The following is a 72,089-nucleotide window of genomic DNA, read 5'->3' on the forward strand; positions in this document are numbered from 1 at the left end:
AGGTTTGCCTTTTCTTAATCTTTCTTCTAAGATAAGTCGTAAGGTCAGTATTGCCTCACGTGTTCCCACATTTCTACGGAATCCAAACTGATCTTCCCCAAGGTAGGCTTCTACCAGTTTTTCCATTCGTCTGTAAAGAATTCGCGTTAGTATTTTGCAGCTGTGACTTATTAAACTGATAGTTCGGTAATTTTCACATCTGTCAACACCTGCTTTCTTTGGGATTGGAATTATTAAATTCTTCTTGAAGTCTGAGGGTATTTCGCATGTCCCATACATCTTGCTCACCAGATGTTAGAGTTCTGTCATGACTGGCTCTCCCGAGGCCATCAGTAGTTCTAATGGAATGTTGTCTACTACCGGGGCCTTGTTTCGACTCAGGTCTTTCAGTGCTCTGTCAAACTCTTCACGCAGTATCTTATCTACCATTTCGTCTTCATCTACATCCTCTTCCATTTCCATAATATTGTCCTCAAGTACATCGCCCTTGTATAAACCCTCTATATACTCCTTCCACCTTTCTGCCTTCCCTTCTTTGCTTAGAACTGGGTTGCCATCTGAGCTCTTGATATTCATACAAGTGTTTCTCTTCTCTCCAAAGGTCTCTTTAATTTTCCTGTAGGCAGTATCTATCTTACCCCTAGTGAGACAAGCCTCTACATCCTTACATTTGTCCTCTAGCCATCCCTGCTTAGCCATTTTGCACTTCCTGTCGATATCATTTTTGAGACGTCTGTATTCCTTTTTGCCTGCTTCATTTACTGCATTTTTATATTTTCTCCTTTCATCAATTTAATTCAATATTTCTTCTGTTACCCAAGGATTTCTATTAGCCCTCGTCTTTTTACCTACTTGATCCTCTGCTGCCTTCACTACTTCATCCCTCAGAGCTACCCATTCTTCTTCTACTGTATTTCCTTCTCCCATTCCTGTCAATTGTTCCCTTAATCTCTCCCTGAAACTCTCTACAACCTCTGGTTCTTTCAGTTTATCCAGGTCTCATCTCCTTAAATTCCCACCTTTTTGCAGTTTCTTCAGTTTCAATCTGCAGTTCATAACCAATAGATTGTGGTCAGAATCCACATCTGCCCCACGAAATGTCTTACAATTTAAAACCTGGTTCCTAAATCTCTGTCTTACCATTATATAATCTATCTGATACCTTTTAGTATCTCCAGGATTCTTCCAGGTATACAACCTTCTTTTATGATTCTTGAACCAAGTGTTAGCTATGATTAAGTTATGCTCTGTGCAAAATTCTACAAGGCGGCTTCCTCTTTCATTCCTTCCCCCCAATCCATATTCACCTAATATGTTTCCTTCTCTCCCTTTTCCTACTGACGAATTCCAGTCACCCATGACTATTAAATTTTCGTCTCCCTTCACTACCTGAATAATTTCTTTTATCTCGTCATACATTTCATCTATTTCTTCATCATCTGCAGAGCTAGTTGGCATATAAACTTGTACTACTGTAGTAGGCATGGGCTTTGTGTCTATCTTGGCCACAATAATGCGTTCACTATGCTGTTTGTAGTAGCTAACCCGCACTCCTATTTTTTTATTCATTATTAAACCTACTCCTGCATTACCCCTATTTGATTTTGTATTTATAACCCTGCAATCACCTGACCAAAAGTCTTGTTCCTCCTGCCACCGAACTTCACTAATTCCCACTATATCTAACTTTAACCTATCCATTTCCCTTTTTAAATTTTCTAACATACCTGCCCGATTAAGGGATCTGACATTCCACGCTCCGATCCGTAGAACGCCAGTTTTCTTTCTCCTGATAACGACGTCCTCCTGAGTAGTCCCCGCCCGGAGATCCGAATGGGGGACTATTGTACCTCCGGAATATTTTACCCAAGAGGACGTCATCATCATTTAATCATGCAGTAGAGCTGCATGTCCTCGGGAAAAATTACGGCTGTAGTTTCCCCTTGCTTTCAGCCGTTCGCAGTACCAGCACAGCAAGGCTGTTTTGGTTAATGTTACAAGGCCAGATCAGTCAATCATCCAGACTGTTGCCCCTGCAACTACTGAAAAGGCTGCTGCCCCTCTTCAGGAACCACATGTTTGTCTGGCCTCTCAACAGATACCCCTCCGTTGTGGTTGCACCTACGGTACGGCCATCTGTATCGCTGAGGCACGCAAGCCTCCCCACCAACGGCAAGGTCCATGGTTTATGGGGGGGGGGGGGGCACCATATCTTAGATACCATAAAAGAGGAAGCGGGATGGAATCATGGTTATTAGTCACAATTTATAATTAAGACAGTTTATTGACATTACACCTTTTAAGGAATTTGATAATTACAAATTGTGGACGAGCCACTAGATAAAGCTTTGCAAATACAGTTAGAAACCCAACGTACTCCGTACTCAAACAGTCCCTTAAGAAAAAGTTATAACAAACTTAATGTGCCAGGCATTTATAGAAACCTTAAAAAAGCAATTATCAGTTACTTCACATAGCCACTTCATCAAACTTCTTAAAACCAGTTATTACATTAAGATGGCCACACCTAAAACATTCTTCACTAAAATACCCTTATAAGCTTACTATTTCAATCCGTTAAAGAAGCACTTGTTAAAAGGTCAATTTCAAATTTAAAGTTGCTGGGCACTAACACCCCTCGCTTTATTTTCCCCTTATTAAGAAAACAGAATTACTGACGAACTTCAGAAATTCAAACTTACATATAGGATTTCCATCAAAACACATATAATGAAAACAGTTACCAATAAAGAGTGACTTAATGACACTTCAACGCTAGTGTAATCTAAGATTCAATTACATAACATGATAGAACCACTTATATAAAAAACTACAGCACAAACACTGATCTATAAAATGAGTGTTCACGTGCTCATATGTGTTAGTAAAAAGACTACTGGAAAGAGCTGTGCAAGGAACTCAGCAGATGCAATGCAATTTAAAGTTTAGCCAGTTGCCAGTCGCTAATATTCAAGCGAACAGGTTCGTATAAGAACAGGTTACATACAATATATATTTATATATCTACCAGCTTAACCGCCCGCATCTCGTGGTCGTGCGGTAGCGTTCTCGCTTCCCACGCCCGGGTTCCCGGGTTCGATTCCCGGCGGGGTCAGGGATTTTCTCTGCCTCGTGATGGCTGGGTGTTGTGTGATGTCCTTAGGTTAGTTAGGTTTAAGTAGTTCTAAGTTCTAGGGGACTGATGACCATAGATGTTAAGTCCCATAGTGCTCAGAGCCATTTGAACCATTTTGAACCAGCTTAACCTGCCTCGGCGGAAGAAGATAAATACTAAGCTTTGGAAGGCGGCATGTAAACAACTCCCGGTAGTGGTTAAACACTGCCAGGCCTAGACCTCGGATGTCATTTTACTCCCCGCCAAGGCGCTGGCACAATCAAAGGTTTTTTGCGCGAATCACAAAGGCATTCCAACAACTTCATATCACGTACACAATACGAAGGAGCGGGTTTCACAGCTTCACAGCTTCACTTGAAATTTTGTTCCCAGCGAAGTCACAGAACTTGTATCTCCAAGCTGCCCATGTCGCCAAAACGCCCGACCAACTTCACACCACAACATATAACGGTCAACACGCTCGCTCGTCCGGCAGCCGTTGACACTCCTCTCCCAGCGAATGTCACAGGATGTCGAGGGTTACCCGTCGAAGGCTAACAACCAACTCGCTTCGCCCGCCATCCCGGAAGGACACGCGAAAAGCAAAGATATCTTAGTTCAACCACAATCGATCTCAACGATACATAAACAAAATAACACTGGCGCCAGCTCGCCACAGCTCAAACATGTGTATGTTTACAGAGCGTAGTGTTGCCAACTGTCGCTGTATGTTTATCTTTCGTCTTTTGTTTGTGTTATGAAATTTTTCAATATGTCACCTTATTACATTTGATACAAAACAATTTGTGTACCACTGGAGATATTTTCACTTAAATATCTATTCAGCTACGCAAAAAATTCCCCACAAAGCTTTAAGACCCGTTCCAAAATAACATTTTGGTTTGCTATATTACGTCCCTCGCACATTAAAACAGCCAAGATAAATGTAAAAGAAAACTCAGAATTTGTGGAACCTGCAAGCGATTCTTAATTTGTTGCAACTAATGAGTTTAAGTTACCTTCAGTCCGCCATAGCCGTTTTCGGACAAATTCCAAGTGCGCAGAGAACACTTCTGTAGGAAATACTGGCTTCGCTCGTTTGTCAGATGTTTTCCCACTACGTCAAGGGAACTTTCTGAACATTAGCGAGCTACATAATAGTGTGAAATGATCCGCCAAGAAAAAACTCTCTACAGAGGCCTTTCATTAGTTTAATAATGGGCAGAACGAAAGGAACAGTGATGATCTCCAGATCAAGTGTTCAAGACATTCTCCAGAATGACGTGGATGACTGTCGCGGCTGATTGAAATTCAAGACGCGGACAGCTCTTTTCTGGGAAAAACTATTACACTTGGAGTTATGAATACAAACGTACCGTAAAACGACAAAGTGCATAAATTCACAGCAAGGGTTAACGCTTTGACGACATAATCAAAATTCAAGTCAGTGTGACGCGCGATTTGGACAATATCCCGAAGGAGGCTCTTTGTGACAGTTTCACATGGTGGCCTAAACCATTTGTGTGTCGTGCTCAAGTGGGGAGAGACAATGTAGAACAGTAGAATCATTAAAACGACGGTCTTAGCTCTTCTCCGTTTGTTATTAAGCTAGTCTCGAAACTTTTTGGTCTGACGGTGCACAAGGAATAACGTTGTACCTTGAGATTTGTGTACATGGGAATACATGTTACCCAGTCATTGTTTCAATCTATTGACCGATTTTAAAATCGCATGGTGGGATGCGCACTAGAGATCGTCATGAAGAGTTTCCAACATTTTCTATCTTTTTTGTTGTTGTGAGACATGAGACTGTGTTTTGTTCAGTATTTGTAAGTACTTGCAGTTCTACACATTTAAATGCTGTACAACATATTAAAGATACTTGGAAGGTATTTTTAATTCTTTAGTTACAGGATTTTATGGTGAATAAAATTCCGTATATTTGTGAGACTTGTATAATGTGTGGACAGTTAAGTCATACTTCATCAGTCGTTCGCCACCTTGTAACTTGAAACAGAAGGTCTTCTATATGTAACGTTACAAATGAACCGAATTTCTTCAATGTCTTAACAATTTTTACTTACCTTGAAAATGAAAATTTACGTGAGTCTCCAATAGTTTCTATTTTAAATTGTATTTGACTTGTAGCTAGCATTTGACAATACTTCTACTTAACTTGATTTGACTTACTGATTATTGCCGTGAAATAAGGCAGTAATGTAACGTACAGACTGTTAAATGCAGTACTGACAAGATTTTCTTGACTGCAACGCATTTTAATTTCAACTGATATTTGTGCCTACGCACATGACCGTGTTGTACGTTGTAACATTTTTTCCCATTTGGAAGAACCTTACATATTCGGAGTAATTCTTGTAAATTAAAAAATGCAGTGAATGTCATCATTTAAAGACGGAATAATAATACCTATCAAATTTTACATTATAGATGTGGCTAGAAACGAAAATCCGAAAAATGTTCCAGTATTCAACACTCCCTGCTATTGTAATAAGATCCGGTATCTTAACCGTTACCCAGGATTTTAATTCGTTTTCTGTTCTGCAGTTGCTTATCTCCATAACTGTTACTTTTATGTATGTGTTACGACCGAAACCACTGACAACGCAACGACTATGTCCGTGAAACATTTTCAGTAGAAAGAATTCAAAATTTCAGCATCAGTTACACCATCTTCTGTTTCTGGAACTGTGTCGTCCAGTCCTTTCAAGTTATTTCAAAATTTCTTAAGTGTGTTATTAAACACATGTTTTCAGATGCATGAACGCTTCTTCGATGGCTGTCTTTACGCCTGCTTTGGTTTTCGTTCAAGTTTTGGTCGGCAGTTATGTGAAATGATATTGCTAACCTAGGTCGAACTTTCAGTCCCTATATGCGTTGCCTGTCATGTGCCTCTCTGGCATAGAACCTATTATTCGAGCTATGCGTCAATTTTTCCAGTGAGTTAAACATATAATTACGAGGGTCACTCCAAAAGAAATGAACATAATTTTTGTGAAAATACAGTTTTCGTTCTGGATGCGTGAAAGTTTTACAGTGTGTAGATACATCATTCCCGCTTGTTTTCAAATTTAGTTCAACCTGCTGTTCCCGTGAGTGGAGCCGTCACAGCATGTCTTCAATATGGCTGCTACACTTGACGTTCGTCAAAAGCAACCTGCTGTCATAGGATTCCTGTGCTGTGAAAACGAGACAGTGGGAAACATCCACAAGAGGTTGAAAAAGGTGTATGGAGATGCTGCTGTCGATCGCAGTACAGTTAGTCGGTGGGCAAGCGGGTTACTTGATGAAAGCGGGCACGGCAATATTGAGGATTGTCCTCGCAGCGGCAGGCCTCGAACTGCACACACTCCAGACAATGTGCAGAGTGTTAACGAATTGGTGATTGCTCACAGACGCATCACAGTGAACGAATTGTCACGCTACGCTGGGATAGGGGAAGGAAGTGTTTGCAGAATACTGAAAGTGTTGGCGTAAAGAAAGGCTTGTGCCAGGTGGGTTCCCAGGATGTTGACAGTGGCTCACAAAGAAACAAGAAAAACGGTGTGCAGCGAACTTTTGGAACAGTACGAGAATGGTGGAGATGAATTTCTTGGAAGAATTGTGTCAGGTGATGAAACATGGCTCCATCATTTTTCACCAGAGACGAAGAGGCAATCAATGGAGTGGCATCATGCAAATTCACCCAAGAAAAAAAAATTCAAAACCACACCTTCTGCTGGAAAACTTATGGCTACGGTGTTTTTCGATTCCGAAGGACTCTTGCTTGTGGACATCATGCCAAGTGGAATCACCATAAATTCTGATGCATATGTGATGACACTGAAGAAACTTCAAGCTCGACTGAGTCGTGTTCGACCACATTGGCAAAAGCAGGATGTTTTGCTGTTGCACGACAATACACCGCCACATGTCAGTCAAAAAACCATGGAAGCGATTACAAAACTCGGATGGACAACACTGAAACACCCGCCTTACAGTCCTGACCTGGCTCCATGTGACTATCACCTCTTTGGGAAACTGAAAGACTCTCTTCGTGGAAGATGGTTTGAAGATGATGACTTCCTTGTGCACTCTGCCGAACAGTGGCTCCAACAGGTTGGTCCAGAATTTTACCGCGCAGGTATACAGGCGCTGGTTCCAAAATGGCGTAAGGCAGTTGAGAGGGATGGAAATTATGTGGAGAAAATATTGTTCGTAAAGGATGTATCTGCACACTGTAAAACTTTCAAACATATAGAATAAAAGATGGTTCAAATGGTTCAAATGGTTCTGAGCACTATGGGACTTAACTGCTGTGGTCATCAGTCCCCTAGAACTTAGAACTACTTAAGCCTAATTAACCTAAGGACATTACACACATCCATGCCCGAGGCAGGATTCGAACCTGCGACCGTAGCGGTCACGCGGTTCCAGACTGTAGCGCCTAGAACCGCACGGCCACTCCGGCCGGCAAAAGATGGATTTTAAAAAAAAAAATAGTGTGCATTTCTTTCGGAGTGACTCTCGTACTAATCAGGTACGTGATGGATTTGCTGAAGAAAAGTATTTTTCCGCCTTGCTAAACGTTTATTTCAGCCCAGTATGCAGTGACGTAACTACAGCCTTGTGGTCGTATATCCTTTCCTAGAAGTTAAATTTGTTGTGGCTGTGCCCTCTTGTAATGTTTAGTGGTTCCTGGTTGGATGAGGGAAGGGTGGTATGATAGGTGGCCGGTTTCCTCTCACTACAACACAAAATGCACACGTGTTTAAAATACAATTTGTTGCAGGAACCAACAGAGTACTGAACTTCAATGATGTCCAATCTGAAGTTCTGTGGTTAACCGCATTCAAATAACATGTAATAATTCTTGAATCTTGTCCATGTCCATATCACAACTATATACAATGACTAACACTCCCTCATAGCTGCCGGCCGGAGTGGCCGTGCGGTTCTAGGTGCTACAGTTTGGAACCGCGTGACCGCTACGGTCGCAGGTTCGAATCCTGCCTCGGGCATGGATGTGTGTGATGTCTTTAGGTTAGTTAGGTGTAAGTAGTTCTAAATTCTAGGGGACTTCTGACCACAGCAGTTGAGTTCCATAGTGCTCAGAGCCATTTTTGAACCCTCATAGCTAGCTAACGTGCGAGGCGACGACTATCACAGCGCAAGACTGGAGCACAGTGCGACGTACTGAGGTTCAATGCCAACTGAGGACTGAGTCCCGGTGTGACATACTGGGGTACTGAGCTTGAGAGATTGAGACAGCTCGGTTGTCGTCCTCAGTGGCCTATATGCACGCTACCTAGGGAGCGTTATCTGCGCGTAGCCTGTGTGTGTGTGTGTGTGTGGGGGGGGGGGGGGGGGGGTATTGGTCTTCTCTTGTTATAGGAACGCCTAGTTCAGCGCCTGCTAGCCACGCAGTCTAAGGCATCTTGTCACGGTCCGCGCGGCTCTCCTCGTCGGAGCTTCGAGTCCTCCTTCGGGCATGGGTGTGTGTGTGTGTGTCGTCCTTAGCGTAAGTTAGATTAAATAGTGTGTAAGCTTAGGGACCGATGACCTCAGCAGTTTGGTCTCATAAGACCTTACCACAAATTTCCAAATTTCAGCGCCTGCTACGCAATGTTTCCTAGTGCCGACCGGTGTGCTGGCGAAAGTGTACATGAGCACAAAATTATTCCAAGTTACCCGTTCTGTTCGCTATTAGGAGATCTAACACAATGCAGTCGCAAGTGCAATCTGTAAGTAACTGCCAGAGATAAATTTTCGGGCAGGATGTCAGCGCATTTGTTCGCAGTCAGGTCGTGCGGGCCCCCTCTAATTCCTTTGATGTTCTTCTCTGGCAAAGTTTTCCTTTCCTCTTATGATCTCATGCAATACTGAGTTTAAGAGTGTTTGTTCGACACTGAAGCCCTCTCAGACTCCTATTTTAACACTTAAGGGTCCTGATTTTCGTTTAAAAGTTTAAGTAATCTGCGGGTGAGTGTTCAGTTCAACCGTCTTCCTTGTGTTCTTGTCTACTATTAGTTCTTTCAGTTTAAAGAATTGTGTTTGTATGTAGAATCACAAGTCTTTTTGAAGTAAGAGGAGTTGTCAACCTTTTTGTGGTTATGTATTGTTATCATTCTGAAAATAGTTATTAGATTTAGAATTTGTCCTTTACTTGATATAGTTTTCCTGAATCCAGCTTGGTATTTACAATGAAATGAACACCCTTAGCTGCTTACAGGCGTTGACATACGTCAACGGGGACATGAAAATGTGTGCCCCGACCGGGACTCGAATCCGGGATCTCCTATTTACATGGCAGACGCTCTATTCATCTTTTTTTCTTTTTTCTTTTTTTTAATCTCGTATTGTTCACTTTTTGTTCGTTACATCTGCTCGGGGCGGTCGTCGTAAGACATCCGTTTAAGTTTGTTGTTGACCGATTAACACAGTCTTTTTATTGCAGAGGGTAGCTAACCCTCTGACCGAACACGCTGAGCCACCGTGCCGGCTATTATCTGACCCACCAAGGACACAGGGCATACCGCGACTGCATGCATTTATCTCTGGCACGCCTCCCGCGAAACCCACATTCTCAACGTATTGTCCCGCACTATATTCGTAGTGCCCCCGCCCATTATACTCATCACTTGCGGCGCGTTGCCGATTCCCGTAAGAGTTCGGGCACTATTTGTGCATCCGCACAGAAGGAGAAGATGGTCAAGTGGCACTACGAATGTAGTGCGGGACAATACTTTGAGAATGTGGGTTACGCATTAGGCGTGCCAGAGATAAATCCCTGCAGTCGCGCTATCCTCTGTGTCCTTGGTGGCTCAGATGGATAGAGCATCTGCCATGTAAACAGGAGATGCCGGGTTCGAGTACCGGTCGGGGCACACATTTTAAGTCGGCTTTCAGCCGTGTTACCGTGCGGACGGGCTCGGCGCGCCGGGCAGTGCTCCGCAGGTGTTGTTTACCCGCTAGCGCGCGGTCGCGTCGTTGTCTTGCCGTATAGTACCTGTACCGACCCGACATGGCGTTCTCATATCGAAAAGCTACAATCAAACTAACGTTCAACGCATCGTACACGAGACCGAAGGCCCATGAAATTGAACGGTTTCTACGAGACATCGTGCACATCGAACCACAAGAACTGATAGGAATTCATCTGTCTATTGTAACCAGCACTGTGTACCTCAAACTGATTGACGAAGCGGCCTGCGACAGACTACTCCAACGATCTGCAAACGGCTTTCGCTTCTGTCACGCAGACGGTAACGTGAGCGTGGTAGGAGTTGACCATGCTGGTCTGGGGGTGCGTACCGTGCGCATCTTTGAACTACCGTTCGAAGTTCCTGCTAACCTAGTCGTTGATGCGCTGCGGCCATACGGCACAGTTCTGAGCCACACAGAGGAGAAATGGAACACATTCGAAACGTACCCTGTCCTTAACGGGGTACGACAAGTGCGCATAGAACTTAAGAAGCACGTTCCAACATATGTTTTCGTTGGTGGCTGCCGCGCAATTGTTATATATGATGGACAACCGAGGACCTGCTCGGGCTGCGGCCAGGAGGGCCATGTTAGAACTGAGTGTCTGCAGCGCCGCCTCGTTCAGGTGCCCCACAATGAACTTCCGCAACGATCCACTATGACCTCTCTCCCGCTAACATATGTGGAGGCGGCACGACATGATGTGATGGATGATCAAAACCTGCTACCTCCTCAAGCCGCTGCCAGCTCCGTTGGAGAGTCTGCGCCGTCGACGACGCCGCAGCCCAACGGTGCAGAGGTTCCTACAGCCTCTGCCCACCGCAGCGTCGTGGGCACCCAGCCACCGTCACTGTCGGGATCAGACACAGGGGTTCCTAGCGACCGAGACTGTGTCGAGCCCCGCCCTCCAGTGGATGTCGAATCTCGGACCCGAAAGCAAAAATCACCCAAGCGACACAAGAAGAGGCGATTGTCAGCTGAAGAACAGGACAGGGATATGAAGCCGGCGGAAGACATCGACTTCGTTGACTCGCCCACAATTGCAACGGACTCCAGTGGCATCATTCACCAGAAGGTGCCTGAAGACAAGGAACACTCTCCTAAATCTGGTGGCCCAGAAAACGAGGCGCACTGGGGCGACTCCCAAAATGTGGGCTCCTGTGAAAGCGACCAGCCCCCAATGACATCACAATCGTCTCTTGGTGATTGGGCAGACGATATGGAGGCAGATGATGCACAGCAAACATCGATATCTCCACCAGAGCTCATGGCTGACATTGAGCCCGGACGGCTCTGCCAGTCAGGGACTCCTACGGCACAGTAATGCACAGCATGCAGATGGATGGCTGTGTGGTGTGTGGTGTGTGAGATCACCGTGGGATTGCACCGGCACACTGCCTCCGCCACTTGATATGTCTCAGTCATATCGTGTGGGAACAGTCAATGTAAATGGTGTCCACTCCACTGTCAAGACCCGCATGTTACACGACATGATCAGAGCGGCAGACTTGGACATTACCCTTCTCCAGGAGGTCCGTCCCGAGCTGTGTTTAGACCTATATGGCTACACCACGTACAGCCTACCCGTAGGTGATGGCGCAGGAGGATAGGCCATCCTTCTCCGAGATGGCATAGACGCGACGGACGCGACGTACTTGCCGAACGGGCGAGGCGTCGCACTCACACTTGGCGCAGTCCGCCTCATTAACGTCTACGTTCCCTCCGGTAATTCGCACCGTGGTGACAGGCATGTCTTCTATTCGGAGGAGGTAGCCCCACTTTTGCTAGGAAATATGGACCATTACATAGCGGGCGGCGATTTTAACAGTGTTCTTCGGCCCGAGGACCAGATACCGCATTACGTCCCATGCCCGGCTCTTCAAGCATTGATACGTGACCTCGCGCTCCACGACACATGGCTCTTACATCATGGGACCCAGAGTGGATATACGCACTTTACCAGCCATTCTGCCAGTCGTCTGGACCGGATATACGTCTCGCGTGCCCTCCGCACAGTAACCCGTGATGCAGAACTCTGGCCGACGGCCTTCACGGACCATCTCGCGTACATCTGCACTGTCACCTTGCCTGCCTATGTATGCTTCCACGTTGCTGTGGTGGCTGGGATGTGTCAAACCTGCACTCCGAAAAACCTTGATGGCCTACGGGCGTGACAGATCGAACTGGCAAAGGGCAACATCGGAATTTTACTATACAGCGTTACGTGAGCTGGCGACGCAACCGCCGTCTCCCGAACGTCAGATGTCCGTACAACGCATCAAAGCTCGTCTACTTCGCATCGGGACAGAGCAGCTAGACGGTGTCCGCATCCGTGCGCGAGTGCAAGACTGTATCCCCAACGAAACAGCGTCAGTGTATCACATAGCGCGCGAGAGGCGCCACCGCAAACGTCAGCTCATTACGGCGGTAAACACGGAGGACGGCGGGCGCGCAGTGACACAAACGGACATCGCGCACACGTTCGCCAGACACTATGGGACCTTGTACATGGAAGATCCGCGAAATGTACGTGATTATGACGAGCTATTGCACGATTTTCCCGCCCCTCGGGACGTGGCACCCGATGATAGTCTGCTGTTGCCCATTACACCCGACGAGCTGACATCGGCCTTGGCACGTGGAGCACCGAACAAGTCGCCTGGACCGGACGGTTTACCCCTGGAATTCTACCGCACTTTTTACCACCTTATGGGTGACAAGTGGCTCCAAATGTTTCAAGACCTGATCCGCCATGATTTCACTGTCCCCACAGAATTCACAGAAGGCATCTTGATCCCAGTTCCGAAACCGAATGGTGGTTGTAGGTGGCAGGATTTTCGCCCACTTACACTCCTCAACAACGACTACAAGATCTTCGCCCGTATCCTCCGCGCGCGTCTCCACACCGCTATCGGGAAAGCCATCCACACCGATCAGACATGTTTAGGTTGGTTGGTTGGTTGGTTTGGGGAAAGGAGACCAGACAGCGTGGTCATCGGTCTCATCGGATTAGGGAAGGATGGGGAAGGAAGTCGGCCGTGCCCTTTCAGAGGAACCATCCCGGCATTTGCCTGGAGCGATTTAGGGAAATCACGGAAAACCTAAATCAGGATGGCCGGACGCGGGATTGAACCGTCGTCCTCCCGAATGCGAGTCCAGTGTCTAACCACTGCGCCACCTCGCCCGGTACATGTTTAGGTGGTGTCAGCAACATTCATACGGCGTTAGGAGCATACCGCGACGTAATTGCTTTGACGGCGGCCTGTAAAATACGAGGCGCCCTTGTCGCCGTAGATTTTGACCACGCATTCGACCGCGTCGACCACGGCTTCTTACGCGCAGTTTTGTAACACATGGGCCTCTCTCCGGAGTCTGCACAGGTGGTCCTTCGACTGGTCCACGGAGCGCGCTCCCGCATGATGGTCAACGGTTATCAGTCTGGTCACATTGTTGTTGGACGGTCAGTGCGACAAGGGTGCCCCCTGTCGGGCATATTATTTGCTGCAGCGCTTGAACCAGCTTTACATGGTCTACGGCAGCGATTAACTGGTATCTCCTTGCGGGACGTGACCTTTTGTTGTGGTGCATTCGCCGATGACGTGGTGTTCCTGGCCAGATCAGAGGATGAAATGCATATGGCGCTACAGTGGCTACGCCAGTACGGGGCGGTCACTGGGAGCGTCATCAACGTGAAGAAGACAAAATACATGGATGTCGGAGGGGGGATTTCCCACACAACGGCGGTGCCCTTTGACAAGGTGCCCGTACTCAAGTGTTTAGGAGTGCGATTCTATAGCAATGTCCGCCGCACGGCGGCGGCTACGTACCGCCGGCTCCTACACCAGACACGTGCTCTGCTGCAGGACAACAAACTGCGTAGCTTGGATATGCTCCTCAGAACACGTTATGTCAACACCTATCTTGTCTCAAAACTGAACTATTTTGCGCATATCCTTCCCTTGACAGCTACGATGGCCGACAGATTTCAAGCAGCATATGGACATTTCGTAAGCACCGGTCTGGTTTTTAAAGTCCGATACGCCACCCTGACACTGCCGCAGCGGGCGGGCGGTATCGGTTTAATTCACGTATATAACCGTGCGCGATCGCTTTATCTCAACACTATGCGTCGCACGTGGACCTCTGCCCACGCCACTCTGACGGGCACCCTGATAGCGGAAGTGGCACCACACTCTCTGCATCCCCCGGTTTCTGTAGGACACATTTCACCGGCACTCACCCACATCAGAGAGTTCTTTATTGACTTCAGCTACTTACGGTCAGAACTTCCGACGACACGGAAGCCCAGCACAAAAGACTATTATCGCCTCTATCAACAGCGGCAACCTGTAAATACGGTCACCCACAGACATCCTGAAGTTGCTTGGAACACGGTGTGGCGAGCGGTACACACGCCTTTTCTACCTACGACTGTGCGTTCATTGTGGTACGTGGTTGTGAATGGGAAGTTTGCTACTCGTCAGAGGTTACATTCCATACATCTGACGGACGACCCCTTGTGTCCGACATGCTCAGTCGCTGACTCGGATGCACACCGTCTGACGTGTGCCACGACCAGCGAGTGCTGGCTACTGACGCAGCGCATGCTGGCATTACTCTTGCGGCGATTGCCGGAGTCTATTTTCCCTGATGACGTATTGCGCCCCGACGGCGTATACCTTCCATCAACCAGAACGAACGCCGTTAACTGGCTAAAAGGCATGGCCGTTTGCTACATATTTTGCGATGCTCCCAAAGGCACACTCTACTTTTGGTCCCTATTGATGACGACACATGCAGCTTTCAGCCGCCACCCGAAGTACAGAACTCATTTCGCAAATTATTTAGGTTCATTATTTGCGGATCCTCCTGCTCACTGGGGCGTTCCGGGTATGAGACGCTGAAAATTAAGAAGAATCCTGGAGCATATTGATCCTCTACGGACGGAATAGGGGGGAACCCCTCCCAACAGACGAGAAGACGACTCGGACGCTCGGCTACGGCAGTTGTAGGATCTTTCTTTGTAATGAAACAATAATAAATCTATAATACAAAAAAAAATGTTATAAAAATTAAAGAAATAAACAAATAAAACAACATCGACAAACCCACTACATCCTCTTCCTGATCCTTCGATCCCCCAACTCGAACACGTTGCTTGGGCGTGGCGGCGGGATGGCCAGGCTTCGGGTGTCGACCCCTGCGCTACCCGTCGTCCTGCTCCTGCAGCGGTTCATTAGATCAAAAAAAAAAAAAAAAAAAAGATGAATAGAGCGTCTGCCATGTAAACAGGAGATCCCGGGTTCGAGTACCGGTCGGGGCACACATTTTCATCTGACCCCGTTGACGTATGTCAACGCCTGTAAGCAGCTAAGGGTGTTCATTTCATTGTAATTTCGTTCTAACGAGCTGCATGGTCACCGATGGTGTCTGTTCTTTCGGACATGTCCGAAAGAACAGATACCATCTTAGTGTATATCCAGCTTGGTATTTGCCAGATGTTTTTTTCTATATTGTACTGAAGTACTTTTTAAATAATTTTGCGAGCAACAGATTGTACGGAGATGCCTCTGCAATTGTTGGTGTCTCTCTTGTCCTCTTTCTGGTGTAACTAATGGATGAGGTCTGTTCCACTCGTTGGGTATTTTCCATTTTCCCAGTATTCTCTGTCGCTGTTAATTTCTATACCACAGCTAGTATGCTATCTTCTACTGGTTGCATGCCGTTTGTCAATTCACCGTTATGTTGTTCTGACTGTTGCAGTGTTAGATTGTTTTGGAGGTGGATTCCTCTCTTGTAGCTGTGTAAAGAGTAATCGCCCCTTTGCTCCCAAAGAGCTTTGGAGTCCTTTAAAATAATGGACTAGTAACTTGTAGTTTGTTCACTTTTTGGTAACCAGTCTCCCTGTCGAACCCTTCAAGTGAAGGTTCATCGGTTTGAAATCTACCATCTCGTCTCTAAGTCATCTCTAAATATACTAAAAACGTCGTTTTTAAATTCATTATCTATTTCCTTTACTCTTTCCTCGTTGTAGGTCCGTTACTCTACCCTGATGATTTAACAAATTCTTGCTTGCTTTGGGATAAAAATTTTGTGTCACTTATAAAGTGGTTTTGGGTTATGGCTTTAGCCTCTTCAATTGAAACCTTATTTCTTGCTCCGTTAAACAGTCGTCTGAGTATCCTTTGGTTTACTTCCTCTTACATTCATTATTTCTCAACGATACTGATTAGTTGTTGTCATATGATCTAACTGATATGAGCATTATTATTTTAGGAACACTTAATCCGAGTTGTTTGCAGAAGGTGATAAGCTTTTCGCTCTTCTTACCAGTGTGTTGTTTAACTAGAAAATAACATATGGTTGCTTCGTATTTTATTTCTCTGCCTGTCTGTGCATTAAAGTTTTTCACGTTTTCACGAGTAGTTTCACATCACATTTTTCATTTCTCTTGTTCTAGTATCTCACAAAAGTCTTCCGCTTTTTTCTGGGTTTTCCTTTTTGTAATGGGTTATTGGCATGTATCTACTGAAAATATTGAGTCCTTTGTTTCCCTATACTGAGAAGTGACCGAAGTAAGATCTGTTTTGATAGATACGCTATAATTTCCGTGCGGTATGGCCTGCAGCTGCGATGAATTTGTATGAAATATTTCATGATGCCTTCAGGTGCTATTCTCTTTATTTTATGTACGATTGTACAATTTCGGCCTTTAGCCATTTTCAAGTATCTAAAAAGGAAGCATTATGCATTCGATACATTAGTGACACTATTGATTTTGCTGTAAGCACAAGTCATATCTGTAGATATACTAGGCGCATTATTACTTACTTTATCGATGATTTTTAGTAGTTATGTAGTTATAATGCGCCATATCTACAGATATGACTTGTTCTTACAGCAAAATCAATAGTGTCACTAATGTATCGAATGCATAATGCTTCCTTTTTAGATACTTGAAAATGGCTAAAGGCCGCTAACCCTCCGACCGAACACGCTGAGCCACCGTGCCGGCTACTATCTGACCCACCAAGGACAGATATACTAGGCGCATTATAACTTACTTTATCGATGATTTTTAGTAGTTACGTAGTTATAATGCGCCATATCTACAGATATGACTTGTTCTTACTGCAAAATCAATAGTGTCACTGGCATATCCAGTTTAGGTATAATGTTTCCGTCTTAGATACTTGAAAATGGCCTAGGGCGGAAATTGTACAATCGTAAATAAAATAAAGAGAATGGCACCCGAAGAAATCATGAAATCTTTCAAAAAAGATATGCTATACTCGAAATAACTTTGTCAGATTTTGTTTAACAACGAAGGTGGATTTGAACATTATAGACATTTATTTGATTTGATGCCCCGTTTCCCTTAATGTATCCCCTAAAGTTCGGATTCGAATGTGTTCTCGTCAGTATATCTGATGAAGATTTTCAACAACTGCAATAGATCTGGTAACCATTTTACTTTTCTTTTTTTCATACGAATGTTGATGTTGACAGTTCAAGTCGAAGATTCATTCAGTTCCCGTTCAATGACGACTGCTGTGGAGTGTGTGCTGCAACATTATCCGGAAAGCAAGAGCGAATGAAACAGTGAAACTTGCAGCAATATTTTTTATGGGAGAGATGTAAGAGGGGAAAACGGATGCAAGTATGGCTTGGCCAAAGAGATATGGTACGATAAGTTCTAGCTAGTCCCGACTCTTCTTTTTATGTTGGTTTGGGCTCTCTACAGTTTGTTGATCCCTTTCCGCCACAGATTCCAGTGGCGGGGGAATGTCTACCTTTTGGAGAACATTTCCGTTTGGCGCGTCCCATCATATCTGTTGATGGGCGGTATTAGGAAATGGACTTCAACACTCTTCGTCGGATATTACATCTGTGATCAAATCAGCACACAGATCTGATTAGAACGCCCAATATGAGAACAGTAGCCTTTCGTAGCCGGCCGCTACTGAGTCAGATGCTACAGGTCTAACTAGAACGTCAGATATGAGAACAGTCGCCTTTCGTAGCCGAACGCTATTGGACCAGATGTACTGATTTTGTTGAGGCTCATCCCTTTTAGAAATCATAGGGCTGAACTGTTACTTCTATTCTGTCACTGTTGCTCTTGTGCGGCTACTGCACGAGAAAATATCAAGTCGAACACACGATTTAGTTTGTGGTCTAGTGTCCAACGCTGAGGAGTGTGTGCTTCAACATGAACCGGAAAGCGAGAGCAAATCGAACAGTAAGCATTGCGACAATACTTATCTTGGAAGACAGAGAAGAGGGGAAAATAGATACAACTATTGAAACTTCCTGGCAGATTAAAACTGTGTGCCCGACCGAGACTCGAACTCGGGACCTTTGCCTTTCGCGGGCAAGTGCTCTACCATCTGAGCTACCGAAGCACGACTCACGCCCGGTACCCACAGCCTTACTTCTGCCAGTATCTCGTCTCCTACCTTCCAAACTTTACAGAAGCTCTCCTGCGCAACTTGCAGAACTAGCACTCCTGAAAGGAAGGATATAGCGGAGACATGGCTTAGCCACAGCCTGGAGGATGTTTCCAGAATGAGATTTTCACTCTGCAGCGGAGTGTGCGCTGATATGAAACTTCCTGGCAGATTAAAACTGTGTGCCCGATCGAGACTCGAACTCGGGACCTTTGCCTTTCGCGGGCAAGTGCTCTACCATCTGAGCTACCGAAGCACGACTCACGCCCGGTACCCACAGCCTTACTTCTGCCAGTATCTCGTCTCGTCTGTAAAGTTTGGAAGGTAGGAGACGAGATACTGGCAGAAGTAAGGCTGTGGGTACCGGGCGTGAGTCGTGCTTCGGTAGCTCAGATGGTAGAGCACTTGCCCGCGAAAGGCAAAGGTCCCGAGTTCGAGTCTCGGTCGGGCACACAGTTTTAATCTGCCAGGAAGTTTCATATCAGCGCACACTCCGCTGCAGAGTGAAAATCTCATTCCAGATACAACTATTGCTTGGCCAAAGACGTTTGTATTGGTCCTAAAATGTGTTCATCATAAAACGCGCTATTTCTCTGGGGAACAGAGGTAGGAAATTCCAGTTTCCAGTCTGAGTCTTGATACACAATCTTGTAATAGGAAATCCTACTCCATTACCTCCTCTTTCACTAAATCCAGTTGTAGAATTTTGTTGTGTTGTAAGAAGATGAACCAGCTACAAATGCAACACCTTTGTGATTTAATTAACGCGGCGACGGGAGTGGATTGGCAGTGTGACAACCAAAAAGTAAATACACCGCATGACAAATAACAAAAACAGCACCCAGAAGAAATGTTCGGATGCCAATCTAACTTCCTACGCCATCAGCGTGTATGTAAATGATTAGAAATGCAATTATCTGTGATATGTAGAACAGCCACCAGCGTTGTGCATGTTTAGTGTTGTTACCAGGCCAGGTGGTGTATGCAAGGTGCATGAGAAGGGTCAGATGTTGAGTCGTCAGTGTGAAGGACACTGAGATGCCGCGTACTCGTGTGAGACAGGGTTGTCATCGCCTGACAGAGTCCAAAAGAAGCCTCATTGTGGGTCTCTATTTGGCCCGCTCGTCGAATCGTGCACTATTCAGATTTGTGGGGCATTCGGATATGACAGTTGCGGGATGGTGAACTGTATGGGAACGTGAGACAGGCATACTCATCGACAAGGTTCCCGTCGACAGCTCTGCCAATAACTGAGGAGGATCGCTGTATTGCGCACCAAGCGCATCCTAAACCTTCACATCCGCTCTTGGCCAACAACAACTAATGGCCTATCTATAACATACTATGTCATCCCACACGATTGGTCAGTGACTACTAGCTAGGGAATTAGCCGGGCGTTTAACACCACAACACAAACGGCTGCGTTTGAGGTGATGCCGAGACCGCAATCTGTGGACTACTGATAAATCACAGTTCAGCAAATACCACAGATGACCATCTTCAGTGAGTATGGCGCCGACCTGAAGGCAGATCCCAATCTCCCAATGTTGTAAAGAGACGCAGCAGTGTTACTCCTGGTGTCATTGTGTGGGGAGTCATTGGGTATACTTCAGATCATGCCTAGTCGTGACTGAGGGAACTCTGACCGCAGAACGAAACTGCACGGATAACCTCAGTCCTCACATTTTACCTTTCGTGTGACAGTACAGTGGTGGGATTTGTCAACAGGACACAAGGCAACAGTCTCTAAGAACTGTCTGCGTGGCCAGCAAGATCTCCAGACCTGTCTTCGATATAACACGTGTGAGACCAGCTCGGATGTCCCTCCGTCTCACTGCCAGTGCCACTATCCAGGGTGTCAGGGAACAGTTACAACAGTTGTGGTCCAGCTAGCCCCGGGACGGGATGCAACTGCTTTTGACACTCTTCCCAACTGAATCAGTGCACGAACTCAGACAACATATGAGGCGGCTTCATACTGATAAGTGGGTTCGAGCTCTTTCTAAATTTGACACAGTATTGTAATTACCAAAATAACAACACAGACCCTCTCAACCCGTAAAGCTTTTTTTCGTGTCCTCCTCCTCCCCCCCCCCCCCCCACAGCTGGATGCGTCACTTGATATGAGGCGACTTCAAACTGATAAGTGGGTGTAAGCTCTTTCTAAATTTGACACGGTATTGTAATTACCAAAATAACAACACAGACCCTCTCAACCCGTAAAGCTTTTTTTCGTGTCCTCCTCCTCCCCCCCCCCCCCCCCAACTGGATGCGTCACTTGATATGAGGCGACTTCAAACTGATAAGTGGGTGCAAGCTCTTTCTAAATTTGACACGGTATTGTAATTACCAAAATAACAACACAGACCCTCTCAACCCATAAAGCTTTTTTTCGTGTCCTCCTCCCCTCCCCGCCCCATTGGGTGCGTCACTTGATATGAGGCGACTTCATACTGATAAGTGGGTTCAAGCTCTTTCTAAATTTGACACAGTATTGTAATTACCAAAATAACAACACAGACCCTCTCAACCCGTAAAGCTTTTTTTCGTGTCTTCCTCCTCCCCCCCCCCAACTGGATGCGTCACTTGATATGAGGCGACTTCAAACTGATAAGTGGGTGCAAGCTCTTTCTAAATTTGACACGGTATTGTAATTACCAAAATAACAACACAGACCCTCTCAACCCATAAAGCTTTTTTTCGTGTCCTCCTCCCCTCCCCCCCCCCCCCCCAATTGGGTGCGTCACTTGATATGAGGCGACTTCATACTGATAAGTGGGTTCAAGCTCTTTCTAAATTTGACACGGTATTGTAATTACCAAAATAACAACACAGACCCTCTCAACCCGTAAAGCTTTTTTTCGTGTCCTCCTCCTCCCCCCCCCCCCAACTGGATGCGTCACTTGATATGAGGCGACTTCAAACTGATAAGTGGGTTCAAGCTCTTTCTAAATTTGACACAGTATTGTAATTACCAAAATAACAACACAGACCCTCTCAACCCGTAAAGCTTTTTTTCGTGTCCTCCTCCCCCCCCCCCCCAATTGGGTGCGTCACTTGATATGAGGCGACTTCATACAGATAAGTGGGCTCAAGCTCTTTCTAAATTTGACACGGTATTGCAATTACCAAAATAACAACACAGACCCTCTCAATCCGTAAAGCTTTTTTTCGTGTCCACTTGGGTGCGTCACTTCTTTTGTCAGGCAGTGTGATGAAGCACAAAAACATCTTGCCCAGAACGTCCGTGTGTGTTGCATTACAACCCTATCGTTAGAGACAGAGGACAAGCTTTGTTTTGACAAGGATAGGGGAGGGATTTGAATGCATTCCTTTGAAAGATACCGTGACTGCATTCATAGAAGTTGATTCAAGATAACAACTGTGCGCATTACTCGTATTTCTGCTTTCCAGAGCAGTTCTGGGGCAAGAACTGCGTTAAAATAGAATGGAACCCAGAAGTCCAGTACGAACAGAAACACATAACACTCGCTGTGTTTTATTACTGCTGGACAGCACGTGAGTCATATCAAACCGGCGCATCAATATCCTACAATTATAATGTATATTGCCTTCGGAAATAAATTCTTTATCTGAAATTACACTTGTTTTTCAGTTTACGTCTTGTGTTGTGTTCTACAGGGTGTTACAAAAAGGTACGGCCAAACTTTCAGGAAACATTCCTCACACACAAAGAAAGAAAATATGTTATGTGGACATGTGTCCGGAAACGCTTACTTTCCATGTTACAGCTCATTTTATTACTTCTCTTCAAATCACATTAATCATGGAATGGAAACACACAGCAACAGAACGTACCAGCGTGACTTCAAACACTTTGTTACAGGAAATGTTCAAAATGTCCTCTGTTAGCGAGGATAAATGCATCCACCCTCCGTCACATGGAATCAAATGCGCTGATGCAGCCCTGGAGAATGGCGTATTGTATCACAGCCGTCCACAATACGAGCACGAAGAGTCTCTACATTTGGTACCGGGGTTGCGTAGACAAGAGCTTTCAAATGCCCCCATAAATAAAAGGCAAGAGGGTTGAGGTCAGGAGAGCGTGGAGGCCATGGAATTGATCCGCCTCTACCAATCCATCGGTCACCGAATCTGTTGTTGAGAAGCGTACGAACACTTCGACTGAAATGTGCAGGAGCTCCATCGTGCATGAACCACATGTTGTGTCGTACTTGTAAAGGCACATGTTCTAGCAGCACAGGTACATTATCCCGTATAAAATCACGATAACGTGCTCCATTGAGCGTAGGTGGAAGAACATGGGGCACAATCGAGACATCACCAACAACGCCTGCCCAAACGTTCAAAGAAAATCTGTGTTGATGACGTGATTGCACAATTGCGTGCGGATTCTCGTCAGCCCACACATGTTGATTGTGAAAATTTACAATTTGATCACGTTGGAATGAAGCCTCATCCGTAAAGAGAACATTTGCACTGAAATGAGGATTGACACAATGTTGGATGAACCATTCGCAGAAGTGTACCCGTGCAGGCCAATCAGCTGCTGATAGTGCTTGCACACGCTGTACATGGTACGGAAGCAACTGGTTCTCCCGTAGCACTCTCCATAAGTGACGTGGTCAACGTTACCTTGTACAGCAGCAACTTCTCTGACGCTGACATTAGGGTTATCGTCAACTGCACGAAGAAATGCCTCGTCCATTGCAGGTGTCCTCGTCGTTCTAGGTCTTCCCCAGTCACGAGTCATAGGCTGGAATGTTCCGTGCTCCCTGAGACGCCGATCAATTGCTTCAAACGTCTTCCTGTCGGGACACCTTCGTTCTGGAAATCTGTCTCGATACAAACGTACCGCGCCACGGCTATTGCCCCGTGCTAATCCATACATCAAATGGGCATCTGCCAACTCCGCATTTGTAAACATTGCACTGACTGCAAAACCACGTTCGTGATGAACACTAACCTGTTGATGTTACGTACTGATGTGCTTGATGCTAGTACTGTAGAGCAATGAGTCGCATGTCAACACAAGCACCGAAGTCAACATTACCATCTTTCAATTGGGCCAACTGGCGGTGAATCGAGGAAGTACAGTACATACTGACGAAACTAAAATGAGCTCTAACATGGAAATTAAGCGTTTCCGTAGACGTGTCCACATAACATCTTTTCTTTATTTGTGTGTGAGGAATGTTTCCTGAAAGTTTGGCCGTACCTTTTTGTAACACCCTGTATATTTTTAGAATATTTCATTATATCTGATCTACAGATTTTCTGGTACTTTTTGCAGTATTTCCTTTAATTTTCGGAAACCTGTTTATTGTTTATATATATATATCTAAGTCGCCCACAAAACCGTAAAAGAAAAAGGCAATGCGACACATGAAAACAATGAGTACATTTGTGGATCACAACAGACAGTAACAGTTCTGGGAAAATGTACACAGACATACACTGATCAGCCAGAACATTATGACCACTGAACTACTATCGACATAGCCGGCCCGGTTAGCCGTGCAGTCTAACGCACGGTTTCCCGCGTTGGGAAGGAGCACCTGGTTCCCGGCACGAAACCGCCCGGTGGGCTTGAGTCGAGGTCCGGTGGGCCGGCCAATCTGTGGATGGTTTTTAGGCGGTTTTCCATCTGACTTGGCGAATGCGGGCTGTTTCCCCTTATTCCGCCTCAGCTACACTATGTCGGCGATTGCTGCGCAAATAAGTTCTCCACGTACGCGTATACCACCTTTACTCTACCACGCAAACATAGGGGTTACACTCGTCTGGTGTGAGGCGTTCCCTGAAGTGGGGGAGGGGGGAGGGGGGGAGGGGGGGGCAGAACCGCACAATAACCCTGAAAGAGTGGTTCGGTGTGTGAGTGGACTGCGGTAGTCGTCGTGGGGTTGTGGACCACTGCGGCTGCGGCGGGGACTGAGCCTCTCCGTCGTTTCAATGCCCCCAGTTCACATATAACACAATACAATACTATACTATCGACATAAACCCGTCCAGGCGATAGCAGCGTAACCTGGCGAGGAATGACTGCTAGTCAGACGCGCATGGTGCATATGGTATCAGTGAGCATGTTGTTCGTGTGTAGAATGAGGAAGGCGCGCGATGTATCAGATTTTAACGGAGGGCAGATTGTTATGGCCAGGAGGCTCGGCACGAGCACTTCGGAAACGCACGACTTGTCGAGTGTTCGAGGAGTGCCGTGGTGAATGTCTTCAACACATGGCGGAACGAAGGTGAAACCACGACCAGACATAGTGTGGCTGGGCGGCCATCCCTCATTACAGATGTCGGACGTCGTGGGCTGGTAAGACTGGTAAAACAGGACAGGCGGCGAACTGTGGCGCAACTAACGTCAGACTTCAGTGCTGGGCAGAGTACAAATGTGTTTGAACACACAGTGCACCGAACACTCCTAACGACGGACCTCCGTAGCCGACGACCCATGCATATGCCAATGTTAACACCACGACATCGGCAACTACGACTGAAATGGGCACGTGACGATCAGCACTGCACGTTGGCGCAGTGGCAGAGCGTTGTATGGTCTGATGAATCCCAATACCTTCTTCATCATACCGACGCGATGGCGCGAATTCGCCGTCTTCCAGGGGAACAGCTACTTGACACCTGTACTGTAGGACGGAGACAAGCTGGCGGCGGCTGCATTATGATCTGGGGAACATTCACGAGGGCATCCATGAGTCCAGTGTAGTTCCTGCAACGCACCATGACGGCCAAGGAGTATCGCACATTGCTTGCAGACCACGCACACCCCGTCATGACGATCATGTTTCCCGACAGCAGTGGCATTTTTCAACAAGATAACGCGCCATGTCACAAGACCAGGAGTGTGATGGAGTGGTTCGAGGAACACAGTGGCGAGTTCCAATTGATGTGCTGGAAACCTACTCGACAAATCTGAACCCGATCGAATACATCTGGGATGTTTGAACGTTGCACCAGGACACATCTCCCCCCCCCCCCCCCTCTTTCACGGAATTAGGTGATTTGTGTGTGCAGATGTGGTGCCAGCTCCCTCCAGCGACCTACCAAGGCCTCGTTGCTTCCACACCACGACTGGTCGCCGCTGTTATCCGTGCCAAAGGCGGACATACCAGCTGTTAGGTAGGTGATAATAATTTTCTGGCTGATTAGTGTAAAGTGTCAAGATGGACTGCGTAGCTACTTCATTGCGACTGTAGCGACTATATGATGATGGAGATGGTAATATTTTGACTTTTTCAGACGTTATAGCTAGATAACTCAATTCGTTATTGTAAATCCGAAGCGTAGTGATTTGGCATTAGTCGCGATCAGTAAATTTTGGCTACATGGCAGTCGACATTAAATGCCAGGGATCGAACGTTTGTGTTACTACCAAATGAGGTTCTGTGATATCCAGCACTCCGTCGTCAGGCCACGAGTGGCCTACCGGGACCATCCGACCGCCGTGTCATTCTCAGATATTCTCAGATGAGGATGCGGATAGGGGGGGTGTGTGGTCAGCACACCGCTCTCCCGGTCGTTATGATGGTTTTCTTTGACGGGAGCCGCTACTACTCGGTCGAGTAGTTCCTCAATTGGCAACACGAGACCGAGTTCACCCCGAAAAATGGCAACAGCGCATGGCGGCCTGGATGGTCACCCATCCAAGTGCCGACCACGCCCGACAGCGCTTAACTTCGGTGATCTCTCGGGAACCGGTGTAGCCACTGCGGTAAGGCCGTTGCCTGTGATATACAGACACTTGTGAAATTCTCCTTGTTGCATCACGTTTGTTGTTTCTGATCAGCTTTCCGGTTTGTACCTCTTCTCTCCATTCCTGGTCAAATTCCCCGCAGAAACACTTTATTACTCTTATGACATCGTTCAGTTTTCATTCTTCCACATCATGATATCTTCAAGAGATGAAAGCATCATAGCAAAAATTACGCTAATGACCACGCCTTTCATCTTACTCAAATTTCTGGTCGTGCCACTTCGGCTTCCTCCTACTGCCTTTGGTACTGTCTACGTTGTGAAACAATATCAGTGGCGTAAACTGTACTCTGCGAAGGAGCGAGATACAGTGTGTGACACTTAGCGTTTTCACTACGATGTTTGTGAAGGGCGTGTTGACGGGCGTAAAGTCTTCTGAAATACCGTCAAGCGATGCTGAACAGAATCGAAATCAAACACATTAGATCTTAGGCCTGTTCCGATTGGTCGACTGCTGCCTACAAAGCAGTACGGGGAGCGATCTATGATCGTGGCACATCTAATCAGAATCTCTCTAGCAGTTATTGCCAGTTGATGAACCATCTTTATTCAAACAGATGATCATCTGTGCTCCTGACACTGAGTAGACCCTGTTCCAGAAGATCTGCTTACCTCAGAAAAAAATTCTGAAGAATTACCGGGAATCGAACCCGGGCCCTCCTACACCGAAAACAACGACACAAACTTTTTTCTTCGTTCTATCTATCTATTACTCTGCCATTTTCCGCTATCAGGCCTATCAATTGTGAGCGAATATCCCATGAAACCATTTAAATTCCATCGTGAAAAGCCCGCCGGAGTGGCCGTGCGGTTCTGGGCGCTACAGTTTGGAGCCGAGCGACCGCTACGGTCGCAGGTTCGAATCCTGCCTCGGGCATGGATGTGTGTGATGTCCTTAATTAGTTCTAAGTTCCAGGCGACTAATGATCTCAGAAGTTAAGTCGCATAGTGCTCAGAGCCATTTGAGCCATCGTGAAAACTTTCGTCAATTTTGATTCACAGACCGTAGACCGAACACGCTTTTTTCTTTTTGACGGCGAAAAGCTAAGTAAGTTGACAATGAAAAGGAAAGAATAATAAATGAACAAAGAAAGCAAGAAGGGGCAGCATGGGAGGGGGGGGGGGGGGGGGAGAGGAAGGTTGCGGCGCTTAGCGATCTCTGCCGCGTCGTGCATCCGGCGCTCGACCTAGTATGTACATCTTCAATGAAAGATACCGGGTGATCAAAAAGTCAGTATACATTTTAAAACTGAATAAATCACGGAATAAAGTAGATAGAGAGGTACAAATTGACACACATGCTTCGAATGACATGGGGTTTTATTAGAACCAAAAAAATACAAAAGTTCACAAAATTTCCGACAAATGGCGCTTCATCTGATCACAATAGCAATAATTAGCATAACAAAGTAAGACAAAGCAAAGATGACGTTCTTTACAGGACATACCCAATATGTCCACCATCATTCCTCAACAATAGCTGTAGTCGAGGAATAATGTTGTGAAGATCACTGTGAAGCATGTCCGGAGTTATGGTGAGGCATTGGCGTCGGATGTTGTCTTTCAGCATCCCTAGAGATGTCGGTCGATCACGATACACTTGCGACTTCAGGTAACCCCAAAGCCGATAATCGCACGGACTGAGGTCTGGGGACCTGGGAGGCCAAGCATGACGAAAGTGGCGGCTGAGCACACGATCATCACCAAACGACGCGCGCAAGAGATCTTCCACGCGTCTAGCAATTTTTTTTGGTTCTAATAAAACCCCATGTCATTCCAAGCATGTGTGTCAATTTTTACCTCTCTATCTACATTATTCCGTGGTTTATTAAATTTTCAAATTTACACTGACTTTTTGATCACCCGGTACATTAGTTCACCAGGGTGTGGTTCTACATAATCAGTGGTCGGGTGTCGTCTCCTACCCAGAGTTCCCAGCTGGACAGATGGTCGCGGAAAGCACTGCCTAGATAATTTGAAAAGAACTGCTAACACTTCGGGCTGCGAAACAATGTGATATACCTTTCCTGAAGTAATTCCTGAAATCCAGAACGTCTTTGGTATCATTCCAAAATAGGTAATGAGTCACGAGTTCTTCGATCAACGCGACTACGTTTGATTTTGTGCGAGTAATTATCGTCCGTGAAAAGGAGTGTCTATTGCACAGTACGTGGTATTGTCACTTGGAGAAAGTAGGCCAGGATTTGTCGAATCAGATATCAAATGCTGCCCGCCTCGTCACAGCAAAGACGAAGTGCATGAGTGTCCGGCGTTTCGCAGGCGGTGCAATTGGGTGAGCCAGCCATGTTTATACAGCGAAGGCTTGACTGTGGCACATGTTTGCAATTGACCATTACGTACCACGGGACTGAACGTCAATGTCGTCAGGTCTGTCCGTATCGTTTCCCACACGATCTTCCATCGGACGTGTGGGTGTTTCGCCCCTGTGACGCTCGGGGGTCGACCGCTTTGGAGGACACGATAACCGTCCCATGTCGCCATATGACGCGCTGCAGGTACGGCGAGGTGATTATAGGTTAATTCGACGTAAAATTGACTAAGATGGTATAACGAGGGGTACTGGGCTACAGTGCCGGCACCATTCGGCTACAGAGGCGATCGAGTTTCAAGGAAATGATGGTTCAAAAAACAATTTTAAAAATGCAAGCAACCGTAAGAATAAGAGGCAGCTACATTTCTTTTACATGGAGGTTAGCTGCTGAAGAAAAGAGAAAGCCTCGGCGATCGTCTGCCTGAACCGCTAGTGCGCATGCGCAGCATGTGCGACGAGAGGGTAGGAACCCCACAAGGCGAGGTCACACAAGGAGATGGCGAAGGTCATGATCCCTGTAGCACAACAAACCAGAGCTTACCACCTGATAGTACTTCGTCTGGCTCCGCAACAAACGCATACTAAGCCTGCCATCCGTCAGGAGCTCTGCACATTTTATAAGAGCTTCGCAGCTAACTTACGAAGAATATGTATGTTCTTTGTTCGAAGAAAAGGACGTGGCACATGACATATAAAAGTAGCTCGAAAAGATGTGGTATTTAGTGCATAGTGTAGTGGTGCTATTGTTTTAACACTTCATCTACACTAGTGTTCAAAATTAAAGCAACAAACGGAAATTTTGCAAGGTTGGGTTTGTTTGGCCACATAACAGTACAAACAGGTGATAGTAAAGTAGAAACAATGTTAAGAATACAAAACATAAACAACTGTAACAAGCACATATTTCGACAACTGGTTAATGTGCTCAGTATGGGGCGTGACCACCTCTGGCAGCCGTACAGGCCTTACAACGACGGGGCATGCTGTGAATCATTTCATCAGTCTCATGTTGGGGCAATAACGCCCATTCTTCCTGCAGAGTTGCTCGCAGTCTTGAAGAGTGGTTGGTGGATGCTGATGTGACGCAAGCCGTCTCCCTAGTGCATCCCAGACATCCTCTATGGGATTCAAATCAGGAGAGCGAGCAGTCCACGCCATGTGCACAGTACCTTCCGCTTCCAAGAAAACATCAACCACCCGCGCTCTATGATGTCGAGCATTATCGTCCATCATTATAAAGTGTGGGCCCACAGCTCCCCTGAACAACCGCAAATGAGGTCCCAAGATCTCGTCACGATACCTGACAGCAGTTAAACCTTACAGGTTCATGTGCACAATTTCCTGAAGTGGGGTTCGAGTGGTACACGCCAATGTTTGGGTTCTGGAATCTTGATCCACGTTCCCTCCAGATGCGAATCCATCGAGAATCACTCTCCATACTAAATCGGGACTCGCCTGTGAAAACAACATTGGCCCACTGTTCGACCGTCCAGGTGGTATGTCGAAGACTCCACTCAAGACGTTCCCTTCCGTTAAAAGGTGTAGTGGCGTAGCAAGACAGCCAAGCCACTCGGAGGTAGCCGAAAGGCACGCGTTAAGCTCACGCAGATTGGCGTGAGGTCTGGAACAAGGTAAAGTAATTATCCTATAAAGAAAAGAACGTAGTTCTTGGAATACTTAACTTTAATCCACAATTGGAGAACATCGCTCTTGTTTAGACATTATTACACTGAATATAAACCGGTAATGGCGCCTTGCTAGGTCGTAGCAAATGACGTAGCTGAAGGCTAAGCTAACTATCGTCTCGGCAAATGAGAGGGTATTGGTCAGTGTAGCTTCGCTAGCAAAGTCGGCTGTACAACTGGGGCGAGTGCTAGGAAGTGTCTCTAGACCTGCCGTTTGGTGGCGCTCGGTCTGCAATCACTGACAGTGGCGACAAGCGGGTCCGACGTATACTAACGGACCGCGGCCGATTTAAAGGCTACCACCTAGCAAGTGTGGTGTCTGGCGGTGACACCACAAAAGGCGTAAGAGGTAAGCATACAGCAGGTCTCCGACAATTAAGGCCACTCTGCCGATGTCTTCTGCATACCTTCTGCCTCGATACAACACGTCCAGTGGATACTGCGAGCTCACATGTCAGCTACCATGTAGCAGTAAGGCGGTACTGTCGTGCCCTTACAGCCAAATTAACGGTCCTCTCTTCTGAAGTCACACGTGGTCGGCTCTGCCCTGGTCTTCAGGGTACAGTTTCGGTTTCTATAAACTGGTGTCACACCCGAGAAACAACAGAACGATTCACATTAAGCCATCGGGCCACATCCGTTTGCGACTGCCCTGCTTGCTTCCTTTCTATGGCCCTCCACCGAGGAGAGTCTGCTAGACATCTTCTTTGAGTCATACTGCACCGTCTGTGACTGTGTAGACAGCGATTGTGGATCTGGGGCTACCCGGCAATCACTACCTCGTTTCGTGGGTGCCGTGACGTCTTCGTTGGCCTGATTGTCCGTTGAACGAAAAGCTGTCTTCCATGCAGAACACTATCGTACGGACATCTGGTTGGCAGTTTGTGTGCTTATACCGTGAATTAGACGCAGGACGGGGAAATAGCGGTTTGTTGCTTTTATTTTGTACACCAGTGTACATGTAAACTCTACAAGCCACCTTACGGTGGATGGTGGGGGGTATTTCTGTAACTACAATGATTTCCCCCTTTCTATGCTACGTTATCGAACAGTGGTTGGAAAGAACTACTGTCGATAAACCTCCGTACGCTTTCTTATTTCTCTGAATTTTTTCGTAGTGGACATTCCGCGAGATGTCTATGGGGAAGGTAATGTGTTACCAGACTCTTTCTGGAACGTGCGATCTCGAAACATCAGTAGTAAACTTCTCCATGATGCATAACACTTCTTTCACTGACGTCACAGAAGTAATGGGGTAGCGATAAGCACATACACTGATGGCAGTAGTATCGCGTTCACAAAGGATAAAGGGTATTGCATTGGCGGAGTTGTCGTTTGCACTGAGATGATTCATGTGAAAAGGTTCCGACGTGATTAGGGCTGCACGACGGGAATTAGTAGACTTCGAACGCAGAATAGCTTTTGGAGCTAGACACATGGACATTCCATTTCGGAAATCGTTAGGGTGAGAGGCACCCACATGCCTTGCTCAACTGTGGCATCAAGCAGTCAGCCCTGCAAGATGAGTGGTCTGCCAAGCGAGTGGATTCATTCTTATTTATCAAGTAACATGAGCTCTAGTACTCACAATTAAGTTACAAATTATGCTCCTGTTTGAATATTACGCAACGGAAACGGATAACGCACATCTGACTATTAGTAATTTACACAACTCTGACTGTTCACTACGCACTGGCAATACCACATTTTCTTTCTTGCCAACGGCTTTGATAAACACTTGGCCATCGCACTGAATATGAATGGCGCACACATTATAAATTCTGGATATCATGACAACATACTATTCGAAGGAAAAGGCAACCAATCTTTTTCTTTTCACTATCTTTTTTATTCCGATAAATTCTATAATCTAAACACACCATTACATTTTCTACAACAATTACACATGAGAAACTCCGCCCAGTGGGCATGGCTTTACATTGGTGATTCTCTATCTTATGGTCTCATAATTATCTAACACTACAGTGCACTTTCTGGATAGGATGGTGGAGCATTTGCTATATCTCACACTTCGACTCTCACACCCATCATCATGAAAATTTCCTCCAGACCGAGCGGTACAAAAAGGAACATGCATAACCGACTGCCTCTGAACCTGTCTTGCTACTCTCCCATGCAAACCACACATACATAAATTACATGAAATACACCTCACTGGTAACATGGAATACAACACAAGGAATAGTCACAACGTTATAATCACATTACTTTCAGCTTTCCCACTTCAATTAGTATTCATCCCAGTTTCATACGACACTGCCCCACTTCGTAACTTTTCTTTCCTACTATGAACTCTGGAGGATATACGCACGTCTTCCTGTGCAATGCAAGCCAAGTGGCGTCGCTGGATAGACGGCTGACTCACCTTGCTTCACTCTCAGAGTATTATAGTTTGAATCACACGTCATACGGAAACATAACACGCAAAGCAATATTAAGAACATATTCGTCACACACGCGAGTCCTCAACTGATACGATGGACGAGTACTTCTCTTTATCCTTTGTCTCATACACAGATTGAGACTCACACAGAACTCACCATGTGGAAGTACTCGTCTCTAATTTCAAGTCCAGCACACGCCATTTATTAAATATTTCCAACTTATAGTACACACGCCAGTAATTCAGCTTAACTTTAGCACTCGGAAGTATTTCAACTTATTTCTACACGTGGTTTCATTGTGACCGTTGGTCACTTCCGAAGGTTACTACGATCCCCTTAATATTAACTGCCTGTCATTTAATTCTCCCCCCAAAAGTTCCTGAAACAGAGAAATAATTATTCCAAACTACTCTTAAGTATTTCACATGCATACCATGTCTCCACTCTTTTGTCTTAACGGAGCACACCTAAGACAGGTCTTACCAACACAAGATCCAGCGCCAGAGTGCTGAAACATGGCCGTTCTTCAGGTCAGCTCGCACCTCCGTCAAGGTGGGGGAGCACCTTGCTACCGTTTTGGGTAGCCACATTTCAGGAGCTCAAAGCTCAGGTAAATTTCATCTCTTTGGTTCCACCAAAGGTGACCAAAGGACCGTCTCAAAGATGATCATATATAGGGATTCATTTTGTGGGAGTGCACATGTGATCAATTAAATAAATAAATTTTCCTTCCTTCCTACACTGGTATCCGGCTTTGGTGTATTAAGTGAAACTGAGTTATTACTACAAAAAATTTGTTGTTCTGACAAGAATAACGAAGAATTTTGTACCTATTTTCAATGTCGGGCGGTACTGTACCCTTTCAAGGGAATTCAATATTCCGAGATCCACAGTGTCAAGAGTGTGCCGAGAGTACCAAATTTCACGCATTACCTCTCACCACGGAAAACGCAGTGGCCGACGACCTTCACTTAACGACCGAGAGCAGCGGCGTCTTTGTACATTTGTCGGTGCTAAAAGACAAGCAACATTGCTTGAAATAACGCAGAAGTCAAAGTGGGATGTACGAGGGAAGTGTCCGTTAGGACAGTGCGGCGAAATTTAGCATTAGTGGGCTATGGCAGCAGACGATCAAAGAGAATGCCTTGCCTAACAGCATGACTTCTACAGGGCCTCTCCTGGGCTAGTGACCATATCGGTTGGACCCTAGACGACTGAAAAACCGTGGCTTGGAAGATTAATCCTGATTTCAGATGGTAAGAGCTGATGATACGATTCGGGTGTGGCGCACGCCCCACGAAGCCATGGACTCAAGTTGTCAACAAGGCACTGTGCAAGCTGGTGGTGGCTCCATAATGGTGTGGGCTGTGTTTACCTGGAATTGACTGGGTTCTCTGGTCGAACTGAACGGATCATTGACAGTAAATGGTTATGTTCGCCTACATGGAGACTAAAAATGGTTCAAATGGCTCTGAGCACTATGGGACTCAACTGCTGAGGTCATTAGTCCCCTAGAACTTAGAACTAGTTAAACCTAACTAACCTAAGGACATCACAAACATCCATGCCCGAGGCAGGATTCGAACCTGCGACCGTAGCGGTCTTGCGGTTCCAGACTGCAGCGCCTTTAACCGCTCGGCCTACATGGAGACTGTTTACAGCCATTCATGGATTTCATGATCCAAACAAAGATGTCATGTCACCGCGTCACAACTGTTCGCGATTGGTTTGAAGAACATTCTGGACAATTTGAGCGAATGACTTGGCCACCCATTTTGCCCTACATGAATCCCACTGAACATTTATGCGGAATAATCTAGAGATCAGTTCGCGCACAAAACCTTGCACCGGAAAGAGTTTTGTAATTAACGGTTATAGAGTCATCATGTCTCAATATTTCTGCAGGAGTCTTTCAGCGACTTGTTGAGTCCATGTTACGTAGAGCTGCTGCATGCTGGGCAAAAGGAGGTCCGACACGATGTTAGAAAGTATCCCACGACTTTTATACCCTCACTGCTCTGCCTGCCACTGTAGTTTTTTGAGCATCTTCATAATGCTCTCGCGCTTACTGAGCGATTCTGGGATGAATCATTCCGCTCTTAGTTTGATCTTCTTTAATAATTCTATTAATTCAACTTGATGAGGGTCTCAGAAAGCAACAATCGGTCTTTTAAGTTTACTTACACGCATGTCTGAAGGAACAGACACTGTTGACGTCTCACAGCTGTACGAAGTAATTTGAAATTAATTTGCTGAATGCGAATTCCTTAACATCGACTGTATTAGGTACAGATCTGTCACTACTGCGTAGTAGATCTACACCCAATACAGCTGATGTCAAGGAATTCGCATTCAGCGAATTAATTTCGAATCGGTCTTGTAAGAGTTTTATAGGCCGCTTCTTTCTTTAGTATTCTTCCAATGAATCTGTCTGGCATCTCATTTCCCTACAGTTGTTTTATGTGGTTATTCCACTTCAGATCGCTCTGGACGGTTACTGCTGGTATTTGGCGGCTTTTACTGTTTCAAGTGCTGGATCTGTTTACCTACTTTTGCCTAATTCATTACACTGTCTTTATATTTAGTATGACTGGTGTCCAAATTCCCCTTTGCTCAGTCTGTGGCTTGCCTTAACAACTTTAGGCGAGTGCCAGAATAATTCCCTCATACCAGTCATGGCGTATTCCTTCTTAAATTTTCGTCCAACTGAGTCAAATTTGTGACAGTGGGAACCTCATTGTTGACTGGACTCAAATGTGTTACATTCAACTACCTTCAAGGTCTTTTGTGGTGTATTTCCTACAAGTATTAGGGTGCAGCCAGTTCAGATGTGCTTTTGATATCAAATTGATATGCAAATTAATGAAATTGTGATAGCTGATTGATTTGTGATCTAAACCTATCGTTATGCTATTTGATTTATGACCCCTGGGGGCTGATTTATGACCCCTCTGGAGATAATCCACCCTTCTGAGAAAGACCCCCCCGCACCACCCCCTCCCACTCCACCTCCCCCACACTTCTGAACCTCCAACCCTCCCCCCTCCACCTCTGGTAAATACCCACTTCCTCCATCTGGAAATTAGCGGGTAAAGGACACAGACTGTACTGGAGAGTAAGGATATCGTAACAGGAAATTCAAACCAGTGTCGGTTACATTGCCAAGAACATACTGTTTATTTATAAAATTCAATTTTCAGGGGTTGGAGCTCTCTTTCATTTAGTGGGAAAAGCTCATCACTCTCTGCTGTTGCGTCTTATAGAAGACGTTGAAAAGAAGTAATTAAATAGATTGCCGGCCGGAGTGGCCGAGCGGTTCTAGGCGCTACAGTCTGGAAACGCGTGACCGCTGCGGTCGCAGGTTCGAATCCAGCCTCAGGCATGGATGTGTGTGATGTCCTTAGGTTAGTTAGGTTTAAGTAGTTCTAGGAGACTGATGACCTCAGAAGTTAAGTCCCATAGTGCTCAGAGCCTTTTGAACCATTTTTAATTAAATAGATCACTTTTTTTTTACCAATCATGCAAGCACTACCATCACGACATCGATGTCAACAAAACTCACCGACCATAATTACACTGTTAAAAATCTTTCGATCGCATCTTTGCAGCAACTGCAGGGCAAACTTGCCAGCTGGGACATTGCGCGCCCACATGCCGACCACTTCGCCGGGCTGCATTACACACCGGTGTCCAAGTGGCCACACTACATCCGCTTGGACCCCGCGACTGCTGTTGGCCACAGCACCGCCTGCTGTCTCACGGTATTAACACACGCCAAGTGGCTACTTCCAGTCATGTGACACTGCTTGGGAGAATTCCGACCAACCCGTCAAAACCAGACTTGTGTCTCAGAATACTGTGCTCATTTTTTTGTGACCGTCCAGCAGCTAGGTCACCCCCACAACAGTGGTCCCCTTTGTTCGAGTGCAGCCTTTGGCACCTCAAGTGCCTACTTCTGGTTGCAACACCTGCACAATCTGCTCACAGAGTCACCTTCCATACCAGGTCAGTGTAGGTAGCTACTGTATGTGCTCGCCCAACACTGCAGATACTGACTGAGTTAGTCCACAATACCAGTGGTAGAGGACGCTGGGAGAAGCAACGCCCCAACCCTGCTCCCTCCAATTCCCTTCTCTCCTGCCCCTCAACCCTCTGGTTACTTCCAGTCAGATAAAGCAACAGGTGGTGGTAACTCTTTGATACAGGTGGTAGCAACTCTTTGATACTGATACCTGGAAAATTCTTCTCGAAAGATGTGCTCTCTCTCTCTCTCTTTCCCTCCCTCCCTCCCTCCCTCTCTCCCTCCTTCAGGTGACTACTTCCTGCCCAGCGATCATCTGTCGTGTGCCACTCTAACCACTCCTTTTTCCTGAAGAAAGTAGTGAATACCTGGTAAATCCCCAGTTGTGGATATCTTGGAAATATTCCCTCATTCTATCGGACTAATTGACTGATTAATTAATTAAATCGATACCCTTTGTGTGTGGGCAGTTTTTCATTGCATCCTGTTGGTGGATCCTAGGACTGAAGTACGTGGCGGGATTCGATTGCACAACTGCCAAGTTTCTTAACTCTCTCTGATTTTGTTTTTACCCTTGCCTCGTGTTGGCGGATAATGGCACAGTTAGGTCATTTGTCAGGAGATCCATTGCGTTGGAGGTAGCTGCAGATTTCAGCTCAGTTGCATGCTGTGTCATTAAACAATCTCAAGATGGGTTGGATTGATGAGTGTGCTCTCAGTACCAGTACTGCAAACAATAAATGGACCAATCAGGGATCTGACATATTGATTGGAAGCAGTGCAGTGTAAAACGATAGTTGGAATTTCAAATTTCGGAATGAATTTATAACATCTCGTTTATAGAATTCCCAACCACTATAAGTCTGCTAAGTGTATTTTATAAAGTACTATAGAATCCATAAGGTTAATTTCAAATTTCGGAATGAATCTCGTTTATAGAATTCCCCACCACTACAAGTCTGCTAAGTGTATTTTATAAAGTACTATAGAATCCATAAGTTTTTTTCTCTCAGATACACTAGGATGAAGAAGGAGGAAATTGTCTACTGCACAACAACAAATACCAATACAAGACAGAGTGCACTGCACACGACCTTGGTAGTTGTCTTGGCTAGGTGCCTGATATCGCTGGAAACAGCTGTACATACAGCCCACTCACCCCACCAGATGTCCACACACAGTGCACCCGGCCTCTCATACACTGCCAGTGCCAACGCTCAGAGGTCGGGGAAAACTGCCGTCATAACTGCAGCCCCAGTCGTGGACATAAGTGTATGCCAGAGTGCACCCCCCCCCCTCCCCCAGCCATGAAGGGCATCTGGGTATAATTGGAGTGGTAGGAATTTGGATGTTACCAATACATCCAGCACCAACACTTGGCAGTGGTCGACACTGAATTGCTCAAAATTTCACGTAGAATACCTGCAACACACGTAATTGCAGAGGCAGCCCAATGTATACCGAGTATTAGTTCACTATTTAGATGTACAGAGAGTACCGCAAAGGCTACCGCTGGGTCTCGTCCTCACAACTGCGGGCAATAACCGGCTAGCCGGCTGGCCACAACTTTTCTTTGTACCCACTGCTCGCGACAACCTTAAGCCGGAAATGTCAATTCGTTCCAGTCACCAGCTACCTCCGCAATGCACCTGACCAGGCAGCAGAGTCATCCTTAGAAACCAGCCACATGTTTATCGCTGTTATTACAATTAAATATTGCGTTTGCAGCCCCAGTCTGGTGATATTTGACAATGAGCGAAGTAAACACCTCCTGCTGATGGCTGTAGCAACTGTATCCTTCTTATGACTGGACATAATTTTCCACATAAAATCTTTCATCCTCCTTATGGCTGTCGATGCGATGAAATAGAAATTTTCCATGTCAGATCGACACCTTCCTTACAGCTGGACACCGTCATTATCTTTGCACATCCCAGAACGCTGACTACAGTAACTTTACACCGCAACACATACTTTATAAGCCTGCCGACCATAGCGAATCTATCACTAAGGCCCTAGTAAATACCGGGTGATCAAAAAGTCAGTATAAATTTGAAAACTGAATTAATCACGGAATAATGTAGATAGAGAGGTACAAATTGACGCACATGCTTGGAATGACATGGGGTTTTATTACAAGCAAAAAAATACAAAAGTTCAAAAAATGTCCGACAGATGGCGCTTCATCTGACCAGAATAGCAATAATTAGCATAACAAAGTAAGACAAAGGAAAGATGATGTTCTTTACAGGAAATACCCAATATATCCACCATCATTCCTCAACAATAGCTGTAGCCGAGGAATAATGTTGTGAAGATCACTGTGAAGCATGTCCGGAGTTATGGTGAGGCATTGGCGTCGGATGTTGTCTTTCAGCATCCCTAGAGATGTCGGTCGATCACGATACACTTGGGACTTCAGGTAACCCCAAAGCCAATAATCGCACGGACTGAGGTCTGGGGACCTGGGAGGCCACGCATGACGAAAGTGGCGGCTAAGTACACGATCATCACCAAACGACGCGCGCAAGAGATCTTTCACGAGTGTAGCAATACTTTGTTTTTTTTATTTGGTTATAATAAAACCCCAAGTCATTCCAAGCATGTGTGTCAATTTTTACCTCTCTATCTACATTATTCCGTGGTTTATTGTTTTCAAAATTATACTGACTTTTTGATCACCCGGTATAATATTTAGCCAATAACTAATTGGTGGTGGCACCAAACAATACTGAGTGTTCCCATTGCATCTGAGGAAGAGAGACATAATCGTTTTATAAGTGAACAGCTATTAAAAACAAGATTGCAATGACTGTGCTACTGTCACCCTGCATAAAAAGCGATCTTTGTTCGCCGCGCGCTGTAGCCGCGTGGTCTAGGGCGCCTTGCCACTGTCCGTGCGGCTCCCCCGTCGAAGGTTCGAGCCCTCCCTCGGGCATGGGTGTGTGTGTTGTTCTTAGCATAAGTTAGTTTAAGTAGTATATAAGTCTAGGGACCGATGACCTCAACAGTTTGGTCCCTTAGGAATTCATACACATTTGAACATTTTCGATCTTGGTTCACGCACAAGTATCATTAACGATATCCATGTTCAAAACTGTACATGCTTTGAAAATCGAGATATGATATTGCTTGAAGTGGTCTTCCACAAAAATACCGCGACAATGAATGTAGATGGTGTTTGCGGGGGTGTGTATTAACAGACCTAAAGTGCAGGTACACGTCGCCAGAGGTGTAAGCTTATAATAAAATCAACCTTCTCACCAGATTTAGAAAGTGATTCGGCTAAGGAACGTAGTATTAAGCGGATTTTGCAACTCCCTCATACAGCTGCTAGATATTTCCCACACTAACAAACCGTATTTGTAACACATTCAGCCACATGCGGTAGACGTGCGGTCTACGGTGCCTTGTCACGGTTCGCGTGGCTGGGGCTGTCGGAGGTTCAAGTCCTCCCTCTGGCATTGTGTGTGTATTGCACTTAGCGTAAGTTAAAGTTAGATTAAATAGTGTGTAAGCTTAGGGACCGATGACCTCCGTAGTTTGGTCCCATAGAACTTAACACAAATGTTCGATTTTAACACATTCTATCTCGATACCATATAGACAATGTAACAGAGGATCTGCAATATATCCATGGTGTTATAGGCGAGGGACAATGATGGTACAGTGAGAGTGATCGCATACAGTAGATGCTGTCCTATGTGAGGATTCACTTAAAAATACAATACTAGACTGAAGTCATAAGAAATGTACAAAGTCCTATGACCAATATTCTGGCTTTTCAGATTTATAGTGTTACGCTTTCCCGATTTGGAATCAAGTCTCTCCATTTAACCACATACTTGCGTTGGATCCTATGGTGATGTCCTTCAATGATTATAGCCACTGGTGAATCATACACTCCTGGAAATGGAAAAAAGAACACCTTGACACCGGTGTGTCAGACCCACCATACTTGCTCCGGACACTGCGAGAGGGCTGTACAAGCAATGATCACACGCACGGCACAGCGGACACACCAGGAACCGCGGTGTTGGCCGTCGAATGGCGCTAGCTGCGCAGCATTTGTGCACCGCCGCCGTCAGTGTCAGCCAGTTTGCCGTGGCATACGGAGCTCCATCGCAGTCTTTAACACTGGTAGCATGCCGCGACAGCGTGGACGTGAACCGTATGTGCAGTTGACGGACTTTGAGCGAGGGCGTATAGTGGGCATGCGGGAGGCCGGGTGGACGTACCGCCGAATTGCTCAACACGTGGGGCGTGAGGTCTCCACAGTACATCGATGTTGTCGCCAGTGGTCGGCGGAAGGTGCACGTGCCCGTCGACCTGGGACCGGACCGCAGCGACGCACGGATGCACGCCAAGACCGTAGGATCCTACGCAGTGCCGTAGGGGACCGCACCGCCACTTCCCAGCAAATTAGGGACACTGTTGCTCCTGGGGTATCTGCGAGGACCATTCGCAACCGTCTCCATGAAGCTGGGCTACGGTCCCGCACACCGTTAGGCCGTCTTCCGCTCACGCCCCAACATCGTGCAGCCCGCCTCCAGTGGTGTCGCGACAGGCGTGAATGGAGGGACGAATGGAGACGTGTCGTCTTCAGCGATGAGAGTCGCTTCTGCCTTGGTGCCAATGATGGTCGTATGCATGTTTGGCGCCGTGCAGGTGAGCGCCACAATCAGGACTGCATACGACCGAGGCACACAGGGCCAACACCCGGCATCATGGTGTGGGGAGCGATCTCCTACACTGGCCGTACACCACTGGTGATCGTCGAGGGGACACTGAATAGTGCACGGTACATCCAAACCGTCATCGAACCCATCGTTCTACCATTCCTTGACCGGCAAGGGAACTTGCTGTTCCAACAGGACAATGCACGTCCGCATGTATCCCGTGCCACCCAACGTGCTCTAGAAGGTGTAAGTCAACTACCCTGGCCAGCAAGATCTCCGGATCTGTCCCCCATTGAGCATGTTTGGGACTGGATGAAGCGTCGTCTCACGCGGTCTGCACGTCCAGCACGAACGCTGGTCCAACTGAGGCGCCAGGTGGAAATGGCATGGCAAGCCGTTCCACAGGACTACATCCAGCATCTCTACGATCGTCTCCATGGGAGAATAGCAGCCTGCATTGCTGCGAAAGGTGGATATACACCGTACTAGTGGCGACATTGTGCATGCTCTGTTGCCTGTGTCTATGTGCCTGTGGTTCTGTCAGTGTGATCATGTGATGTATCTGACCCCAGGAATGTGTCAATAAAGTTTCCCCTTCCTGGGACAATGAATTCACGGTGTTCTTATTTCAATTTCCAGGAGTGTATTTGTGGCACTTTCATATCTCGACATGAGTCACCTTTTTCGAACCTATCTGCTAAGTAACACTCCAGCGTAGTTCTAGGCAGTTTCTCTACATCTTGTAACTGTTTCTCAGTCTCTGCCCCGCCCTTCCTGCGGCTTTGTCCATGCGATCCTTCCAGTTTAAGTCAGAACTGAGTGGGAGTCAGAGAGCAGCGTATCTACCACCTTATGCATCCCATGAAGTAACAGGGTGAGCTGATTTAACGCGACAGGATCGTTTTTGACCACCCAGTGTAAATGGGAACATGTTGCAGCTCCATCAACCGTGTACAATCTTTAAGGCTGGGCCAAACGAAGCGTTCTCTGAAACATGAAGTAGTAGAAAAGACAGTGCAAGCAGTTAGAGGTGTGTTTCTTATTGGGAAAATTAGGAAGACTTCACATTATACAGAAACTGGATGAAAGACAAGTATTTTGCTAGTGCATTGGCATGCATTTCCAAACCACATACAGGTACTTCAGTCTGAAGGAAATCTGCGTTTCTCAGGGTGCATTCATGTCTGTCACCCAAACATTCTCTCCTACCTCATTGTTCTGTACCATCCAACATCGAAAATCTGCAAACTATAAAAACTTCAATAACATCACCCGGTAAAGAACTCAATAAGGTATTGCTGCATCCCTCTCTTATAATACACATAAAACAAAACTGTCTGCATGCTGACATCGAGCAAATGTGGCGATCCTATTAAATATACAGATATTGCTCCATTGGAGAAGGTGGCCGGTGATCGAAGTTGCTTGCACAGACCAGTGTAATCCATCGCAAGAGAGAATTCTTGTGTTCTTCTTCTATAAGCAATTTGATGCATTGTTTTTCCACTGTAACACATCCAAGCAGTGTACGACTACAACTTCATACACAGCCATACAGTTTGTTTTTCCACCACGACTTCGAGGTCTGTGTCAAGTGCTAAAATGACATTAACACGTTTTGATCCATTGGCTCCCACAGAAAGTTGAACATCACATGTTGTAAGCTATGCTGCTCCCACAACACAGAGTATGGTTGAAATAAAAGACAGAAGCAGTGTTTATTATTGACAAAAATGTGGAGGATGACATGACATATGGAAACTGGAAGAGTTTGTGGCATTGTGGAGTGTTTCCAAGAAGCTGTCCGAAGGTGATGATCTCTACATTTAATCCCATCTTCCACAGTGACAATGCAGTAGATGTCTCAGTGTTCCATTTTTCAAAGAGACCCCAAGCACTGATTTCTCATATTGGTGGTGCATATTGCACCCAGTTACATGATTGATGTTGCAGTGTCCTAGGTAGTAGTCACCCTGACTTTGAAATCTTTACACACTGTGTCATTCATTTTTATAACTTGTAGTATATAACTACATGTGGAACAAGGGGGTATTCTGCAGGACTTAAACCCATAGAGTGCAGATAGTATGCACCAACAGTTGTCAAACCCACCAGTGGAGGAACGGAAGGATTTTCATATACGTTAGTGATCATGTAAATGCCCTCATACCTCCACATTTTTTTCTCATATTTTCATCAATTTTAAGTGTTATTCATAAATTTTCGTATTTTTCCAGGTTTTACATAGTTTCAACAGATTTTACTCATTTACTTGAGGTCCATACCACCACTCTCGACGAGTTGTCATGCCAACAAAACATCTCATCCCTTCGATCTGGTGATGCTACAAGCCAATGACATTGCCACATGGTTCTAAATTTCTGTATTACCTCCATTACTTTGTGAGGGACATATACATATGGAGATATTGTGAAGCCTGTTACATAGCCTACACATGACACAAATACTGTTTCTTAGTATAGGAAATAGTCAGCAGCGGAAAAGAGGTGCAAAAACTACATTCCTTAACCGAAACGCTTTTTTTTATTACGATTTGCATCTCCCCCCTATGTGGATGGAGTCACAAAGTATTCTCGCATTCATGCGTTAAAGACAGAAATTGAAAGCTTTGTCACTCGTTGAACCTATAGGCTAAGTACCCTGGTCAAAACTCTATATGGACTCTCTCTATGCATTTCGCAACTCTTCCTCTGTCTTCAACCAACTCTCCTTGTCTCCGATTTAATTTGAAACCGACCAGAAGTAGGAGGGTACTATACCTACTACATTCAATGTCTCGTGAAGGAATAGAATGAGCTAAGTTCCACGTAATCGATACACTGTGATATTCTGCTTTCGCAAAGAGTACAACACCCGTTCCAAACATGTACTGACTGGCACTAGTGATATACACGGTTTTCTCATTCCAATACTGTAAATGCCTTTCTAAAAACACTGTTCCACAACAATCTTACTCATGTCATCCATGAAATTACACACATTATCTCTAGCTACTTGCATCCTGAGGATTTTTGCACTCTTTACTGGTGTCTAGTAGATTCAAGCATGATAGATTTGAAGGTGTTGTGGTGATATAACAGACGATTAAGAAGAAGAAGAAACGTTTGATTTACGGACGATGGAACTCCAGAAGGAAGGAGTTTGAAATACACTCCTGGAAATGGAAAAAAGAACACATTGACACCGGTGTGTCAGACCCACCATACTTGCTCCGGACACTGCGAGAGGGCTGTACAAGCAATGATCACACGCACGGCACAGCGGACACACCAGGAACCGCGGTGTTGGCCGTCGAATGGCGCTAGCTGCGCAGCATTTGTGCACCGCCGCCGTCAGTGTCAGCCAGTTTGCCGTGGCATACGGAGCTCCATCGCAGTCTTTAACACTGGTAGCATGCCGCGACAGCGTGGACGTGAACCGTATGTGCAGTTGACGGACTTTGAGCGAGGGCGTATAGTGGGCATGCGGGAGGCCGGGTGGACGTACCGCCGAATTGCTCAACACGTGGGGCGTGAGGTCTCCACAGTACATCGATGTTGTCGCCAGTGGTCGGCGGAAGGTGCACGTGCCCGTCGACCTGGGACCGGACCGCAGCGACGCACGGATGCACGCCAAGACCGTAGGATCCTACGCAGTGCCGTAGGGGACCGCACCGCCACTTCCCAGCAAATTAGGGACACTGTTGCTCCTGGGGTATCGGCGAGGACCATTCGCAACCGTCTCCATGAAGCTGGGCTACGGTCCCGCACACCGTTAGGCCGTCTTCCGCTCACGCCCCAACATCGTGCAGCCCGCCTCCAGTGGTGTCGCGACAGGCGTGAATGGAGGGACGAATGGAGACGTGTCGTCTTCAGCGATGAGAGTCGCTTCTGCCTTGGTGCCAATGATGGTCGTATGCGTGTTTGGCGCCGTGCAGGTGAGCGCCACAATCAGGACTGCATACGACCGAGGCACACAGGGCCAACACCCGGCATCATGGTGTGGGGAGCGATCTCCTACACTGGCCGTACACCACTGGTGATCGTCGAGGAGACACTGAATAGTGCACGGTACATCCAAACCGTCATCGAACCCATCGTTCTACCATTCCTAGACCGGCAAGGGAACTTGCTGTTCCAACAGGACAATGCACGTCCGCATGTATCCCGTGCCACCCAACGTGCTCTAGAAGGTGTAAGTCAACTACCCTGGCCAGCAAGATCTCCGGATCTGTCCCCCATTGAGCATGTTTGGGACTGGATGAAGCGTCGTCTCACGCGGTCTGCACGTCCAGCACGAACGCTGGTCCAACTGAGGCGCCAGGTGGAAATGGCATGGCAAGCCGTTCCACAGGACTACATCCAGCATCTCTACGATCGTCTCCATGGGAGAATAGCAGCCTGCATTGCTGCGAAAGGTGGATATACACTGTACTAGTGCCGACATTGTGCATGCTCTGTTGCCTGTGTCTATGTGCCTGTGGTTCTGTCAGTGTGATCATGTGATGTATCTGACCCCAGGAATGTGTCAATAAAGTTTCCCCTTCCTGGGACAATGAATTCACGGTGTTCTTATTTCAATTTCCAGGAGTGTATTTTACGTAAATCGCTTGTGCGATCAGTTCTGTAGAATTGTCGTAGTGTGTGGATTCCATATCACGAAGCTGCTGGGGGAATAGAAAGGATCGTTGCACACAAAGACAAACACCGGCCGCGGTGGTCTAGCGGTTCTAGTCGCTCAGTCCAGAACCGCGCGACTGCTACGGTCGCAGGTTCGAATCCTGCCTCGAGCATGGATGTGTGTGATGTCCTTAGGTTAGTTAGGTTTAAGTAGTTCTAAGTTCTAGGGGACTGATGACCACAGATGTTAAGTCCCATAGTGCTCAGAGCCATTTGAACCATTTGAAAAAACTCATAGCAGCGGTGTTTGATACGTTAAATCACATGCCATGCAGTAGGCTACTAACTCTATGAACAGAACACACTCTCTTCCACACACACAACATTTCTCAAGCAGATGTATACAAAGGGATTGCAGTATCTCACAAATACCTGTCACTAACGTAGAATCACTGCAGTTATGAAACTGAAGATTCGATTTATGTCCAAGATGTGGCAGAGAAATGGAGTACGTACTTCACCTACATCTCAGTTCATCTAAAGTAGGGTGCTAAAATAGGTTTTCCATCGATGGACATGATTCATCACACATGTGTTGGAAGTTCTCTGCCGACTCTGGTAGATAGCGGACTAAGTCACACAGAACACACAATTGTATACGAGTTGATTGTAAGCTATACCATACAACTGATGCAACCCCAAGAGAACAACAGAGAAAACACTACTTCCAATCTAGACGTCAGATCCCCAGTTGATCAGTTTACTGTTTCCAATAGTGGTACTGAGAGCACACACATCAATCCAACCCCTGCGCAGATTGTTTAAGGACATAGCATGCAGCTGAGCTACCTCCATCATAATGGACCTCTTGCCAAATGACCTAACGGTGCCATTATCCACCAATTGGAGGCAAGAGGGAAAAAATCCAGGACAGTTTGGAAACTTGCCAGTTGCAAGATCGAATCAAAAAATCTTTCAAATGGCTCTGAGAGCTATGGGACTTAACATCTGAGGTCATCAGTCCCCTAGAACGTAGAACTACTTAAACCTAACTAACCTAAGGACATGACACACATCCATGCCCGACGCAGGATTCGAACTTGCGACCGTAGCAGTCACGCGACTCCGGACTGAAGCGCCTAGAACCGCTCGGCCACCGGTGCCGGCCAAGACCGAATCCCTCCGCGTATACCAGTGCTAGGATCCACCAATATGATGCAATGAAAAACTGCCCACACTCAAAGGATATTGATTTAATTAATTAATCAGTCAGTCAATGTGATAGAGTGAGGGAATATTACCAAGACATCCACAGTGGGAGATTTACCAGTTACCCATTACTATGTTCAGGATAGAGGAGTGGTTAGAGTGCACATGATAGACGCTCGCTGGGCAGGAAGTAGCCACCTGAGGGAGAGAATGAGAGGGAGAGCATATGTTTCAAGAGGTATTTCTCAGGTATCAATATCAAATAGTTGCCACTACCTGTATCAAATATTTGCCACCACCTGATGCTTTGTATGACTATAATTAACCACAGGGGTGAGGGGGAGGAGAAGAGAGAATTGGAGGGAGGGGGGTGGGGGTTGCTTCCCCAAGGGTCCTCTACCAATGATATTGTGAACTAACTTAGCAACTGCACAGCAGGGCGAGCACATACAGCAGCTGCTTCCACTTACCTGATATGGAAGATGTGTATTTGGGAGCAGATTCTGCAGGTGCTGCAACCAGAAGCAGCCTCCTGAGGTGGCAAAGGACACCACTGTGAACAAAGGGGACCGTGGTTGTGGGGCTGACCTGGCTGCCGGACGGCCACAAAAAAAAGACCGCAATATTCTGAGACTCTATAGTCTACTAGTTTGGACAGGTTGGTTCGAATTCTCCCAAGCAGTGGCTTGCGACAGGAAGTAGCCATCTAGGGTGTGCTAATACCAGGATACGACAGGCGTTGCACTGGCTGACATTGGTCGTGGGGCCTGAGCAGGCATAGTGCGGCCTGTTGGACACTGGTGCATGATGCAACCCGGCAAAGCGGTCAGCACGTGGGTACACAATGTTCCGGCCGGCACGTTTGCCCTGTGGTCGGTGTGAAGACATGATCGAATGATTTCTAACACTGTAATGACGTACGGTGAATTATGTTGACGTTGATTTCGTGACGGTAGTACTTGCGTGATCGGAGAAAAAGCGATCTATTTAATTACTTATTTTTAGTTTATTTTACAAGATCTGCATCTTCTGAAACAACAGAGAATAATGAGTTTTCCTCCAAAGAGAGATCTAACCCCTGCCAACTGAATTTTATGAATAAACAGTATATTCTTTGCTATGTAATTGACATTGCTTTGTATTCCCTGTCGTGAAGTCCTTCTTCCCCAGCACACACTGAGTCTTTTTCCCGCCAATTTCCGGGTGAGGGGGGGGGGAGTGGAGGGGACTGGAACATTTACCAGGGGGAGGGATTAATCGATTTAATTAATTTGTCAATCAAATTGATAGAGTGGGAGGGGGCTATTTGGGTAACTTAGGCCTGAAAGTGTGCTTGTATTGGCGAGGGGTAGGGGGGGGGGGGGTTGGAGGTTTTCAGAGTGGTGGGGAAGGAGGAGGGGGAGGGAGGAGGGGTAGGGGACTTTCTTGTAAGGACGGGTTATCTGCCAGGGGTCTTAAATCAACCCTCAGGTCACACGTCAAGTAGCATAACTGTAGGTTAAGGTCATAAATCAATCATGTGTCACAATTTAATTAATTTGTATATCAATTTCATATCAAAAGTACACCACAACTGGCTGCACTCTACGACTCCTACAGTCGTTCGGCTACAATAGTGCAGCAAGCACACAATACGAATAAGGCGCTGGCCACAGAAATGGTTCTATACAGAAACGATCACCCATTTCCAATATGGCAAACATTATGCCCATTCCGGGTGAGCATAGAGGGCAATCTGGGAATCTTGTATTGCAGCCCATTTATGAAATTTCATCTGTATACACTACTATTTATCTTGTGGATTGCTGCGACGATTGCATGTGTTGCTGTAACTGTACGGTTGTGAATCAATACTGAACAAAAGGAATGGTGGTTGTCAAACACGGTGGCAGAGCATAAAATGCTAATCTCGAATGGCACCTCTGAGTTGAACGTGTCCTTCCAACATCCGAGTAACTACAGGTGTAAGCTGCCATATTTTCAGGAGAGATCGTGGAGCGGTTTGCGATCCAACCAAGGACTATAGTGAATGAAATGGTGATCAGGAAAACTACATCATCTTCTCTCTCTCCTGTATGCTAAATATTGGTGACGAAAATTTCTTCCTTCACCGGAGCACGAACCCTCTACCCTCAGATTTTGTGTCGAAGCTCTAGCGTGTGTTAGCAACCTCAGTGCAGTTAGTTCAACAATAAGCGTTCATAATTAAGATTCCGTGTCAGAGATATTGCTGCGACACGCCATACGGTATTTGTTAATTACAAAGGGAGTCACTGTCTGCTCTTCAGTCACGATGAAATATTTCCTGCAGTCGGCCGACATTGGTATGGATATAGAAGTATATTTCTTCTTCCACAATTACTTTTTGTAGAAAAATACAGTTTCGAATGAGATGTAAATTGCAGTCGAAGACACGAGTAATGCGTAAAAGGTGCGTTGAAAAAGTAAGGGGAGCTTTGTAATTTCACGTGTTATATTGGTCTGATTTTCGCGACTACTTCGATTTTGTGTTGGCAAACTTGTCTGAAGAGTATCTGCACTCTGTGAGCCATACCGAGCGACGTGGCGCCGTGGTTAGACACTGGACTCGCATTCGGGAGGACGACGGTTCAATCCCGCGTCCGGCCATCCTTATTTAGGTTTTCCGTGATTTCCCTAAATCACTCCAGGCAAATGCCGGGATGGTTCCTTTCAAAGCGCACGGCCGACTTCCTTCCCCGTCCTTCCCTAATCCGATGACCACGCTGTCTGGTCTCCTTCCCCAAACAACCCAACCAAATCTGTGAGCCATAACTGGTATTTAATCTGTTTTCAGCTGTCAGAAAGATTGTTTGTGTTTTGGTAGTAACAGCGATTATTTTGTACCAAAACTGATAGGAAGTTTGTGTGAAATGTTGCTGTAAGAACGAAATAAAGTAAGCAAATATTTGACATGTTAAATGTTGCTTTATTGAGCCTACTGTGAGTAAAACAAGGGTTAAGAGTGTCCGAAGTTGTTCAACTTCGCACAAAAACAGCAGCAAATGCAAGTAGCTCAAGAGTCGCTAGATGAAGTGCATAACTAAAATATGACACAGGAGGTTACAAAGCATGGGTTTACGGATATGACGTCCCAGCAGAATCAGTATGGATCGCCAAGACCGAAAACAGCTCGACAAGTGCGATCGAATGTAAAGATTATGCTCACTGAGTTCCTCGATTTTAACGGCGTAGTGCATCAAGAGTTCTTGCAACAAGATCGAACGATGAGGAAGAAGAAGGGGAGAGTCTTTTATCATGGAACACTTTTCAGACTTTCGCCTCTAGCCAGTCCTGTAATAGAAGTTCAGTATATTTTTGTGGAATTTTTCGATAATGGTATTTAGTTTTTATGTGCTGTAATCTTTTTCTGAAATTACAGATATTACTCCGGGAAATTAAGGTTCTTCGAAACGTGAAAACATGTTCAAGATACAACCTAGGAACAAATATTCTACCGAAATTTGAGAGCGTTGCAAAAGTCGTGTCAGTACTGTATTTAGTCGTCTGTCTAACACAAATTTTCATCTTCCAGATAGGTAAAATTGTTAAGAGTTTAATGAAACTCAGTTAATTTGCAAATATCACATGTTCAGCGATAAAAGACGTTCTTGTGTTTCAAGGTACAATATGGTGCACGACCGACTAAATATGGCTTAACCATTCACACCTCATACAGGCTGTTCAAAAAAAAAGTGTCGAATACTTTGAGAGCTGGTAGTACTCACTGGAACAGGAGAAACAAATCCAATAAACAAGAGTCCGGAAACGCATACTTCCCGAGACAAACACGTGTTTATAGGAAGGACTGCACGACGCTTGGTTGCAGATATTAATACTGTCGTTGCATTGGCACTCCGTCAGATGTGTGGGCAACATATTATAATGTCTTACTCACAGTACCCTACCTACCATTAGATGGTCTGCTGTCAGTGGCATGGTTCGAGTCGTGTTGTAGGCTACGCCAGTTTTCGAAGTGTTTGTGTGCCTTATTGTACAGTACTGCCAACCCTGATACGTATCATGGTGTTTTACCTTCTTCCAAACGCGGAGTCATTTGTGTGTTTACTGTTATTGCGCTATTTTTACGTACAAATGGCGTAGCACATTTACATTTCCTCTCTTCCACTACTTGTTAGCAGTGGAAGCCTACTACTCGACAAGTGAAATGGCGGATGTGACATTCTGTTATGGTTTAGCAAATAGACGTGGCCTGCGAGCTCGTGCCCTCTATGCTGAAAAATACCCACAGCGCAAAGTGTCCTCTGATAAGCTGTTCAGCAGAGTTTCCCAGCGTCTGAGGGACACCCATACCCTTGCACCTCGGAATACTGACAGTGGAAGGACCCTCACAGTCCGCACCCCTAACATAGAGGAGCGTGTATTACGTTCGGTGGAAGAAATCCCTGGGACTATTAGCAGCAGTAGGTGGCGTGTTTCATTCTCTTATCTGGAGGATGGGTGGGGCGGGGGGAGGGGAGGGGTCGGTACCTCATGAGAAATTGCTGTACCGCATCATCTACAGCGCGTTCAGACCCTATGACCACAGGAGCATCATGGCAGATGGAGGTTCTGTCAATGGCTGCTGCAGAAATGCGCCGCAGATCCACTCTTTACATAAATGGTTCAAAAAATGGTTCAAATGGCTCTAAGCACTATGGGACTTACCATCTGAGATCATCAGTCCCCTAGACTTAGAACTACTTAAACCTAACTAACCTAAGGACATCACACACATCCATGCCCGAGGCAAGATTCGAACCTGCGACCGTAGCAGCAGCGCGGTTCCAGACTGAAGCGCCTAGAACTACTCGGCCACAGCGGCCGGCTCACTGTTTACATTCGAGATTTTATTTACCAATGAGGCAGGGTTCACAAGAGATGGTTTCTGAATTTCTATAACCAGCATGTATGGGGAGATGAAAATCCACAAGCAATTCAGGAAAGAGGGCATCAACACCGATTCTCAATCAACGTACGAGCAGGCGCACTTGACAATAGATTAATAGGGTCATACGTACTACCACAAAGGTTAACAGGGGCGCATTATCGGGACTTCCTCATTAATGTATTGCCTACTTTGCTGGAGGCTGCGTCACTGCAGCAGTGAATGCAAAATGTGGTTCATGCATGATGTCTCACCAGCACGCTTTCGTCACAATGCGCGCGAACATCAGATGCAGACGTTTCAGGACGGCTAGATTGGTCGGGGGGAGAGGGTGAGGGGGGCACACGTTGGCCTTCTCGTTTTCCAGACCTCAATCCCCTACACTTTCGTTTATGATGACACTAGAAGGAATTGGTCTACGCCATGCCAATCAACGGTATGTGGACACTGCAAGCTCGCGTCTTGAATGCGTGCCAGCAGATACAACAACAACTGGGTATACTTCAAAGGGTGTGTCATTCCTTACGCCGGAGGGCAGAGGTGTGCATTCTCAAGAATGGACGCCACGTTGAGCAGCTCCTGTGAATACGTGTTTATGAATTTCCGCGTCCATGTTAATTGGACTTATTTTTCTTGTTTCGATGGGTACTACCACCTCTCAAAGTATTCGACAGCTTTTGTTGAACATCCTGTATAACTATACTGCCCAACGAAACTAAAGAATCACTTTTTCGAAACCCTGTAACTGTCTCCCATAGCGACTCGTTGGTTCGAAATTTGCCCCACACGCGCCTACAATCTCCCACTATAATGGTACAAAATCATGGCGCCTTGCGACATCTCACATGTCAGTTGCGCCATGCGATGCTTCAAACAGCAAGGTGTTGAGACATGCGAAAAGATGATCACAGCTGAGAAGTTCATGTGAGCTGTAAGGTGGGTTAATGATGTCGCACGGACACCAGATTTCTCTTTGGTGCTGCCCAACGCCACCGTGGGCGTGCCACAAGATAGGACGATCATCACAGGCCTTCTTGCCCACATTTCATCCCTTCTTTTGACGTCTCTGCTATGGAGCCGAGAACCACGACACCCAGAGTAAAAATCACATGGTTTTCTCAAAGGTGGTCGAGGAAAACATTTCAGACATACCGCCCCTCAGAACCGACACGAAAATAACTCAGGTTGCCAATGAAACTACACCTTCACTTGGGCCGGCCGGTGTGGCCGAGCAGTTCTAGTTACTTCAGTCTAGGACCGCGCGGCCGCTACGGTCGCAGGTTCGAATCCTGCCTGGGGCATGGATGTGTGTGACGTCCTTAGGTTAGTTAGGTTTAAGTAGTTCTAAGTTCTACGGGACTGATGACCTCAGATGTTAAGTCTCATAGTGCTCAGAGCCATTTGAACCATTTGAACCTTCACTTGGAGCGTTAATTCGCACACATTTCGAGGTCGAAAGCGACAGTTCGCAATGCGATGAGCAACGGGAAGATGTTCTTGACAAGATTTAACACTACTGACACCCTCGGACGTTTCAGCCCTTCTCTAAGGATATACTGGTGCTGCGTCCCCATTGAACGTGATCGCTCCCATTTGGAGTGCAACGCGACTGCAATTTTTGCTCTTGTGTACAGGCTGGACCCATCAGGGACAGCTTAAAATCGTTGACGAAATTTCAACGAGCTCAGAAGCATCAAAGAGTACTTATCCCGTTTCAACCCTACTGTTTTCCACCCTCTTGTGCGGTGATTACGCCAGTTTGCAACATATACATGTGCGTGAATAAAACGGCAAAGGGCCCCTCCAACACCTCTCAGTTCGGCAGCACCCACGCAAATTTGCTGAGGCCGTCAGAAATGTACCTTCAGAAATTTCGACATCGAATCAGTCTGACCGCTGTTCTAGCACCTGAGGCATAGGCAACACTTTCGACACCCCTTGGGGGCCGTTTGCCCACCTCCAGGCGCTGGAATTGGTGTCAAAGTTCCTCACAGGCACATTTGTAACGTACTCAACAATGTTACATGGTTGTTATCGACGGTATTGTCGAACTCGGTGGTGTTAGGGGGGGCCCTTTGCCGTTTTATTCAAGCACATGTTAATGTTACAATCCCCTGTAGTCACGGCACAGGAGGGCTGAAAAGCATAAGTACTCTTTGATTCTTCGGATCACGTACTAATCTCGTCGAATGGATTTGAATGGCCAATAGTGGTTCCAACCTGTACACAAGAGCAAAAACTGCAGTCGCGCTATGGGCGTGATCACATTCAATGGGGATGTAGCCTCACAATATCCTTAGAGAGGGGTTGAAACGTCCGAGGATGTCAGTAGTGTAAAGGTTGTCAAGAACATATTCCTGTTGCTCATAACATTGCGATCTGCCATTTTAGACCGCGAAATGCTTCAAATGGCTCTGAGCACTATGCGACTTAACTTCTGAGGTCATCAGTCGCCTAGAACTTAGAACTAATTAAACCTAACTAACCTAAGGACATCACACACATCCATGCCCGAGGCAGGATTCGAACCTGCGACCGTAGCAGTCGCGCGGCCCCAGACTGTAGCGCCTAGAACCGCACGACCACTCCGGCCGGCACCGCGAAATGTGTGCGAATTAACGCTCCAAGGTAAGAGGTGTTTTCATTGACAGCTTTGATGCCTGAGCTATTTCGTGTACATTCTGAGTGACGGTGTGTCTATAATGTTTTCCTCGTGCACCTTTAAGAAAACTGCGTGATTTCAACACTGGGTGTCGCGGTTCTGGGCTCCATCGCAGAGACGTCAAAGAAGAGGTGAAATATGGCTCTGATGAAAATGGTTCAAATGGCTCTAAGCACTATAGGACTTAACATCTGAGGTCATCAGTCCCCTAGACTTAGAACTACTTAAACCTACCTAACCTAAGGACATCACACACATCCATGCCCGAGGCAGGATTCGAACCTGCGACCGTAGCAGCCGCGTGGTTCCGGACTGAAGCACCTAGATCCGCTCGACCACAGCGGTCGGCGGCTGTGATGACTTTCCCGTCGTGTGACATGTCCACGGTGGCGTTGGGCAGAATTTTGGAGAAATTTGGTGTCAATGGGACATCATCACCTTACAGCTAACATGAACTTCTGAGTTGTGGCATTTTTTTTTTTTTTTTTTTTTTCGCATGTCCAGCACCTTGCTGTTGGAAGCGTCGCCGAGCCCGAGAGTGAAGTCGCAGGGTGCCATGCTTTTGTGCCATTTCAGGGGAAGATTTTAGGCACCTTTGAGGCAAATTTCAAACTTACATGTCCTAATGGGAGACAATTACGGGGTTTCTGAGAAGTAGAGGAAGAGGAGGAAAAGGAGGAGGAGATTAGTGTTTAACGTCCTGTCGACAACGAGGTCATTAGAGACAGAGCACAAGCTCGGATTAGGGAAGGATGGGACAGAAAATCGGCAGTGTCGTTTCAGAAGACCTTCCCGGCATTTGCCTGATGCGATTTAGGGAAATCACGGAAAATACAAACCAGGATGGCAGGACACGGGTTTGAACCGTCGTCCTCCCGAATGCGAGTCCAGTGTCCTAACCACTGGGTCACCTGGTTCGGTCTTAGAAAAAGTTAGAATGAAATTAACACCCTTAGCTGTTTACAGGCGTTGACATACGTCAACGGGGACAGATGAAAATGTGTGCCCCGACCGGAACTCGAACCCGGGATATCCTGCTTACATGGCAGACGCTCTATCCATCTTTTTTTTTTTAATCTCATTTTGTTTATTTTTGATCGTTGTATCAGCTGGGGGCGGACGTCTCAAGACACCCGTTTCAGTTCGTCGTTGATGTATTAACTCAGTTTTCTTTTATTTTTTTTATTACAGAGGGCAGCTAACCCTCTGACCGCCCATCTGAGCCCCCGAGGACACAGAGGGTAGCGCGACTGCAGGGATTTATCTCTGGCACGCCTCCCGCGAAACCCACATTCTCAACGTATTGTCCCGCACTACATTCGTAGTGCCCCCGCCCATTATACTCATTACTCGCGGCGCGTTGCCGATTCCCGCAAGAGTTCGGGCACTGTTTGTGCATTCGCACAGAAGAAGAAGATGGTCAAGTGGCCGGTGAGCCTTAACTATATATTTACTAAGATGGTATCTGTTATTTCGGAAATGTCCGAAAGAAGAGACACCATCTTAGTAAATACTTAGAAAAAGTGATTCTTCAATTCTGTTGCGCAGCGTAGTTTTAAAAATACACTACAGTTTTACTTGCTATAAGATTCTGTGACAGAAGAATTAACAATATATCACAACAAAGTTAATATATTATATAGCACTTTAATACGTAGAACTGTAAATATTTACAAATGCTGCACAAAACACGACTTCATGTCGACCAACAATAATAGCTGTAGAAACTGAAGTAAACTGTTTATGGCGGTCTGTTGCGCGCGTTCCTTCATGTTATTCTAAAACCAGATAAAGGCTTAAGTACCGACCAAAACACGTAATGTGTTCGTAGGTGCACGACGCTCTAGGTACAGCACTCTCCCCTACTACTTATAAGTTCAACGGCATTTGAATGAATCAGTCCGAAAAAAAAAAAACGCCCGCATTTGTGACGCAACTATTCTTGACTTTTGCACAACGATAATGCACCTGCTCACTCTTCGTTGGTTCTCAAAATTCTGGCCAAAAACAGTGCTATAATGATGCCCCAGGTTCCTTAATCGTCAGACTTGGCCCCATGTAACTTCTTTTTCTTCCGAAAATAAAGAAAAATCTCTACGGGTTATCGTTTTGCAAGCATAGACGGGATTGAAAACACATAGCTGAGAGAGCCAATAGGTATCCCGTAGATCGAGTTCCGGAAATGTTTCTGAGATTGGAAAAATCGCTGGCACAGATATATAACACCTAATGAGGACCATTTTGAAGAGGATAAGCCGGCCGCGGTGGTCTCGCGGTTCTAGGCGCGCAGTCCGGAACCGTGCGACTGCTACGGTCGCAGGTTCGAATCCTGCCTCGGGCATGGATGTGTGTGATGTCCTTAGGTTAGTTAGGGTTAAGTAGTTCTAAGTTCTAGGGGACTAATGACCACAGTAGTTGAGTCCCATAGTGCTCAGAGCCATTTGAACCATTTTTTTGAAGAGGATAACATTGATGTAGCTGCACAAATAAAATTGAAGACCTGAAATAAAAAAGGCTCTATGTGCCAAAATCATGAACTTGAGGAAAATGAGTTGTAAGTATTATAGGTAGTTAATGGTGATAACTGCACTATTAATGTGTTTTATTTGGAAGTTAAGCATAGTATGGATCTAGTTTTCAATGTATTTTAACAGGATGAAAAACTTACTGAACGTGGAAATGCAATGAAAAGTTCTGAGTGCCGTAGTTCAATACTCGGCAAAAAGATAGTAAAAGTTCATTCTGGTTTTGTAAAACTGTATGTGGTCATTGCTTGTCAGTCACTGCATCATTTCAATCAAATTTTTCTTCTTTTCTCCACAGCTGTGGCTTGTAACATCCAGGGCAGGTAGTTGTGTTTTCTCTGTGTGTTTTACTCATACACCTTTTCTCAAAATAGGTGTGGTATCGATAGCTACGATGCCACAACGTAGGTGCTCTCTGCTAGGTTGGCACTACCACACCGACACCGACGACAGCGCCCTCTAGCCTGCGCTATGGAGCTCTACGAGTGCCGCTCCGAATTCAGCCCATTTGATTCCGAGGAGACGACCAACCAACACTGTTCATAGTGGGCGAGCCACTACAGATTTTGCCTTTATAACTTCTAGCCGATGTTTCAAAATTGTTCAAATGGCTCTAGCACTATGGGACATAATATCAGAGGCCATCAGTCCCCTAAACTGAGGACTACTTAAACCTAATTAACCTAAGGACATCACACACATTCATCCCCGAGGCAGGATTCGAACCTGCGACAGTAGTAGCCGCGTGGCTCCAGACTGAAGCGCCTAGAAGCGCTCAGCCACCGCGGCCGGTGAGCCAATGTTTGATTGATGTACAGCTTCGCACCTACGTGCTCATCTTCAGTGCAAAGTTACGCATGTCATTGTCTAATATTCTCCATTAAATGTTCTGTTAAGTTAAACGCAGTACCGAAGCATTTCACATTTTCCTGCTCCAACTCACTTCCGACATTCGGCCTACCCTTCAGTTTACAGGAGCAGACCCACGCGCCGCCTTCCAGGCGGGATACAAAAATAGGGATATCTTATCAAGGCAATCTGATGCTTTCTTGAAATCTATAAATTCAGATGCATTCATGTTACTGACGATAAATGGCTTTATTTGTCTTGATTGGCGTATCATCTCCTTTACATCTTACGGAACAATACATACGGTAACTCAAGATAAAGAGGTCGTTCAGTTATGGTATAGATTAGCGATCAGTGATGAGACTTACCTCCTGTGCTGGATGACCTATTGCAAGAATACATTTATTACTTTAACTTATGTATTCATTCCCTCCATTTTTCAGCTTTCTCCTCATTGCTGCCACAGTAATTTCTTCTTTAATTGCCGGCCGGTGTGGTCGTGCGGTTCTAGGCGCTTCAGTCTGGAACCGCGTGACCGCTACGGTCGCAGTTTCGAATCCTGCCTTGGGCATGGATGTGTGTGAAGTCCTTAGGTTAGTTAGGTTTAAGTAGTTCTAAGTTTTAGGGGACTGATGACCTCAGATGTTAAGTCCCATAATGCTCAGAGCCATTTGAACCATTTCTTCTTTAATTCGCCGTTTCTTTCCACTCAAACTGTTACAAACATCTGCTGCCACTACTATTTTACTCAGTACTGAGGAGTGCTCGCGCGGAACATAGAGGCTTACATGAGCTAACAGCAGTGACTGTTAAATCTCATGCCTTCTCCTGGTCGCATTTGGTACTACATTTTCATTCGTGGTAGTTTGAGCACTTTATACGTTATTGGGCTTGCCTTGCAAATCCCATTTCACATTCCTTATTCCTTATTCCTTATTATGGCGCTTCGAGCAGTTTTTATTTCGGGTCTTCAGTTATTTATATAAAACAAACTTTCCCGTTTTTTTTTTTTACGCACCTCACGCCTTAAAAACGCGCTGCGAGTTGTGAGTGGCAACCGCGAGGTAACCAGTGGCAGCAGCAGACTGTACAGCCGGCCACTGCGCTTCGAAGGCTGCTGGCGTAGCTTCCTGCACCTGACCCCTACTTCCGCTGCGGTTTCACGCAGGCTGCGCAGCGCGCCTCAGCCCACGCCGCTGGGCCAATCTGCTGTGCATTCGCCTATCCACAACACCCAGTACGGGACCTCTGGCTGGTAACCGCAGCAAAGAACATACGCAGTCTTCGTGACAGACTCGTACACTACTTGCCATTAAAATTGATACACCAAGAAGAAATGCAGATGATAAACGGGTATTCATTGGACAAATATATTATACTAGAGCTGACTTGTGATTACATTTTCACACAATTTGGGTGCATAGATCCTGAGAAATCAGTACCCAGAACAACCACTTCTGGCCGTAATAACGGCCTTGAAACGCCAGGGCATTTAGTCAAACAGAGCTTGGATGGCGTGTACAGGTACAGCTGCCCATGCAGCTTCAACACGATACCACAGTTCATTAAGAGTAGTGACTGGCGGATTGTGACGAGCCAGTTGCTCGGCCACCATTGACCAGACGTTTTCAATTGGTGAGAGATCTGGAGAATGTGCTGGCCAGGACAGCAGTCGAACATTTTCTGTATCCAGAAAGGCCCGTATAGGACCTGCAGCATGCGGTCGAGCATTATCCTGCTGAAATGTAGGGTTTCGTACGGATCGAATGAAGGGTAGAGCCACGGGTCGTAACACATCTGAAATGAAACGTCCACCGTTCAAAATGCCGTCCATGAGAACAAGAGGTGACCGAGACGTGTAACCAATGGCACCCCATACCATCACGCCGGGTGATACGCCAGTATGGCGATGACGAATACACGCTTCCAATGTGCGTTCACCGCGATGTCGCCGAACACGGATGCGACCATCATGATGCTGTAAACACAACCTGGATTCATCGGAAAAAATGACGTTTTGCCATTCGTGCACCGAGGTTCGTCGCTGAGTACACCATCGCAGGCGCTCCTGTCTGTGATGCAGCGTCAAGGGTAACCGCAGCCATGGTCTCCGAGCTGATAGTTCATGCTGCTGCAAACGTCGTCGAACTGTTCGTGCAGATGGTTGTTGTCTTGCAAACGTCCCCATCTGTTGACCCAGGGATCGAGACATGGCTGCACGATGCGGATAAGATGCCTGTCATCTCGACTGCTAGTGATACAAGGCCGTTGGGATCCAGCACGGCATTCCGTATTACCCTCCTGAACCCACTGATTCCATATTCTGCTAACAGTCACTGGATCTCGGCCAACGCGAGCAGCATAGGCTACAATTCGACCTTTATCAAAGTCGGAAACGTGATGGTACGCATTCCTCCTCCTTAGACGAGGCAGCACAACAACGTTTCACCAGGCAAAGCCGATCAACTGCTGTTTGTGTATGAGGAATCGGTTGGAAACTTTCCTCATGTCAGCACTTGTAGGTGTAGCCACCGGCGCCAACCTTGCGTGAATGCTCTGAAAAGCTACTCATTTGCATATCACAGCATCTTCTTCCTGTCGGTTAAATTTCGCGTCTGTAGTACGTCATCTTCGTGGTATGGCAATTTTAGTAGCCAGTAGTGTATTTTTAACCAAGTTTATGTGGTTTTAAGTATAAAACTTACCTTCACTACTTGACCGACATTAGAATGAGACGTACGAGGGTGAGTCAAATGAAAACCTTAAATTTGTAATAGCAAATCGAAATTTCGCGTAGTTATCCTGTAAGTTGGTGAGCGTGCAACAAACATCGTGCAGAATGGCCTGTAGGTGGCAGCATAGTGCAGATGCACACATACCATCGCAGCACCATTATAAAGATGGCCGCCCCACTTGCGACTTGCACCAGGGAAGAAAAGCGTTCTGTTATTCGGTTTTTGCATAGTGAAGGTATGAAACCTATTGAAATTCATCGACGAATGAAGGTTCAGTACGGTGATGCATGTTTGTCACAGCAGCAAGTCTACGAACGGAGTAGGAAGTTCGCAAATGGAGTGACTTCAGTGGAAGTTGCTCCTCGTCCAGGTCAGGCACAAGGAGCTGTGACTCCACAGAACATTGAGCGATTGAAGCCATAGTGAAGGAAAACTGCCGAGTGACACTGAATGACATTGCAGCATGTCTACAAATTAGTCACGGGTCAGCAGACTACATTGTGGATGATGTGCTCCAGTTTCACAAAGTGTCTGCAAGATGGGTGCCACGGCAGCTGACTCCTGAAATGAGAGAACGACGTGTTGATGCTTGTGAAGAACTTCTCCGGCGCTTTGAACGAGAAGGTGATGGCTTCCTTGCAAGAATCGTTACTGGGGACGAAACCCGAAACCTGGGTTCACTTCCACCAACCGGAATCGAAAAGAGCGAGCAAGGAATGGCGCCACTCCTCATCACCAAAACCAAAGAAGTTTCGGACAGAACCATCAGCAGGGAAGGTTATGCTGACTCTCTTTTGGGACGAAAAAGTCGTCATTTTGGAGCATTACATGCTTAGAAGGACCACTGTCACCAGTGCACATTACACTGATCTTCTAAATAATCATCTGCGGCCTGCAATCAAAACAAAGCTACGTGGACTGCTGTCAGCAGGTGCCATTTTGCAACATGACAATGCAAGACTCCACACTGCCCATACAACAGTTGCAACAATCACAGACCTGCAGCCCGCATCTCGTGGTCGTGCGGGAGCGTTCTCGCTTCCCACACCCGGGTTCCCGGGTTCGATTCCCGGCGGGGTCAGAGATTTTCTCTGCCTCGTGATGGCTGGGTGTTGTGTGCTGTCCTTAGGTTAGTTAGGTTTAAGTAGTTCTAAGTTCTAGGGGACTGATGACCATAGATGTTAAGTCCCATAGTGCTCAGAGCCATTTGAACCATTTTTTGAACACACCTGCATTTTGAGTGCCTTCCTCATCCACCATACTCACCAGACCTTGCCCCAAGTGATTTTTATATGTTTGGACCACTCAAAGACGCAATGGGAGGAAAGAAGTTCCGTTCTGATGAAAGTACACCACGCGGTGCTTGAGTGGTTGAGCGGACTAGCAAAAGAATTTTTTTCTAAAGGAATTTATGCACTTTGTAAGCGCTGGAGGACTTTCATTGAGCGTGGGAGAGATTATGTTGAAAAGTGATACAGCATTGTACCACTTCTGCGCAACAAATAATATTTAAAAAATATTTAAGGTTTTCATTTGACTCGCCCTCGTATTTGTCTCTGCAACTACACTCAATGTCAGCATCACTATCATCTGACTCACATGAGATGAATTCGCAATTGCGAATAATGACTACCATCGGCTGCACAATGGCACGACGACACTGAAAATTTGTGCCAGAACGGGACTCGAACCCGGATTTGCGGGTTATCACAACGTCTGATGTGTACAGGAATACAAATAATGTATGTGCGAGTACAGATGGTAGACGTATAGTTGACGATATATGGAAGTTTGGGTGTGGCGGTGAGTCGTGCAGGGATAGCCAAGGCAAGGCGCAGGAAATCCGGGCTCGAGTACCGGTCCGGCACTACTGTTCCGCAGGCCTCAGTTGACATCTGTACACACATTTCTCCCTACTCAAATTCTACTATGCGGAGTTTACTCCGATAGCCTTCGCCAGTCCTCCGTGGGTCGAACGCCCCAGTTTGTAACCGAGGCGATAAATTTCCTTCAATTAAGATGACGCGTGCGACTGCTACGGTCGCAGGTTCGAATCCTGCCTCGGGCATGGATGTGTGTGATGTCCTTAGGTTAGTTAGGTTTAAGTAGTTCTAAGTTCTAGGGGACTGATGATCGCAGCAGTTGAGTCCCATAGTGCTCAGCGCCATTTTTGAATTAAGATGACGCTTGTTGTTAAGCTTCTCTCTCTACATTCTTCATTTCAAGTTTCCTGCAATGAGGAATGTTCCCTCTCGACAACGAGTCATGACCTGTGAGTTGTTCAAGTTAGTAACATCGATGTCGACCCAGTAGAAAGATGTTTCTTATGGAACACACTTGTAACATACGAAAACTTACTTACCACCAATGTCGATGCAGTAGGCATACGTTTTTTTAAGGGGCTCCGGAAAGGCTCAAAATCATGAAAAGTTCAATTTTTACTTTTTTGCGTTTTCTGAATCTGCAGACTATTACCTTTTAATAGATATATAATTTATTCAATTCCGAAGACTACAACTATTTTTAATTTTTTTTGAAATGTGTTCTACATGGGCGTGACCCACTGTGGCGCTGTTAAACTGCTGTCAAATGGTGTTATTATTAACGTCCGTGTTCATCAGGTACATTTTAGTGATGTGAGATAAAGTATGTGTTGTGGCTAACCTGTGATGGTTCAATATATATCGCTGGTGTGATTGTCGATTGTTTCATGTTTATTTACTCTGTCGTTATCTCGAAAATATTCGTAATTAATTCTGTTTCTTGAGTCTCTGTTTTGTTGAAGTATAATAATGAGTAAAAGTAAAGTTATTAGAAATCCTCTGAAGGCTTTTAAGAAAAAGAGAAATGTTGGAAAGCCAAAGGTATGTGTTATTACTGTAAACAATAAAGACGATGAAAATCCCCAACATAGCTTGTGTCCCAAAGAAGAAGACAGTTGGTGTAAATATAACAAAGGATTGCTAACTGGTGAAGTGTACACTCATAAGCATAGTCTGCCTCATGCAATAATGGAGGTGATAAAACCTATTTTCAGAGACTTAGCAGCACCTGAACTGTTGAAAAAGTGTATTCACGGAAAAACTCAAAACCCCAATGAAAGTGTAAATAGTGTTATATGGTCGAGAATCCCCAAGACTGTATTTGTTGGAATAGAAACACTTCACTTTGGTGTGTATGATGCTGTTGCGACTTTCAATGATGGCAACATTGTAAGGTGCAAGGTATTTAGAAATATGGGAATGAAGATAGGTTCTAACATGGTACGAGCGATGCTTGCTTTAGACAAGGAACGCCTTCGGGCTGCAGACAGGGCTGTAAAGAGTCTAGAAATACAAGCAAGAGTAAACAGGAGGAGGAACAAGAGGAAGCTGAAGGAGGAGTTTGCAGAGGATGAAGATAATCCATCCTATGGACCTGGAATGCACTAAAAAGTTAATCCAATCGCTCGATTCCCAAAACTTTTATTTTCTCATACTAATTACATGTTTTCTAAGGATCTTCCAAACATATTTGTTTCAAACTTTCAGTAAATGTTACACAGTACCTTCTGCATAATTTAACACAGCCTTTTTCCAAAAAACTGTATATTTTTGAATATATAAATAAAAAATTGCAAAAAATGTTGTGAATTTTCATTACAATTGAAAAAATCATCTTTAATAACTGAACTAAAACTTTGTAAAATCCCTGTGTTAAGTTGTAGCCCATATTCCAATAAATAATCTGTAAAAAGTTCAACTTCCTACCTCAAATACTTTGTGAGGAAAGATGTAATTTATAAGCGTTATTTTAACATTGCAAGTATAGGGCGTTCCGGAGCCCCTTAAAGGAATTCAATCATAACTTACAAAAACTAACTTATTATTCGACAAAGCCAATCCGACTGCAGCAAGAATCAAATGGCATCATGACTAGCTGCAGTCGCGATTTGATTCAAAACAAGCAACTCCACTCCCCTCTGGTCCTTTAAAGAATCGAACTCCGATGCATAATACGAGGGTGAGTCAAATGAAAACATTAAATATTTTTTTAAATATTATTTATTGTGCAGAAGTGGTACAAAGGTCTATCGCTTTTCAACATAATCCCCACGTCCAATGCAAGTCTTCCAGCGCTTACAAAGTGCATAAATTCCTCTAGAAAAAAATTCTTTTGGTAGTCCGCGCAATCACTCATGCACCGCGTGGCGTACCTCTTCATCAGAACGGATGCTGCAGTGTCATTCAGTGTCACTCGGTGGTTTTCCTCCACTATGACTTCAACTGCTGCAGTGTTCTCTGGAGTCACAACTCGGTGTGCCTGACCTGGACGAAGAGCAACTTCCACTGAAGTCACATCATTTGCCAACTTCCTACTCCTTTCATACACTTGCAGCTGTGACAAACATACATCACCCTAGTGAACCTTCATTCGTCGATGAATTTCAATAGGTTTCACGCCTTCACTACGCAAAAACCGAATAACAGAACGCTGTTCTTCCCTGGTGGACGTCGCAAGTGGAGCAGCCATCTTTATACTGATACAGCGACGGTATGTGTGCATCTGCACTATGCTGCCACCTACAGGCCATTCTGCACGCTGTTTGGAGCACGCCTACCAACTTACAGGATAATGGCGCTAAATTTCGATTTGTTATTACAGATTTAAGGTTTTCATTTGACTCACCCTCGTATCTCCCTAACTGTGCAGGTACATTCAATGGCACGCGTGGATACTGTCTGCAAAATGTGTTGAGGATAGAATTAGTACTTTTCTCTGCCTCGTGATGACTGGGTGTTGTGTGATGTCCTTAGGTTAGTTAGGTTTAAGTAGTTCTAAGTTCTAGGGGACTGATGACCATAGATGTTAAGTCCCATAGTGCTCAGAGCCAGAATTAGTAGTAAAGAAGTAATATCGGCAAAGTAAAATGTCATGCCTGACGCCGAAGCTTTATTTCATGAACAGCGAAAATGCAATAAGCGATAATCTTTTCTCCTTTCATTATTTCGTTTCTAATATCTTTGAAATTATGTGTAAAGTTTATTGGAAGCCACTAAGAGTGCTCTCATTCTGAACTACTGGACGAATATAGTCTGGATAATCTGCGCGACGTGAATTCTGTTGCCTCTAAACATACACACACTTTCTAACTTTAATAGTTGACTTATTATGTCAAATCTCTAACGTGAGGTGGTACCTTATAATCGGTACGCACGCGATAACATGCGCTACCAATATGTTCCAAAACGCCACGCATAAAAACAGAATTTTTTCCGCGTCTCATTATTCGGGTTTTCTTGGTGATAAAGTGGTTGGATCAAGAGTTTTGGATAGCCTTTGGGTTAAGGAGCATTTGTATACGTATAGCCGGCCGTTGTGACAGAGCGGTTGTAGGCGCTTAAGTCCAGAACCACGCTGCTGCTACGGTCGCAGGTTCGAATCCTGCCTCGGGCATGGATGTGTGTGATGTCCTTAGTTTAGTTAGGTTTAAGTAGTTCTAAGTCTAGGGGACAGATGACCTCAGATGTTAAGTCCCATAGTGCGCAGAGCCATATGAACCATTTTTTTGTACACCCATACACGGTCAAAGTTTGAATACTACACACTTCCTCCAGCTTTGCCAAATGAAGCAAATCGGTTGGTTCTTTTAAATTAGACGTGGTCTACGTTTCGCCTTAAAGAGCTTGTGGAGGCTCCATTTAGTTCACGGGGAGTTCCTTAGAAAACCCGAAAAAGCATTTTTCACGATGTTTTTGGCCGACAGCAGCGGATATCTAAATAAGTAACGCAGCAAATTGCTCAAGTTTTAACGTTGTAGTCTCTAGATATTTATCTACAAGTGCCGTCTTTCTGTTTTCAGAAATCTTTGTGTGACGCGAGGGTTTAGCCCAGCGGTATGGGCGCTGCAGTCATGGACTGTGTGGCTGGTCCCCGCGGAGGTTCGAGTTCTCCCTCGGGCATGCGTGTGTGTGTTCGTCCTTAGGGTAATTTAGATTAAGTAGTGTGTAAGCTTAGGGACTGATGACCTTTGCAGTTAAGTCCCATAAGATTTCACACACATTTGAACATTTTTTTTATGTTTTTGAGAAATCTTTGTGCGTTATCGAGAAACACCCCAAAAGTGGTTTTTGGGTACCAAAACCGAGCCGCGGATTTCAAGACAGCTATGCACAGAAAACGGCTGTAATTTTTAAGATTTATTCCTAAGATTCCGATCTTGAATAGACTTCAAAACTTTCTTGATATCTTTATCCGTTTCCGAAATACAGAGGTTCAAACATTTCACATAAGTAAAGCATAAAAATGTTACTGAGCCCTAAAGTTCTTTTCATATGATCGAAAAGCTCTGCTGTAGCAGGAGAAAGAAGATAACTAGTGAAAAATGCTCCTATGGGAGCACAAAAAGGCGAATACACTCCTGTTTAAAAAACTTGAGTACACCATCGCAGGCGCTCCTGTCTGTAATGCAGCGTCAAGGGCAACTGCAGCCATGGTCTCCGAGCTGATAGTCCATGTTACTGCAAACGTCGTCGAACTGTTCGTGCAGATGGTTGTTGTCTTTCAAGCGTCCCCATCTGTTGACCCAGGGATCGAGACGTGGCTGCACGATCCGTTACAGCCATGCGGATAAGATGCCTGTCATCCCGACTGCTAGTGATACGAGGCCGTTGGGATCCAGCACGGCGTTCGGTGTTACCCTCCTGAACCCAATCGCGAAAGGCTACAATCCGACCTTTATCAAAGTCGGAAACGTGATGGCACGCATTTCTCCTCCTTACACGAGGCATCACAACAACGTTTCACCAGGCAACGCCGGTCAACTGCTGTTTGTGTATGAGAAATCGGTTGGAAACTTTCCTCATGTCAGCACATTGTAGGTTCACCACTGGCGCCAACCTTGTGTGAATGCTCTGAAAAGTTAATCATTTGCATATCACACCATCTTCTTCCTGTCGGTTAAATTTCGCGTCTGTAGCACGTCGTCCTCGTGGTGTAGCAATTTTAATGGCCAGTAGTGTAAACACTGGAAGACAGTAGACAGTGGTTGTCGTAATGAAAGAGCGAAAGAGACAATGCAGAATGAGAGAAAGAGAGGGACACAGTGGCAGTGGAACATTGTAGACAGTAACAGAACAGCGCCAGGAAAAGCGTGAAGGAGACAGTGCCAGTGGGAAAGGACTAAAGAGAAGGGAAAGTGGGAGTGGGCGAGAGCCAAAGATAATGAGAGACAGAGTCTATGAGAATGAGAACGAGGAAGAGTGAGAAGAGACAGCAGCAGTACGAAGGAACAAATGTAAAAGAGAACAAGAGGGAGACTGTGACAGTAGTAGTACGACAGAAGGAAGGAGACTGTGCTTGTGAGACAGGAGAAAGTGGAAGAGAGACACAAAGGTATAATGATAATGAGTTGGGCTGAATGAATGAATGGCAATGAGCCAACGGAAATGGGTGGGTATGAGCGACTTTCAGAGATGGACCAGTGGGTGTGAGCGATATATAGTTAGGGGAGCTTATGGGAGTGAGATTTGAGTTGCATTTTAAAAAGAGCGCGAATATTTTCGCATGCCAAATTTTTAGGAAAAGTTTTTAAACGCGCTAAGGAAGGTAGAATGGGGCAGCTGGTACCCCACCTTTCAGTTAGGGTCTTTTAAAAAGGAGCACAGTCGCCTTTTTTGTGCTTCGATAGGATTATTTTCCGCTGGTGAGTAGATTACGACTGCATTTTAAAATTTTAAATTCGGTCGGTAATTATATGAAGAACTGAAGATCAAATTTTCGTCGTCACCGTTTGCTAGACTGTGCCTCCCCCCTCACCGTCCTAGTTCCCCACCCAAAATAACCCACCGAGGTGGTACAGTGGTTAGCACACTGGACGTACATTCGCGAGGACAGCGGTTCAAATGCGCGTCCAGGCATCCAGATTTAGGTTTTCCTTGATTTCCCCACATCGTTCCAGTAAATGCCAGGATAGTTCCTTTGAAAGGGCGCCGTCGTTTTCCTTGCCAGTCCTTGAAACATACCGCGTCTGTGCTCCGTCTTTAATGACCTCGATGTCAAAAAATTGGTTCAAATGGCTCCAAGAACTATGGAACTTAACATCTTAGGTCATCAGTCCCCTAGACTTAGAATTACTTAAACCTGACTAAACTAAGGACATCACACACATCCATGCAGGAGGCAGGATTCGAACCTGCGACCGTAGCAGGCGCGCGGTTCCAGACTGAATCGAGTAGAACCACTCGGCCACAGCGGCCGGCACCTCGATGTCGACAGGACGTTAAAGTCTGATTATGCTTCCTTCCTTCCAGCCAAAAACACAGGGCCTGATGACGAAAGTGAAGCACCCAGCAGACATGAAACTTACTGGCAGATTAAAACTGTGTGCCTGACCGAGAATCGAACTCGGGACCTTTGCCTTTCGCGGGTGAGTGCTCTACCATCTGAGCTACCCAAGCATGACTCACGCCCCGTCCTCACAGCTTTACTTCCGCCAGTACGTCGTCTCCTACTTTCCAAACTTTACCGAGGTTCTCATGCGAACATTGCAGGGTGAAAATCTCATTCTGGAAACATACTCCAGGCTGTGGCTAAGCCATGTCTCTGCAATATCCTTTCTTCCAGGAGTGCTAGTTCTGCAAGGTTCGTAGGTGAGCTTCTGTGAAGTTTGGAAAGTAGGAGACGAGGTACTGGCGGAAGTAAAGCTGTGAGGACGGGGCGTGAGTCGTGCTTGGGTAGCTCAGACGGTAGAGCACTTGCCCGCGAAAGGCAAAGGTCCCGAGTTCGAGTCTCGGTCGGGCACACAGTTTTAATCTGCCAGGAAGTTTCATATCAGCGCACACTCCGCTGCAGAGTGAAAATCTCATTCTGGAACCATCAGTGTTGTTCGTGTTTGCTGTTATTACCAGGCATGTTAGTACGTTGGGGGCATGCACGGCGTCAGATGTTGAGTGGTCAGCGTGAAGGACACGGAGGTGTGGCTTACTCGTGTGAGAAAGCCTTATCATCGCCTGACAGCGTCCGAGAGGAGCCTCATTTTGAGTTTCCATTTGGTCAGCTGTTCCAATCGTTTAATATCCAGATTTTTTAGGCATTTTTAGGCAGTAGACCGATGTTTGGCTTCATGGGCCAATCAGAACAGACCTACCCATTGTCAACGTTCTGGTCGACCACGTCTGAACACCACAAGGGAAGACCGTCCATTGTGCCCCAAGCACATAGTAAACCTTCCACATCTGCGCCTGCTGTCCGAGAACAAGTAATAGACTTGCTGAAACATTGCGAATCATCCCGCACCATTGGTAGGCACTAGCAGCAGCCGGACTAGAGAATTGTCGTTCCATGCGTAGGCTGTCGTTAACACCACAACACAAGCGACTGCGATTGGAGTGGTGCCGTCACCGGGAAGCGTGGACTGCTAATGAATGGCGGTGCATCGCAGCTCTGCACTACCCTGGATGACCATAGACGGCGAGTATGTCTGCGGCCTGGGGAGAGACTCCATTCTTCCAAATTTTTATGGAGGCACAGAAGTGTTACTCCTGGCGCCACGGTGTTGGGAACCATGGGTTATGACGTCAGGTCACGGCTGCTAGTGAGACACTCTGTGATGATCGTGGCATTGAAACAGAGGATGACACGCGTAAAGCTGAAATACTAAACACCTTTTACCAAAGCTGTTTCACAGAGGAAGACCGCACTGCAGTTCCTTCTCTAAATCCTCGCACGAACGAAAAAATGGCTGACATCGAAATAAGTGTCCAAGGAATAGAAAAGCAACTGGAATCACTCAACAGAGGAAAGTCCACTGGACCTGACGGGATACCAATTCGATTCTACACAGAGTACGCGAAAGAACTTGACCCCCTTCTAACAGCCGTGTACCGCAAGTCTTTAGAGGAACGGAAGGTTCCAAATGATTGGAAAAGAGCACAGCTAGTTCCAGTTTTCAAGAAGGGTCGTCGAGCAGATGTGCAAAACTATAGGCCTATATCTCTGACATCGATCTGTTGTAGAATTTTAGAACATCTTTTTTGCTCGCGTATCATGTCATTTCTGGAAACCCAGGATCTACTCTGTAGGAATCAACATGGATTCCGGAAACAGCGATCGTGTGAGACCCAACTCGCTTCATTTGTTCATGAGACCCAGAAAATATTAGATACAGGCTGCCAGGTAGATGTCATTTTTCTTAACTTCCGGAAGGCGTTCGATACAGTTCCGCACTGTCGCCTTATAAACAAAGTAAGAGCCTACGGAAAATCAGACCGGCTGTGTGGCTGGATTGAACAGTTTTTAGCAAACTGAACACAGCATGTCGTTCTAAACGGAGGGGCGTCTACAGGCGTTAGAGTAACCTCTGGCGTGCCACAGGGGAGTGTTATGGGACCATTGCTTTTCACAATATATATAAATGACGTAGTAGATAGTGTCGGAAGTTCCATGCGGCTTTTCGCGGATGATGCTGTAGTATACGGAGAAGTTGCAGCATTAGAAAATTGCAGCGAAATGCAGGAAGATCTGCAGTGGATAGTCACTTGGTGCAGGGAGTGACAACTGACCCTTAACATAGACTAATGTATTTCCAATACATAGAAAGAAGGATCCTTTATTGTATGATTATATGATAGCGGAACAAACACTGGGAGCAGTTACTTCTGTAAAATATCTGGGAATATGCATACTGAACGATTTGAAGTGGAATGATCATATAAAATTACTTGTTGGTAAGGCGGGTGCTAGGTTGAGGTTCATTAGGAGAGTCCTCAGAAATTGTAGTCCATCAACAAAGTAGGTGGCTTACAAAACACTCGTTCGACCTATACTTGAGAATTGCTCATCAGTGTGGGATCCGTACCAGGTCGGGTTGACAGAGGAGATAGAGAAGATCCAAAGAAGAGCGGCGCGTTTCGTCACAGGGTTATTTGGTAAGCGTGATAGTGTTACGAAGATGTTTAGCAAACTCAAGTGGCAGACTCTGCAAGAGGGGCGCTCTGCATCGCGGTGTAGCTTGCTGTCCAGGTTTCGAGAGGGTGCGTTTCTGGATGAGGTATCGAATATATTGCTTCCCCCTACTTATACCTCCCGAGGAGATCACGAATGTAAAATTAGAGTGATTCGAGCGCGCACGGAGGCTTTCCGGCAGTCGTCCTTCCCACGAACCATACGCGACTGGAACAGG

At 45.9% G+C, this 72,089-nt stretch overlaps 1 pseudogene; it reads right to left on the minus strand.

The window, feature by feature from the left end:
• Positions 1 to 26,156: 26,156 nt before the first annotated feature.
• Positions 26,157 to 26,274, minus strand: LOC126250248 (5S ribosomal RNA; annotated as a pseudogene).
• Between the last annotated feature and the right edge of the window lie 45,815 nt (positions 26,275 to 72,089).

The sequence above is a fragment of the Schistocerca nitens genome, chromosome 3 (assembly GCF_023898315.1).
Source record: "Schistocerca nitens isolate TAMUIC-IGC-003100 chromosome 3, iqSchNite1.1, whole genome shotgun sequence".
Classification (NCBI taxonomy): domain Eukaryota; kingdom Metazoa; phylum Arthropoda; class Insecta; order Orthoptera; family Acrididae; genus Schistocerca; species Schistocerca nitens.